Source organism: Euphorbia lathyris, chromosome 1 (genome assembly GCF_963576675.1).
Source record: "Euphorbia lathyris chromosome 1, ddEupLath1.1, whole genome shotgun sequence".
In the NCBI taxonomy this organism is placed as follows: domain Eukaryota; kingdom Viridiplantae; phylum Streptophyta; class Magnoliopsida; order Malpighiales; family Euphorbiaceae; genus Euphorbia; species Euphorbia lathyris.
This window is the reverse complement of record NC_088910.1, coordinates 67,950,748-68,022,836: the sequence shown is the minus strand read 5'-3', so window position 1 is coordinate 68,022,836 and position 72,089 is coordinate 67,950,748. Positions and strand designations below refer to the sequence as shown.

General features: G+C 37.1%; 2 protein-coding genes and 1 long non-coding RNA gene across 8 annotated transcripts; 2 read left to right on the top strand and 1 right to left on the bottom strand.

Annotated features, from left to right (window-relative positions):
• Window positions 1-18,174: 18,174 nt before the first annotated feature.
• LOC136200847 (protein CHUP1, chloroplastic-like) lies at window positions 18,175-21,033 on the bottom strand. The gene is made up of 6 exons (XM_065991328.1): window positions 20,156-21,033; window positions 19,179-20,060; window positions 18,962-19,093; window positions 18,703-18,884; window positions 18,517-18,628; window positions 18,175-18,449 (listed from the first exon to the last, which is right to left on the bottom strand). The coding sequence occupies exons 1-6, from the start codon at window positions 20,915-20,917 to the stop codon at window positions 18,237-18,239; spliced, it is 2,283 nt and encodes a 760-aa protein (XP_065847400.1). The 5' UTR covers window positions 20,918-21,033; the 3' UTR covers window positions 18,175-18,236.
• Window positions 21,034-32,484: 11,451 nt separating this feature from the next.
• LOC136200838 (uncharacterized) lies at window positions 32,485-36,754 on the top strand. 4 transcript variants are annotated; one of them, XR_010673569.1, is made up of 5 exons: window positions 32,485-32,695; window positions 33,630-34,142; window positions 35,211-35,553; window positions 35,649-35,804; window positions 35,890-36,754. It is a non-coding gene; the product is annotated as an uncharacterized lncRNA (long non-coding RNA). The 4 variants fall into 4 exon arrangements; XR_010673570.1 differs by having other exon boundaries at window positions 35,264-35,553; window positions 35,890-36,753; XR_010673567.1 differs by having other exon boundaries at window positions 35,221-35,553; window positions 35,890-36,753.
• A 15,561-nt stretch (window positions 36,755-52,315) lies between these two features.
• Window positions 52,316-71,881, top strand: LOC136200819 (replication factor C subunit 1). 3 transcript variants are annotated; one of them, XM_065991304.1, is made up of 23 exons: window positions 52,316-52,470; window positions 52,684-52,753; window positions 53,030-53,161; window positions 53,252-53,716; window positions 53,827-53,894; window positions 54,172-54,247; window positions 54,322-54,383; window positions 54,477-54,625; window positions 57,003-57,157; window positions 57,273-57,461; window positions 57,589-57,710; window positions 57,800-58,007; window positions 65,281-65,334; window positions 66,699-66,868; window positions 67,511-67,601; window positions 67,785-67,966; window positions 68,070-68,109; window positions 69,413-69,537; window positions 69,896-69,968; window positions 70,107-70,199; window positions 70,275-70,512; window positions 71,351-71,404; window positions 71,492-71,881. In XM_065991304.1, the coding sequence occupies exons 2-23, from the start codon at window positions 52,751-52,753 to the stop codon at window positions 71,599-71,601; spliced, it is 2,859 nt and encodes a 952-aa protein (XP_065847376.1). In that variant the 5' UTR covers window positions 52,316-52,470; window positions 52,684-52,750; the 3' UTR covers window positions 71,602-71,881. The 3 variants fall into 3 exon arrangements, with proteins under 3 accessions (XP_065847376.1, XP_065847381.1, XP_065847370.1); XM_065991309.1 differs by having other exon boundaries at window positions 52,334-52,560; XM_065991298.1 differs by having other exon boundaries at window positions 52,334-52,591.
• Window positions 71,882-72,089: the final 208 nt, after the last annotated feature.

Below are 72,089 nucleotides of genomic sequence, written 5' to 3'. Positions count from 1 at the left end.
TAATAATAGGAGTAATATAATCTAATTAAAACTCCTAAATTATTTATCCTTTAATTAATTTAATTCATAATCCTAATCAAATTAGGATTGATAAAATCAAACTAATTATTTATGTATTAATATAAATAAATCGCCCCCCCCCCCCCCTTAGTAATTGGGCCTTATTGGCCCCAATTGGGCTTCCGTTAATTAATTAACATCTGTCTCTCTTTTGGGTTCCAAGTCTTATTTGTGACCCATTAGGTTCTTATTGCTTCTAGCCATATGCAACTATTAAATTAATTTTTCAAAGAATTTTATTTAATCTTTTGCATAACGGAATGATGTACAAAGTATGTGATTAGCAAGTCTGTAATCATTCCCCCAGAGCTATAAGAAGACAGGTTGATTCTGTCGTTGACCTTTCCGTATTAGTTATGGTATAATTCGATCCTTTATCAACTACGTCCTTGAACTGAATCTTATGACTATGGATAATGTCAAGTCACATATAGCGAGACGTTCGTTTTACTTGTTCTGACCGAGTCAACTCCAATTAGATAGGTTAAGAGAAATCCGCATTTCAATCATAAGCTATCACCTTGCAAGGATTTAGAGTCAAGTCTTCCACAAGCGATCCATGGACATATCTCCTATTTATCGGGAGTGATAAATGCTCAATCCAATGTATAACGATCCCGCAATTACTTCATGTGATACCCAACGTCTGCTGTTCACACCACAGAGTCATCTCCGTTAAGGATCGTGTTACAACAGGATTAAAGCGTCACATTCCGTAATCCAGAATTACCAATTAACATTCCTTTGAGTCTGAGGATTATTTATACCTATTAATACCAATGAGATGAACAGGTGACAAGGATGAATCTACCCATCCTGTTATCTCAAGTCGGGTCCCCAATCCTAATGAACTTCTTTTCATCGGATCCATGTAACTGTCCAGATATCTGTATATATGAAGCTTGTGAGATCAGCTTTCTGTCGGGATAGAAGACATTGTTACATGCAAGTCTCAACAGTGATATGTCAATCCTGAACATATTACTTGACTTGGGGTGGTTTTAAGTTTATTAGTTTATTATAAAGTTTCGTCTCACTTCATGCTTGTATGAACATTTTATAATCACTTTAAACAAACTTACGGATTTCCTTTTATTAGACTTTATTTAGTTCTTAAAAGGGATTGCCTTTATATAGTTATAAAACATATATCTCATTAAAATAAATGATATAAAGAACACTTCATTTACATTAAGTTTGTATCCTAGAACAATTGTCTTATAGGACACTAAACCCCAACACCAATACCACACCGTCTCCTCTTCCACCGTCATGGCCCTCCCATATATCAACCTCAGTGCTCTCGACCACTACGATGTTGGTCGTGCTTTCGAAGATCGTCTTCGCGCCCTTGGTTGGCACGACCATTTTAGTGCGCGCCATCACGTGTACCCGTCATTGGTTCAGGAATTCTACACTACCATTGTTTCTAATGGTGTCCCCGGTGCCGCCCTCTTCACCTTCCGCCTTCACAACCATCCCTACTCCATTGACACGGCCTGGATCCGCACACATTTCACCAAGCAAACGGATCCCGGCACCACCCATTAGCCCTCCGATGACGCTGCCCGCGAATTCTGGGCCACCATCACCGGCTTGGATACCTATGATGTCTCCAACCTCCACCCGGGTAGCATCCGCGACCCCATCCTTTACCTCCTCCACCGCTTCATCAGCTATTATTTTACGGGGAAGTCCGAGTCCAACAAGGTCAACAAGCTTGAGCTTCTGGCTCTGTATTGTTCCGTGAACAGCCTCACATTCGACCTCTCCTTCCTTGTTGCCACTATGCTCCACCAAATGCCAACACAGAGGCGTGCCAAACTTGGGCTCAGGCACCTAGTCATTGTTTTTGCCACCTCAACCCTTGGCTCCACCACCCTTGACCACCTTCACCATTTAGAAGCCCGCCCCTTGGACAAAAATGCCTTCAAAACCCTCAAACACCGTGCCTCCGGCCCGGGTGAGAGTTCGGGGGCGGGCAAGCAACAAGCGGAGGACGGGTGGGACTCCGACCTCGGACTCAACTATAGCCCACCCCACAACCACGACTTCAACTCCATCTATGCCCGGTTGGATATTTTGGAGGGGAACCAACAACGCGATCGGGCCCACTTCGACTCATGATTCGACGCCCTCGACGCTCGCTTCGATGCCTCCGAGGCTCAAAGGCAAGTGGATAGGGCCAACTTTGATGACTTTACCCACTCCTTCTTCACCCATTTCAACATCCACGGGCATCCTCCTCCGCCTCCACCCTAATTTTTCTTTATTTTTCGTTTTTTCCATGTTTTTTCCTTTCCATTTTTATGTTGTCATTTCATGTTTTTATCTTTTGTGTTTTTTACTTTCTTTTATTTTAATATATATATTTATTTCCCCTTCTTATGATTTCTCTTTGTGTTTGGTTTCGTTTATTTCCCCTTTCCGTGTTCGTTATTTCTGTTTTTGTGTGCGTTAATAATGTTCACGCGGAGCGCCCCCTATGTACGCCCCGCGTGCCCCGAATACCCATTGAATTACGGTTTGCTTTTCGGTCCACGCAGAGAGTCTTTTTGAGTACGCCCCGCGTATCCGCATCTCTGGCCCCAAATAACCTAAAATGCATCTCTTACGTGGGGCGCCCCTAGGTACGCCGCGCGTAAGACCTGACCTCTATGGTCCTTTTTCTCTTTAAATTCTATTGTTCTTTTTGTTTTTGTTTTCCTTTCTTTTGAGACGTCCTTGGAATAGACGTCATTTTAATAACGCGGAGTGTCGTGCAACCCCGCACTTACAGTTTGTTTTGCACTAACAAAAACAAAAATAAAAATAAAATAAACAAAAATAATTGAACTCATTTATTGACTCATAAATCACCCAAACACACTGCCTTCTACGGACAATAATTAAAAGTTCTGTTATTTGTCGTTAAAGATAAAAACGTCGGAACATAAAGGATCGGTTTAATTAAGAAATTTTAGTCTTGATTCTGAAGTTATAGAATTTATGCAAAGCCTAGGTTCGTACTAAACAAAAGCATTGAGTCCTAACCCACGGGTTATCTCTATAATGAAATTTAAAAAGGCAATAAAAACGGGATGGTTGAAAATTTGACGAGAACTTGAAAGTACACAATTTAACCCGAAATTCTTGTGAGATATTTTTGAGCCTAAAAGAGTTCGTACGAGAACTCTATTTCTTTCACAATTTTTCGAGAACTTTGACTTCACTCGACTCATAGAGTTTGCATCTAATACCGGGTTAAGTACACTTATTTTGGTAAAAATGGCAATAGATGATAAAACGAACCCACTTAGGCTAATTCTTTTCTTAAATTATTTTTCTCGTTTTCATTAACCTTTAGGAAACCCCCTCGAGCCTATTAACCGACTTCTTTGCTAATACCTTTTTAACATTTAACCCTTTTTCCTCTTGTAATTCCAACAAAATTAAATCGCAACAGAATTACCCGAAACAAGCCAAGGCCTTGAAAAGTAAGCACCATAAGCTTTCGAAATCATTTTTGTGTCGCTCTCAAAACAAAAAGAAAAAGAAAAACACAATAGAGAGCAAAAAGGCATTCTCAAGCTCCACCCGAGCAATTTCGAGTTATATTTTACGAACTCGCTAAGGCCAAAATGAAAATACGGTGCAATCATCAAAATGGTGTTTGAACTCGAGTTTCTATAAAAAAAAATTAACCACTAAAAAGCCACCCACATTACAACCCCCCCTCCGGGTTCATTTTTAATATTGCCTAAACCATAACATAGGAGAAAAAACCCGGATGAAAATGCAAACTCAAGGTGACTTCGAGTAAGTACAAAGGAGAGTGCAAAAACACCGACCCACCAAAATTTGAGCGTAAGAGTGAAATCCCTTGGTGAGGTACAATCGGGTTCTCAAAAGATAATCGACCCCCGTTGATATTGCCTATTAAGTTTGATCATGGAGGTTTCAAATAAGTTTCGGTTTTGCGTAGGTACTTACCGAAACCTTTGCGTAAAACTTTAGCTTCGGAATCACGCACTTGGTAAAACCAACCGAAGGTTTGTTTCTTAATCATCTCAATCCCTTGTCTTTCGATTTCTTTTACTTAAGGACAAGTAAAACTTTGAAGTCCGAGGAGGTTGATAGGGGCATTTTGTCCCTATCTTTTAGCATGAATTACGGTCTAATTATGGGCTAAATAAGTGAGTTTAGTTACAAAAATAATGTGTTTTGATAAAATAACAAAATAAAAATAAATTGTATGCTTTTGATTTGTTTTCTTTGTTTTCAGCTAAATTCAGAGAAATAAACGTCAAACTAACTCGGTCGTCGAGAATTGTATTTCGCAGGTGCAAGTAAAGGAGTAAAATCCACCACCCATGCGGGGCGTCCCTATCAGTACACGTGGCGTACAGGAGATAATTCTTCAAATAAAGTTTCAAGAGCTTATTTGCGCGGGGCGTGCCCCTTGCCACGCGGAGCGTATCCCAAACCACGCGAGGCGCCAAAGGCATAAATCAAGCAATTAAATTCAGAAGCTCAATCACGCGGGGCGCACTCCAACATACGCGGGGCGTGGTTAGGACAAAACAGTCTGAATCTGAACCATGCGCAGTCAATTATCACGAAGTGGGCACCTATGCGGGGCGCCTGCCGGTCCACGCGGGGCGTGTTCATAACATCAGGCCTGAATCTGAACCACACACAGTCAATTATCAACGGAATAGGTCATCTACGCGGGGCGTGTGCCTGGCTACGCGGGGCATGGTCCGAATTACAAGACTGAACCTGATCCTTTTGCAGAAATTGTCAACGGAATGGGCACCCACGCGGGGCGCCTGCCTGGCCACGCGGGGCGTGCTCTAGGAAAATTCAGAAATCATGTAACTTGTGTTTTTACAATTCTACCCCCGAGTTTGTGTATAAGTAGGAGTGATTAGCACTCATTTTATTCATTCAAATTTTACATAGCAGAACTCTATCACCTTGAGAGCTTGTTCGTGTATTCCGTTACTCCGTAAAAGTTCCGTTCCATCCTCGTTCACCAAGCTCGAGAGTTCCACCTCCAAGACCTAAGAGATGGCCTTGAGTCCAGTTAGCTAGTTCCGAGGGCTGATTCTTCCCTTTCCACTTGCTAATTAGCTTGTACTCTTCCTATGTACTAGGCTTGGTTGTATTCCGTATTTACGCTTTCCATATTTATAATATATGATTCACAATTTCTGTTTCTCTATACGTGTTGATGTTTGCTACTTGTTTTGATATTTGTATTCTGGATTATTACTTGATACGACGGGGTACACTTGTCCCTACGTTGTAGCATCTAGTAGAGTCAAAGCATTTAGAAGGAGCACATCCTTAGCCCTAGCACACACTTATCATTGCACTTATCATTCTACCCCCGAGTTTGTGGGAATCTCGGTCGTGACACGGGCTTTGATTCCCGGTCTTCGACGCTTCCCGTCTGCTCGTATCGGTCTTCTGAATTACTCGTACTTTTAGCTCGTAACACTGATTTTTCTCTCGTTTTTGCTCCATTTGGATTTAACCAAATAATTAAATAGCTTGCATCAAAGAAACATATATAGACGTAAAAGTACTCTAATTGAATATAATTAGCACGATTTCACGACAAAACTGACGTAATTATTTTTTTTTTTTTGGTAGGAAAAGGAAAATAAAAACAAACACAACCAAAAAACTTAACCCGGGATTAGCCTCGGGAAGCTAACCCCCACTACATCCTCTAAAAAGAGCGAAGAAAGAAACGCAGGAGGAGAAGAAAATGTTGTGACTCCCCACATCTCTTCATGGCCAGTAGCCGCCAGACGATCCGCCACCCGGTTCTGCTCTCTAAAGACATGGCAGAAACTAATGGAAACAAAGGAAGGGCTGAGCCTCTTGATACCTTTAATTAAATTTTGGCTATTTAAGCAAATAGCTTTATTATTGGAGATCATATTGATAGCCTCCTGATTGTCAGATTCAACAATCAGCTTTTCCACACCCAGACTTTTAGCAAGATTAAGGCCAGAATAAATGCCCCACAGCTCAGCCGAAAAGGATGAACCTATCCTAAGATTTTGAGTGAACCCCGACAGCCAAGCACCCCCATCATCTCTCAAGACTCCTCCTGCAGCAATTCTACCATTAGTAAGGCAAGAGCCATCAGTATTAAGTTTCACCACACCTTCCCTAGGTCTTTTCCAGCAAAGATATTTTAGTTATTAATGATATTTTAGGTATATTTTGGGCTTATCAGTTGACAAAAAGGGGGAGAAAACCTTTGAGGTCGAACAAAAAGAAGAACATGATAAGGTCGCTGCCTTAGGATTAGTCTCAGTACCAACATCTCAGCAGTAACAACAAACTATAACCAAAAGAAATTCTAACATTGTCTCCGTGAACATTAGGCCTAAATAGGAACCTTGTTTAGTCTTTCTTCTGTGATTATAGATTGTTAAGTCTTATATGTTGTATATTTGCTGAGTTTTTATAAAATGACTTATCTTTTCCACATACTGCTTCTGAATGATTAATTGCTTGTGTTACATGGCTTTCGCATTTATAATCAAACGACTCTGCTCAATAAACACTTAAACAAAATAATATCAATGGATAAACTGGCTCTTATACATCAATGATAATAAGGACATTGCAAATTAACTTTGATACCTCAACGATGTAACTCTGATACCTCAACAATGACATTATCTTAGTATCATTATCCATTTTTATTCCCTTGATATATCTTACTCTGAAATACTATGCTTCTGACTTTGAACTTAATTTTACTCTGAACTTTTCAACGTCTAACTTTTTTCAATCTTAAGTAAAATTCTTTTCAGTAGCTCAACCCTTATGGGGGAGAATCCAGAAGCAATGTAAGTCCAACTATTATGGGGGGGAGATTATTTTTAATTGTTCTTAACCTCTGAATTTTTTCCAGCATCAAAATGGAGGAGTTTGTTGAAACACAATTTCCACACTAATTTTGATTATGACAAAAAATATTAGAAGATAATTTATATTCCATAATAAGTTAAACATTAAAATTCAATGTTGATTTTAATTGGACTAATTGTTTGTTAAGTGTATGTTTGATCAAAATAAAAGAAAGGAAGGTAAAAAGATAAAGACCTTAAAACTGGATCAAAAAGCCCAAAGGCACATTTCAGCCCAAGTGTTGGAAGGATCCAGAAGCAAAGCCCAAAGCAATTACGATTACTTATTCCAGAAGGTGAAGATCAAAGCTATAGCTGGAAAGATCAACGTTGACTCTAAACCACTGACATTGCACCTCTATATAAGGAAAGAAGTACCAGGAGCAAACGGCTTGTCCCCTGGTCAACTTGGAACCTTTACCTCATTTTTTTAGACAGTCAGATTGCCTCTATCAAGACTCAAAAGCGTGTTGTCTCCTAGACACAATGGAAAAGATAAGCTCAATGATTGGCTGAGTGTACTAAATACTGAAGGTGAAAGGGACAGGATGAGCCTTTCCCTCCAACAGTTATTTCGAAATTCGAAATGACCCAGCTTCAAGCGTCACTATAAAAGCCCCATCATTTGCTCATTTTGGACGTGATCATCAATGCTGAAATTTAGAGAGAATCATCCTTGAAGTTCCAAAAGTAAAAGCAAAAAGCTTATACACATTTATTGTTTTCATTCATATAATAGATTATAATTTTTCATTGTGTTCTGAGTAAGAACAAACTTAAATAGTTTAACCAGAAGCTCTTCTGTTCACTTCGGTTGTAAGTGAATAGCATAAGAGGTAGATATATAGCTGAGTGTTGGGTGTAAAGGACGGTACTTTACAGAGCCTCTGTATCTATTATAAGGGTTTGTGCTCTACCTGTTGGAAAGAGTTCACTAGTAGATTAAAACCCAGAAGAAGGTATTCTAGGGACTGGATGTAGCCAGGAGGCCGAACCAATATAAATCGTTGTGTAACGATTTCTCTAACCCTTTCCTTTTGATATATTATACTGCTTGCTTTTGTGTTTAAATCTATAACTTGTGCTTCTAACTATTGTGCTCAATAGGATGTTTAACTAAGTCACATAGAGGCTCTTCTAGTTAAGTGACCTAGTGTATAAAACATTCAGAAACAGAATCAAGCTTTGTTCCTGCCTAATGTATCAAATAAAGTTTGCCTCTGATTTCGAGATTGTCTTACCTTGTGCTATTGAACGAAATTTTGTGAGAAATTTATTAAAGGCTTAAATTTACCCAATAGTTCCATTCACCCACATCTTTGGAACTAGATTCTATCTCACAAGGGACCAATAAGGCCCTCTTAGCTTTATGGGGAAGAGAGATTGTCATTTTTTAAAGCCAAGCATATTGTTCTTCAATCAGCTAAAGACGCTCAGTAGTCAAAATGGAAGGATGGGAAGGAATTTTAGGATTCACATTTCGAGGCTTGGTTTCTTTCTCAGGTTTTCATTCATTACAAAATCCATCATTCTTTTTAGTGTGATGGATGATACGGCCTCATCTTTTACCCACTTTAAAAAGTGATCCACCCCCATAATGAGATACTTCCGATGGCGGGTAGTCTCAGGTTAATCCCCCACATGGAGAAAGGCCACCTAGTAAGCATTGGTCTTTATCTTGTTGGGGTGCATGTGTTAGGTTTGCATACATTTGGCAACTATGTAAGACTTAGGTAGTTCCTTTGCATCTTGCTTAACATTCGACTAATGGTACCCGTCTAGTGAGAATTTTCTCACCATTATCGTGGCTCCTTCATGTGCCCCACAAGCTCTTTTGTGCAACTCTGCCGTTATATGCTTGCCTTCAGACATGCATTTTAGACATGCATAGCTAAAAGAACTTCCATAAAATTGTCCCTTTATGATGGAGTACCTTGGTGCATTGTTTGGAATTCTCTTAGCCTCCCACGGAACTTTCAGGAGTGTTCCATCTGTTAAGTATATGTGGATATATGTTCTCTAGTTCCTTCATCAATATTCTGCTATTATAACTTCCTTTCCATAATAGTTTGGAATTTCTTGTATCTTAAAGGGGCATGTTAGGAATTTCCATTGATAGGTGATGGCAGCAGCTTTGGCCAACTTGTCTTCTTCTAAATTCTCTTTCGTGGTAATATGTGATATTTGCCATAAAGTCCCTCTTAGCTCCATATTTGACAGCCTTCTTTTTACCTTACCCATATATTACATCATGGTTGACTCTTTGGTTGCATATCTTATTTAATTTTCTCATGTCCTTTCTTTTACTCTTTCAAAGATCCAACACCATTAGCAGTTTGTTTCTCTTCCCTAAACTTGTAAGAGCTCTAACACTATTATAAGTTGGTGTATCATCTCTAGAAGCGAAAATAATTTAGAGCCCTCCAAACCAAAAGATGGCAACGCTTCTTTCGTATTGACAAGAAGATTGCAATTAACACTATGCCATTTTCCCTTTCACATGACACAAGATACATGACAGACATTTGTTTTCATGTCGTCTGAATATTTTTTGTGACAGTATTTTAACTGTATGTCATCTTAAGGCGAAATAAAAAATGCGCTCGATTCTCAGATGACATTACGATTACAGAATCCTGTCATCCAAAGAAAACGCATGTTTTCGTTAAATTTGATGCGCTCAATATATGACACTTCTAATAAATGAATGTCATTGTATGCCGAAAACAAAAAAGCCGCAAATGAAATTTCACTTACGCGGCCATACCAAATTTTAGGCGCTCTATATCATTTGACTGCAATTTCAGCTGATATATAAACCCTCTCTCAATCCCAAACCCCAGTTAGGTTATGCAAGCTTCATCCCTCTCATCCCTCTCTATCTCCATGGTTGATTTTGTCACACCCGACCCTAGACGACCTCAATCGGCATCGGGCGTGAAATAGAAAGATTATAATCAACACTTAAGAGTCTCTAATTTATCCCAATATCATAATATCATATTATATTACAATTTAAATACCAAAGTTTCTAACCATAATTCTAACAATAAGCAACAACTTCCGATCCTTGCCTAATCGGTCGGTAACCTTCTCACCTAAAAACATTAAAACATTTAAAAACGTGAGACAAAAATCTCAGTAAGAAACTATCAGCTATAAAAACTAACTTTACTTAACATAGCTCCATATATACATTTATAAAGGGATTTAATCAAAACCTTATAAAATATACTCAAAACTTAAGTTGATAATATAATCATCAAACCTTATAAAATATATTCAAAACTTAAGTTCATAATATAGTCAAAGTAGTAAACCAAAAACATATAAAATATAATATAATATTGTATCCATCCTCGAATTCCACCAGTGTAGATCATAATATCAATCATAACAATATCGAGATATCTCATTTATATCTCGTTCCTTGCCTAACAGTTAGGACTACCAGCCGTGCACTCTGGCCATACCGCCATTAGGTATGGTCTTACAACTTACAACTCATACCCCGGGCAATCCTAGATGGACAAAACCATTTAATCTTTCGAAATATCACAACTCATAAAAAATCATATTTGGACTTTAAGCCAAACACAGACGTGACAGATTTGAACATGCAATCACTGGGTGAGCTCGAAACACGGTACTGGTAAGCCATATTTTCTTCGTTCCTAGATGTATCATTGTTCTTTACTCTATCTTTTCCTCATCCGATTTACTTTTTTGTATGTCGATTTCAGCAGCTGGTATAAGGATCTTGTGATTTTTAGACCTATCATTGAAAGGTTTAGATCTCTCGCTTAGCTACACTGATTTTATTGTATTTAGATTCACTGTTGTAAAGCTTGGGTCTTTATCTTTTTTAATCTAGGGCAAGACAGTGCCTGATACAGTAGATAGTATGAACTCATCTGATTCCTTTTTATTTGAACACTATTTGCAGGGATAGTAAGAATGCTTCAGTACATGGGAAGGCTGACTGAAGAGATTGTCAATCGGTTCATGCCTTTAGCATATGGGAAGATTTCTTTAACTTACTGAATATATATTAATGTTATGAAACTTTGAACTGATTGGTCATGCCTTTAGAAGTGATTGTGTATGTTTGATGTACTGTTTTGGAACCTAGAACTCATTGATTTAGGAAACTAGCCTGCTAGAAGTGATTGAGTATGTGTATGTGTATGAAACATGCTTATGTATGATGTTCTGTTGATGCTTATGTTTGAGGTTCTGTATGAGTATGTGTACGATTGTTCATTTGGGCATGTAGCTTATTAATCATGCATCAAGTATTAAAGGAACATTGTAAAAGGGTCATTAAGCATGTGGCTGATTAGGCATACTCTAAAGCTTTGAATGTTCATTGAGATTGGCACTACTCTTACACCTATGAGTTATACTGCTAGAAGTGATTGAGTATGTGTATGTGTATGAAACATGCTTATGTATGATGTTCTGTTGATGCTTATGTTTGAGGTTCTGTATGAGTATGTGTACGATTGTTCATTTGGGCATGTAGCTTATTAATCATGCATCAAGTATTAGAGGAACATTGTAAAAGGGTCATTAAGCATGTGGCTGATTAGGCGTACTCTAAAGCTTTGAATGTTCATTGAGATTGGCACTACTCTTACACCTATGAGTTATACTGCTAGAAGTGATTGAGTATGTGTATGTGTATGAAACATGCTTATGTATGATGTTCTGTTGATGCTTATGTTTGAGGTTCTGTATGAGTATGTGTACGATTGTTCATTTGGGCATGTAGCTTATTAATCATGCATCAAGTATTAGAGGAACATTGTAAAAGGGTCATTAAGCATGTGGCTGATTAGGCATACTCTAAAGCTTTGAATGTTCATTGAGATTGGCACTACTCTTACACCTATGAGTTATACTGCTAAAAGTGATTGAGTATGTGTATGTGTATGAAACATGCTTATGTATAATGTTCTGTTGATGCTTATGTTTGAGGTTTTGTATGAGTATGTGTATGAGGAACATTGTAAAATGGTCATTGAGCATGTATTAAAAGGTAAATTTAGGCAAATTGCATGTAATAATATGGCTTGCAAATGATAAGATATCACCATACTCTTTTTGAAATTGAACATGACCTATGATGATAAGTAAGGAATAAGTTGTCTTGAATAAGTAAGGAATAGACATGCACGAATAAGTTGTCTACTTGTTATAGCATGTTCACTTGAATATACATGTCTACTTGAATAAGTTGTCTACTTGTTATAGCATGTTCACTTGAATATACATGTCTACTTGAATAAGTTGTCTACTTGTTATAGCATGTTAGGCATACTCTTAAAGCTGAAAATGTTATGAACTCAACTGACTCATTTTATTTGAAATGATAAGTAAGGATTCTGAATGCAATTCGTTTATGAAGCATGTATGAAGCATGTATTAAAGGGTAAATTTAGGCTAATTGCATGTACTGATATGGCTTGCAAATGATAATATATATTTTGATTAGATAGAATATACATATACATATGAACTGAATAACAAGCTCTACATAAAGGGTTATGTATGTGCATTGGCCATACTCTTACTATGTTCCTTTCCACTCAGTTTGATATCGTAACAACAACATTAAACATGGTGATAGGTTTATGATGCATTCAGCACAAACAGAGTCCTTTGTTTTGACAGCATCATAAACCTCATTACCAAGTTTAGAGTACCACGAGTACAACCCAAGTGGAAGGAGCATTGTAAAAGGGTCAATTTAGTCTACTTGCACATATATACAAACTGAATAGCAAAGCTCTACGTTATATTACAAAAAGGGGGATGAGTGTTGCCTTTCGGTTGTAATTGACAGTCCAAAGTTCCTTAGCTGTTTTGACTAGTGAAAGGAAATTTGGAATTGGAATGAGAACCACATTTGGATATCACATTGCCTTTCAATTCTCCTTTCACTTAGTCAAGACAGCTTAGGAGATTTGAACACCCTTCATATTCAGCACAAACAGGGTCCCTTGTGGTGACAGCATCATAACCCTCATTACCAAGTGGAAGAAGCATTATAAAAGGGTCAGGTTAGGAGCACAAAGCTCTACGTTATATATTACAAAAGGGGGGGAATTAAAGGTCCAAAGCTCCTTAACTATTTTGACTACAGAAAGGAAATTTGGAATTGGAATGAGAACCACATTTGGAGCTCACATTACCTTCCGATTCTCCTTTCTCTTAGCCAAGATAGTTTAGGAGATTTGGACACCCTCATATACACTTTTCATACTCCTCAGTCCATATCCGGGCGATCCCCTCATACTCTTCCCTGTTGCTGCGGTATTGCTCAGCAACTGCTTCTTGCCCAGGAAATGGCTCCTCACCGTGGGGCTGTAGAAGTAGATCATATATGTGCCACAGACACTATAAAATGCATAGAATAATTAGAACAAAAATATGATGTTGTATGTTTATCAAATGAAATAGATAAATGGTTGTATTATACCGTGGCAGTGGAAAAGCGATGGTTATTAAGGATACGGGGAAGATGAATCGACCCCTGAGGAGCCACGTTAGGATGATATATCCTATTCCGGAACCAAAACTGAGAATAAGAGGAGAGATGTATTAGTGTATGTTTCATATAGGTGATTATATCTTACTGATCTGAGTTAATATTACTCTTGCAGGTCTGTTTGGGAAATCCGGATGGTAGCTGATTCTGATTTCAAATACACCCCTTTCATATGGAGTGTATTGCGGGCCTTTCATTCTGATCGACCATTTGAAGAAGTTACCATCGAGAGGACCTGTACGTTATCATCCAAGAAGAATCATTAAAAATACATAGAAGAAACCAGGAAGGGTTACAGAACAACTATGGATTGACATACGTACCATTGATGGCCAGAAGCCACTCTGGGTTCTCCATGTACAACTTATTCAAGTCAGCAATTATTTCTCCTGGAGTTTCAATAAGGGGATCCATTGTTGGTAAGTTTTATGGCTGTTGAAGGTATGATTCTGAATTATGATGCATATATTTATAGTGATATGATTGTGGTAAGTGAAAGGTCGTGTTAGGGGAAGGGTCACATAACTACTACTGAGTTTAGGGTTGTGTGTAATATTAATGACCTGCTTGGCTTTTGCAGATAGCAAGACCTTTAGGATTATAAGCCTAATTATTACTCCAAGATATGGATTGACTTATGGAAGATATTGGTTATAATTTTTGTGTTTTAATTCAGAAATGTATTGGTTATTCAAGATATGGATTGACGCTAGGCACAAATGTAAACATATTATGAGTATTGGTCTCCAATAAAATTGAAATCATTGATATACAGAATTTAATCTTCATATTTTAGAATGATTCTGTATTCATGTATATAAAAACCAGAAATTCAAACGAAGAAGAAGGCGTAAAGTGACATTTTAATTTTTAAAAATGTTATCTAAACATTAATAAAAAAGACATTAAAATTAATATTTCTATCACATGAAAAAAATCCTTTGACATGATTGATTAAGACGTGTGCCATCTAAACAGGCTATAATGGCAGAAATTATTATACGAACTGTCATCTCAAATTAAATATGCCAATTTCCCATACGTTAACCTGACGGTTTTAATTGTAAAAATGTCATTTGATGACATTAAAGGAGACATCAGTAATAAATAAGCTACATCGTAACAAGGGTAAAATGACAGTAAGAAAATAGGCTAATGTCATGTGTGATGACGAAACATGACAGAACCTGACCATTGTCTGAAGGTGCAATAGACGGCAGCGAGTCTCGTGACAGATTTATATCTCGCGGGACGACGGTTTTTAACCGTCGTCTGAAGAGGGTTTTGGCGTAGTGTAATATTTTCACTTCGATCAACCATACAAGGAAAAATGCAAAAAAAAAATGAACGAAAAAATTGAAAAATTCGAAGACAATACTAGAGAAATCTGGAAAAAAACATGAGAAAATGAAGAATAAAAATGTCAAATACTACCACTCAAAAAGGTAAAAGGAAATAAAACACGAGTGGAAATATGATAAGATATAGGCTGGAATCCAATCACAAAAATGGAATTTCACATAAATTCCCCTTAAATAAGTTCATTCAAATTTTCGTTACATAAACCTAAAATCATTCTTGTTTGGATATTATAAGGTAAATTTATACTATTTCGTACATTAAGAGATAAATATGTACTTCCCTTAAGACGACAGAGGCAAATTTGGACATATCCCTTTAATAATCATGGTTGGTCTTATGGAGTATTATTTGTTGGAGTTACTATTGACTTAGTCTGCAACCTTTAAGATTGAAGTTGAAGAATATGTCGAACCAATTCCTCTAACTACCAGAATAAGCTATCTTGTAGGAGTTGAATTATTCAAGTTTCTTAGGATTTTCTTTCCTACATCTATGTTTTTGTTTGTAAGGCTTTATAAAAGACAGTAAAGTCTTTGAGTTTAATAACCAGTATTTCAACTTCCTGTATTTGGTATCAGAGCATGAAAGGACCCGATAAGAGTGACATAAAAATTGAGTGTTTAAAAGGAAAAACACTCAAAGGAAGTAAGAAAAGGTTGCAATAATGTTTTAGAGGAAAACACAAAAGTTAGGAAAATGCAAGCAGACTCAAGAAGCTTCACAACACCATGAGTTTCGAAATTCGATGGAGACTACGATCATAGGAGCTTGGTTATGGAAAAGCTCTTATGTTCCAAGGCATATTAGAGTCCAATCTAGTTTCGAACAACTGAAGGAGAATGAAGTCATAACCACCACACGATAGAAGGCACTCGATGATGTAAGACTCAAGGATCTCAAAGAAAAGAACTATCTTTTTCATTCCATAGACAAGTATTGGTTTTGTGTCCTGTAGACATTTGTTTTGGGACATAATGTATTAATAAATGAATTGTTCATTATTAAGTCATTTGATTTATATGATATAATAAGTTTAACTAGATAAAGGCATTTATCTTTTATTCATAACTGAACAGGTTAAATAAAATAAATCCCAAGTTTATAAAAGTAATTACAAGTGTTCATACAAGCATGAAGTCGGACTATATTTTATGATTCTAATTAATTAATTAATTAACTTAAATTAACACAAGTCAAGTATTATGTTTAAGGGATTAACATAATACCTTAGAGACTTGCATGTAACAATGTCTTATGATCATGAACAGAAAGCTGATCTCATAAGCTTTAGGTATTCATATATCTAGACAGTTACATGGATCTGATGAAAGAGTTTATTAGGATTGAGATCCGACTTGGGATAACATGATGGATGGATTGATTATCTAGTGTCACATGTTTTATCTCAAATGTATTAGTAGGTATACGTAATCATCAGACTCAAACAATCATTAATTAGTGATTATGGATTATGGAGTGTGATACTTTGACTCTGTCCTAGCATGATCCATACAAGACTGATACCTGGGGTGTGCCTCCGGCTGAGATTGGATATCACATAAAGTAATTATGAGATAGTTAATGATAGATTGGGTATTCAGCACTCCTGATAAATAGGAGATATATACATGACCTCTTGTGGATAATTAACTTGAAATCCTTGCAAGGTGATAGGGTTAAGAGTTGAAATGAAGATTTTACTTAACCTATCTATTCAGAGTTAATTCTACCTGGACAAGTAAAACAAATGTCTCATTATATGTAACTTGACAGTTTCCATAATTATGTATTTGTTTAAGGATATAGCTGACGAAGAATCAAAATGTATTGCATCTAGTACGAAAAGGTAAATGTCAAAGTCAACATGACTTCTTATGGCTCTAGGAGAATGTGACGGTTCTTATAAAGTAGTCTGCGCACTCATTCTGTTATACGTTTGATTTAATTGATTTGTTTAAGTTATTTGCAATAAATGTATATGACTAATAGTGGTAAGAACCTAATGGATCACACACTGAATTAAGACCGAATGACGGAATGATAATTTGAGAGTGAAGAGAGAGAGGTGGCCGAAATATATATGTAGGTAGGACAAATTGGTTTTATTGATTTATGAATAGTTGTAATTAGCTTTTGTTTTTGCAAACACAACCATGTGGTTGCAAAATTTTGCATGTTTTTTTACTTTGTCAAATTTAGCCGATAACGACATCAAAATGAAAATTTTCAAGAATTAAAGTTGTTTAGTATCATATTTTACTATGGAACCATATTTTTTATTTTTCAAAATCATCATTTTTGGAGTTTTCTCTCTCTAAACATTATCTTTCTCTCTCATAGAAAACAACACCTAAATGACCTCAAACCTAAAAAGTTGAAGAATTAAAGTTATTTAAAATATCATTTAACGTCCATGTCTACCACGACGATCCAGTAAGCTTTGATTAAGATATGAAGGAGTAGAAGTGGGAGGAGGCAAATCGGACTTAGGAGCATTTGTCACTGCAATATCAAGCGAAGAATTAATGTTAAATGGGTCTATAAAACCAAATTAAATGAAGAAGGCAAAGTGGACAAATGTAAAGCTAGACTCGTCACTAAAGGGTATTCACAAACAATATGAGTATACTATAATGAAGCATATTTGCTAGTGGCGTGTTCGGATTCCATTAGGATTCTTTTAGCAGTAGCATCTGAGTGTAAGTTCTTTTTTTTTTTTTTTGTTACAGGAAATTGAAAGAGGGAGTATACATTGATCAGCCATAAGGGTTTGTCAAAAAAAGGGAGAGGAAAACAAGGTGTATCGACTGAGGAAGGAAGCGTTTCAAAAAAGCGACTATGATCACATTTTGTTCTTAAACAAAAATGGAGAGAAACTATTGCTTAAGTTTTTATGTTGACGATTTGATATACACATGGAATGGAATGATGGGCATATGTGCACAGAATTTAAGTTGTCACGGCAAAAGGAGTTTGAGATGATAGACTTGGGGAAAATGAAGTTTTTTCTTGGAGTTGAAGTCTATTAGAGCAAAGATGAAATTAATTTGTGGCAAAAGAAGTATGCTAAGGAAGTGTTGGAAAGAATCAATATGTGAAATTGTAATGTCCATGGTACTGTTTTGCCAAAGGAAGGTGACTGAATGGTTGTGGTATGTTTAATCTCATGGTCCTAAAGGAGAAAACATGATGATTGCTAAGAGGTACTATTTGAAAGGAATTGTCTCTTTTTTTGTTTGTAAAAGTTTTGGTTATTAAATAGTTATATTGTAGAAAGAAAGAAATAGCAAAATTGGTTTGTATTTGGAAATGGGAAAGCAAATGAATATACAGTATGGATTAATTTAATGTTGTTTGTTGAGGTTTCTGAGTTGCTCAAAAGCATGCATTGTTTCAGCATCAAATCCTCCAGCAAACTGATGAATTCTGAAAGCAAACCTAACCCCTTGAAGTAGCATATAGTCCAGCCCTGGATCTTTCTCCATTGCTTTTGACTCTATTTCTGTTGCTACCCTCTTCATGTACTGCTTTCCCAGTTTTACAGAACCAAATTTTATCTGCAATTTCATCCAAAATTAATCAAACATTCAATTATTTCCATAACTTGTTAATTGGATTCATTACCTTGCTTATAATGCCATTGTCAAGTATCCAATCTGTTGGAATTTGAAATTCACTGCAATTACGCATCAACAAATCTCTTGTCCTTAGAAGGTTATAAACTGTACGTTCCATCCTGGAACAAGAATATATGATTAGCCTAGACTAGAATCAAATAAACAATTAAAAAAGATAAGATAAGATACTTACTTCTCAGATAATGCCACCATTTTCTTGAGTGCAATATCGCAAGGCAACCGAGGATCATCCTTGTAATAAGACACTTCTAACTCCAACTTGTTCAAATCTCTGTACCCAAATGCTGCTTCTCTCAATGTATCTGCTTTCTTTTCTGGCCATTCAAAGTGCTTCAGGACTGCCCTTTCATCCACCTTTCATCATTTTCAACAACATTATTAACTTAATAATATCACTTTTCTCTATGTAATTACAAATTATTAAATATTACCAGAAAACCAAGTTCATCATCAAGCCACTTCACAAATGCCACAACATCTTCAATGTTCTTGTACACAGCATTATTCACTTCTCTGATCAGTGAATTTACAAATTCTCCTTGAGTTTCAACATCTGCCTTGATCTGAAATTATTAGACATGTAAAACCTTAATGAAATTGACTAGAACCGGGAAAGAAACAAAAAAAAGAAACAGAAAAGCAACCTACCGCAAGCAAATGTGATGATCTATTTTCAATTTCACCAATCATGCTACTCCTAACATTTGCAACCTCTGAGGCATCACAGACTCCTCCATTTGCAGGTTCCTTTCTGGAGTCTCTCTTCATTAGTGAATGGTAAAACTCAACTACTTGTGGAGCTCTCTGCACCACTCCTGCTGCATTGGTCCTCACTGAGAACTTGGGCGGTGGAGGTGGAGGTGGAGGTGGAGGTGGAGGCGGTGGTGGAGGTGGAGGTGCAACTTGAGCTGAACTTTCTTCTTTAGGTCCAGTAGGAATTGAACATGAGGGTCTTGGAGGTGGATTTGGAACCCTCAAAGCCCTTTTCTCAACGTCAAAGCATGACACTAACTTAGTATGCTCTATGCAATTTCTTTGATCCATACTAGTTTCTTTCTCCAATTCTTTTGTGCACGTAAAACCATCAGATTGCCTTCTTTTATTTGATAACATTTCTTCAATTCCCAACTTTGATCCACTGATAGAGTGTCTTCTTCTTGGACTTCTTCCTTCCTCTAAATGTAGCCAGCTCTTATCAGTGCATTCTAAGCTTGGCAAATCCTCATCAGTAAGAGGCCATTTCTTCAACTTCTTAATCAAATTTAATCTCTTTGCACTACTGTAATCTAAGTGTTCTGTGTTCCCGCTAGTGAATGATTCGGCTGAGTCAAGGACTGAAGCCTTATCCGAATTTGTTGAGATAGAATTGCGCAATTCATCTCTCAAACATGAATTCACCCACCTCAGATAGGCAAGTTCTTCAACCTCATTTAACCTGCTCATTTGCAGACCTTCAACTTGTTTACTCAAATCTTCATTTGTTAGTCTCAGCAAAGATGCTTCAGCTTTAACTTTGGCTACAATATCACTCTGCAATAATTAATTTATTAGACCATACATTGTAAAATCATCAATCTCAATCTCAAGTTCAAGCTAGTATATACATTGTAAAAGCTAGAGAATACCTCGGAAGCTTTGGAAACAGAAGCCAATTGGGTCTCCGTAGATGATAATCTGCAAGAAAGATTCCTCTTCTCCATTTGCAGCTCTTTGTTCAACCTCCTTAACTCTACCATTTCCATTGAATTCTCATTGTCATCCCTCTTCAATACCTCCTTGTTCTTCTTCTCCGACATGAAACACATTTCAGCAACTTGCTCGCAAAGTACATTTTTCTCGGACTCCAACACCCCAATTCTGTTTGAAAGCTCATTGACCTCATTCTTCTTGGATTCAATCTCCCTTTGGAGATCAAGTAACCTTTCGTTTCTTTTAAGCTCTGATACCTCTGCTTGCAACTTGAACTCCCTTTCTTTGGATTCTTGTAGCAAGCTTCTCAGATGGTCTAATTCGAGAAACAAATCACGCGAGCCTGAAGATTGTCTCCGGTGGTTAGTCTGATAGGAATGTGGGTGAACTTGAGTTGTTGTAACAGAGCAAGATAGATCGGTAATGAGAGATCTTTTAACTCTTGATTGAGATGGAAATAAAGGATTGTTCTTTTGATTAGTGGTTTCTGAGTTTGATAGGGGAATTTTCTTGGTTGTGAGAGCTGCATTTTGGGGCTTGGTCTTCTTCTCCGCTGTGAAGCCTTTAACGATGTGTGAACCCCAAGAAGAACGGAGCTTTGAAGCATTATTCGGATTGGGTTTTGGCTTTGGTGCTTGATTTTGATCAGCAAATCTGGAGGTTCTTGATTTTGTTTCAAAAGGGTTATCTTCTCTCATTGTGCAACAACTGTGTTCAGAGAACAGAGGGAGCCATTTCAAGCAATTTCGTGTTTTATCATATAGAGACAAGAAGAGAGTCAAGTGTCGTGGGATTTCAAATTTGAAGTGTTCTCTCTCTCTCTTCCCCAAATAGAATGCGCAAAGTGGCAGCTTTACTTTATTGCCAACAATTTGAATTTTTGAATTTTGAATTGTTTGTTTTTCTCGCTTTCTCTTACCAACGGTCGTATTGTCACAGAGGCCCCACTGGAACTGGCTCCCATTTACAAATAGGTTTAAGGTTCTTTTTGTTACGTACTTACACGTGCTTCAATCTTCGTCTTTTTCTTATTTATAGTTAAATTTAACCTTCTTAAATCTAAATCTTGCAATATTTTGAATTTCCATCTTTAATTACGTCTAGAACGTATTGTAAAATCGTTAATGGAATCTCTGTAATTAAAATAAAATTTAATTTCAATCAATATTTCCTTATATTTTAAATTTTGGTTACAAGGTTGAAAATTTAATTGATAACTTTAAGCAATTAAAAATACTAATTGATTTTTTTTTTTTTTTTGAACCTGAAAGCGAAACTTAGATAGATGTTGGATTTGCATCCATATAAATAGTGTTCACAAGCCAGTCTGGCACAGTAATTGAAACAAAATCGCTAGCATTGGAACAGGCAAGCCTAGCTACCAAATGAGCCGCACTGTTCGCTAAGCGAGAAATAAAAGCTAATTTAAAGGATGGGGTGGATCGTAACAAAATACGACAGTCCTCCACAATCATACCAAATTCCGAAATGTCCTGCTTTTCGGAGAGAATAGCATCTACCACTACCTTGGCATCAGATTCAAAAATAACAGCAGAATAGCCCAAATTAGCAATCCACAACAGACTTGTGTGAATTGCAAGGGCTTCAATAACGCGTGGCTCCTTGACACTTGGGATAAGACTGCTACTACAAAAGAGAAATACTCCCCTTTCATCCCTAACAACTTCTCCCATACCACTGCTGTTTAAATCATTGAAAATGGCACCGTCGATGTTGCATTTGATAAAGCCTAGACTAGGCATGGTCCATCTATGCTGAGGGTTTGGCGAAAGTTGATTACCTCTCGGCTGTAATTGCGTTACTTGCATCTGTCGATTGCTTGGGGTCTTCTGTTGATAAGCTTTCCAATCCTGAACATCCTCCAGGCTGATGCGCCATGCCGTGTCTGCCGGCCACCATCTCATATGCCACAAGACTCTGTTTCTGTGGTCCCAGATTGCTTTAAGTGCACAACAGATTCTAGCAATTTCTTCCGTCTCTGAGTTGCTCAAGGCTTGGAGAAGCCACTCGCCAAGGTATCTGTTATCCACTCTAGGCACAGACATACCTGCTACACGCCAAATGTCACCTGCGAAACAACAATCAATAAATAAATGGTTATCTGTCTCTTCTTGTTCCACACATACTGGGCATTCAGTTGAAATAGGGACCCTTCTCTGGGCCAACCGGGCTCTAGTGGGTAAGCACTTTGAACATAAGCGCCAAATAAACTGCTTCAGTTTTGTGGGAATCCTCAGCTTCCATAATCTCTTCCACCCCTCTTGGGTACTGCTGGCTTCAACAAGCCCCATACCTGACAAATAGCCAGAGTGAACATTGTAGTGTCCATCTCTTGACCAATGCCAGATCCTCATATCTTCCCCTACATTGTATGGAAGGATAATATCACTGATAGCCTGCACTTCCATTTCGCTAAAGCAGCTGTTTAATCTCTGTATATCCCATCCTCTCCCATTTTCAAGAAACAGGTCCGCTACCCTCAAGTTTTCCATTCCAGGAACCAAAAAGGAATTTATACAAAAACCCTCAAGATTAGGAACCCACTCATCCTCCCAAACTCTGATTGATCTGCCATTTTCCACTCTCCATCTAACCCCTGTTTTCAATATACTAATACCTTCCCATATACTTCTCCAAACCATACTAGGATTATTGCCTAATTTGGAGAGTAGCAAGTCCTCCCTAGGGTAATATTTAGCTTTGAACATTTGACTCACTAAAGTATTAGGGAATTTTAGTAATTTCCATCCCTGTTTGCCTAACATTGCTAGGTTAAACACATGTAGATTCTTAAAACCCATCCCACCTGACTCTTTAGGTCTACACAATTTTCCCCAATCAAACCAATGAATGTTTCTACTACCCTGAGGTTTCATACCCCACCAAAAAGAATTCATTAATTTTTGCAGCTCATCACAGATAGATAGAGGTAATAGGAACGTACTCAAACAAAATGTTGGAAGGGCTTGAGCCACAGACTTTAGCAGCACCTCTTTCCCAGCCTGGGACAAGAATTTGAGACCCCATGCACCAAACCTCTTGCGCAGCCTATCAATCAGGAACGTAAAAATCCTGCGTTTTGAACGCCCAATAAGTGACGGCAGACCCATATATCTGCCAGTGTCGAGAGGAGTGCTTACTCCCAGTAGTGCTTTAATCTGTAATTGCAGAGGCGCCGGCACATTAAGGCTAAAAAAGATTCCTGACTTGCTTAAGTTTACTGCCTGGCCCGAAGCCACTTCATATTCAGACAGGATGCTCATGACCTTTCTGGTCTCCTCAATAGTTGCCCCAAAGAACAAAAAGCTGTCATCCGCAAAGAAAAGATGTGTTATTGTCGGTGCCCTTCTGCATATCTTACACCCTGAAATAAGCCCTTCTTCTTCGACCTTGCGGATCAGTTTAGATAAGACTTCGGCACACAGGATAAAAAGGTAGGGAGAAAGAGGGTCCCCTTGCCTTAATCCCCTGCCAGGGACAACTTGGTCCGAGCACTCCCCATTTATAGCCACCTTATATTTCACAGTTGTTATGCATAGCATCATCCAACCAATCCAGGTTTCATGAAATCCCATTCTGCCCATAACTGCTTTAAGGAAGTCCCAATCAACTCTGTCATAGGCCTTGCTGATATCAATTTTTAGGGCCACATGACCCCTCTTCCCTCTATTCAATCTCTTCATATAGTGAATGCTTTCAAAAGCCACCTGTACATTGTCAATTATAGACCTTCCAGGAACAAAAGCAGATTGAGTTTCCCCAATAATCTTAGGGAGCACCCTTTTCAGTCGATTAGCTAAGGCCTTGGCAATTATCTTGTAAATAACATTGCATAGGGCGATAGGGCGAAAATCCTTCAGCATTCTAGGGTTGTCAATCTTTGGAATCAGAACAATTGTGGTGTCATTTATTCCGCTTGGAAATTCCCCCTCACTGAGCCACTTCGCGCAGGCTGCTCCCACATCTGCTCCCCAATGTATCCCAAAAGGCTTGATAAAATCCCGGATTTAAACCATCAGGTCCAGGAGATTTATTAGGACTCATGGAAAATAAGGCTTGTTTAAACTCTTCCTGGTTAAAAGGGGCCACAAGTGACTCATTCATATCAGGGCTGATACACGTATTAATTACATGCACAGTATCACTCCTATTCAAAATCGAGGCCGAGAAAACATCTTGAAAGTAAATCTGTGCAAGGTCTAGTAGATCGGCTTGGTTATCAATCACAGTCCCATTTTCATCTGTCAGCGAGGAAATAGAATTCTGTTGACGTCTGGTTTTGACACTGGCATGGAAAAATTGTGTGTTTCTGTCCCTTTCTGTCAGCCAGAAAATCTTAGCCCTCTGTCTCCAATAACTTTCCTCAGCTTCCAGGGTCTCATTAAGTTTACGTTTGGCTAGAAAGTAAGCGGCTATAGAGTCCATGCTTCTGCTACCATGCAATCTTTCCATTTGAGTCCTCCATTTCCTAATCTGGCTTTTGAAGCGCATATTGAAATTCTTACCCCAAATCGCCATTTTCTGCACACAATTCTCCAAATTTTCCTGAACTGGTTTGCTCCTCTGGCTTCTCCAATGACCTTTAACCAGATTACTAAACTCATGCTCTTTAAGCCAAGCCTCCTCAAAAAAGAATCTCCTTTCTCTACTTCTGCTTCTCTCCCTTACCAGATGAAGGAGAAGCGGAAGATGGTCAGAATAACCAGTCATACAAGTTTTGAGGTGGTGATTATCAAAACGATTCAGCCATCCAGCCGACGCGAAGCCCCTGTCCAGTTTTTCTCTAACCCAGAGATCGGACCCTCTACCTCTTTCCCAAGTAAAGCGGTTACCGTTCAGAATCAATTCACTCAACCCACACTCCTCGATTGTCTTAGCAAAATCCTGCATTAAGGGGGTAGGATATACTGCTCCACCCACCTTTTCATCAGGGTTCAGAATACAATTAAAATCCTCAATCACTAGCCATGGGAGTGAATCATCCCTAGCTAACCTTCTCAGTAATTCCCAAGACTCTCCATGCCTACTGCGGTCAGCAAAACCATAGAAACCCACTAATCTCCACTCCCCTTCAGAGGGCTCAGTGATAATTGCCTCGATATGATGCTCAGAGAAACTCTTGATCACCACCTGAATCCCTGCTTTCCATAACAAAGCTAATCCTCCACTACGGCCTCTTCTACTCACTGGGAATGCTCCCTCAAACTTTAACTGTTGTTTTAGCAAGCTTACTCTCTGATCATCTACTAATGTTTCCATCAAGAATATAATGTTAGGGCTTTGGGACGAAACAAGCTCCTTTAAGGAGCGAACTGCCCGGTGGTTGCCCAGACCACGACAGTTCCAGCTTAGGCAACTCATTCTCCCCGGCGGCCCTGTTCTTTAGGGCTCGCCGAACCAATATCTATAGAAATCCCCTTATCCTTTCCAAGAACAGAGACTTCCCCATCCTGCCTAATCTCTTCCTCCCCCTCCCTTCCCTTTCCTTTTTCCTCCCTTCTTCTTTTCCTGACATCATTCAATTCCATCTCAGTATCTTCCCCCTTTTCTTCCTCAACCTCACCCCCATCCCTTCACCTTCGTCGTTCTCTAAAGGCTTAAAGAAAGGCCCTGAAAATGGACAAATCAACACTTCTCTCTCCCCCTCCCTCGCTTGTTTATTCACCCCCCTCACTTCCTTCTCTCTCCCTGTATTTGTTATATTCCTCAAAGCGTACAGTCCCCCTCCCCTACCACCTCCAAACCCCCTCATCCCCCCACCTCCCTTGTTATCAACCATCCATTTTGCTCCACTATTATCCCCACCCCTTCTGACTGGGGCTTTAAGCCATTCCCCCCACTCTCTCTGAATCTCGCCCCCCTGCATATTGAAAACTCTCTCGCAGAAGCGTTCTGTATGCCCCAGACAACCACACACATAGCAGAAAATACCCAATCGTTCATATTTGAAAGTAGCTAAAGACCACACATTCCCAATGCTTCTCAGTTTTTTAAATCTTTTGAGAGGGCGTTCACTGTCCAAACTGACTCTGATACGCATAAACTGTCTATGAATTCCAGAATTATTGTTTAAATCATACTCCTCATAAGTCCCTAGGAAGTTTCCTAGTTGTTTGCCAACCAGTTCAGACATAGTCCCCACAGGAAGACCATAAATTTGCACCCAAATAGAGTAATTCAATAAATTCACATCATCTATGTGCACACCCCAATTCCAGACATTCATAATCAGTATATAGTTATCAAACGACCAAGGACCTCCAGCAATAACCCTATCTCTATCCATCGGATGAAAGAATTCAAAAGAATATAGGTTAGAGCTTACCTCCTGAATATCGACCCCTCGCATTGGCCTCCATAGAGCCGCCATTCTGTTTCTCATGCTCAAGAAATTGAGAGGCCTGTCAGCCACAAATCTTCCTAAGAACCGAAGACCCGTACCAATCTCCACTTCTGGCCCAGCCGGTGGAAGCAAATCAAGCAACCCACCTTCATCTCCTTCAATTCTAAGCCTTTCTAGATCCCTCTCCATTTGATGTAATGTTTGCAAGGAGAATTCCTGTCAAAATAAATTAACCAGCAGCCAAAAGCCCTTCAAAATTGTACAGCACTAGAAATCCCCAATTCTGACTAACGCAAATCGCAACCGAGAGAGCCCGAGCCGGTTCGCCGGCGATGCAGCAGCGCCGTTTACCAGAAATCCGCCTCCCACCCTCCCGCGCCTCCCTCGCACCTATCCACGGCCACCGCGGAACCCGCCTCCTGAACTAGGTTAGCGTTCAGAGACCTAAGTCTTCAAGAAACCAAGACCAAAATTACTGAATACCACCACTGATCGGAAAACAGAGACACCTTCACCGGACGTCGGAAAGGACACTCTCACCGGCCCAGCACACGGCGACGACCCTTCACCGAGGTAGCGTGGCGTCGAGCAGTTCGTGCTTTTTCGAGAGAGACAAAATGTTTTTTCCCTAATATACTGTTCAAATTGATTTTTAAGATATCAATTAGAAATATAATTAAAATTTTAAATAAAAATTAACAGTACAAAATTTATTTATTTTCTTAATTTTTCCAAGCAAAGGGGAACAGTTGCCCCTTCCACCCTATTGTCTCCGTCATTAGCTATATTGTTTAAAATATCTCATATTTTTAAATTTTAGAAACGTTTAGTTCATGCAAGGATAACATAATAGAATCCAGCAAGAGAAACAAGGAGAAATGAATAAAATGACTATGAATTATTTTTTAGGGTAAAAGGATAAAAATAAATAAATAAAATGATTAGAAGTGAAATTAGTTTAGGGATAAAAAAATATAAATAATTAAGTATAAGGACTAAAATGAAAATTAAAAAGTAAAATTTTGTCAAATATATTTTTGGGTTAATACACATATTTGCCCATGTGTTTTCGCGGAAAAACAGATTTACCCTTAAATCAAATAAACCCACAAAACTATCCCTGAATTTTCCATAAACCTGCAATTATACCCTAATCTGACGGAGCTGCTAAACGGCGATGACATCAAACCTTCTTGTCTCCAAAAAAATTGGATGACGACAACCAAAATTCATTTGGTTTTTATTGTTTTCTATTGCTATTGCTTTTGGATTAATTGGGAGGTTTAGACGCCATTTTATTAGGTTGATTGAGCTTTTATGAAAATGAATTTTGACAAATCTGTTCTTCTAACTTGCTTTTAATCGAAATTGAATGTGCATTTTTTTTCTGTCAGTGATTGGTTGTTCTTTTCTGAAGTTTTTCTGGAGATAGGAAGGTTTGATGTCATCCCCATTTAGCAGCTCCGTCAGATTAGGGTATAATTGCAGGTTTATGGAAAATTCAGGGATAGTTTTATGGGTTTATTTGATTTAAGGGCAAATCTGTTTTTCCGAGAAAACACAAGGGCAAATATATGTATTAACCCTATATTTTTCGAGGAACCACTACAACAAATCTTCACTTGCGCCACAGTTAGAATCGTGGCACAAGTATGATTTTTCCGTGGCTATAACAATTTGCCACGAAAATTCAAAGTAGAACTTTCGTCGCGCAAGTGAGCGCGGCTAGGTAGTTGCCACGGAAAAACAATGGGTGCGACGTAAATTGGTTTTTATGCCACGGTAAAATCTGTGGCTAATCATACCCCTGTGCCACGGGTAAAATTGTGGCAAAAGTAAAATACATATGGCAAGACATAACAACTCGTGGCAACCAACCCTACTTAGCCACAAATATAACCGTGGCAAAATAGAAGACTTGTGGCTAAAAATCTTGCTTTGCCACGAGCATAATCATGGCAAATTCAATCAAATTTCTTCACATATAATAAAATATTTAAATATTATTATTTCTTTTACATTAGTTTAATTAAAATTAAAAAAATTAAAAAGAATATATATATATAAAATAAGAAGTATTTCATTAATTAATTTTTAATAAGTACAACAATTTAACTTAAAGTATTAAAGTATTAATTTACAGAACCATTAACATAACTCACAATCCTCTTCTATAGAAATATTTTAGGGCTCAATTTTATTCTTAACAATCAGAGTGATGAGACCTTAAAATTGTATCTCTCCACGTCTTTGATCCTAAACTTTTGGACTTGACATGCACTTTCTCAAACATGGAGATAGTTTCTTGTAAGATATTCGAACTCTTCAAGGTACTCAAGTTGATATTATCCAGGAGTATACAAAAAAAAAAGTTTAGAAAGTAATTAGCAAATAATAACACCAAAATTTTGCACAGATACAACAGAAAAAATAGTTCAGATTATTGCTGTAATATAGAGCAGAAAAATAGTTGACACAACATGTGCTAGCAAATGTGACATAGATAATTAGTAAACATGAATATGAACTTGTGCTTTCTAATTAAGTATCTAATCAATCTTAAAATGGTATAGAAGCAAGTTCCAAAAGTAGGAAAAACTAATGATCATGTTTGATTGACAACATATAACACATAAGCATAACATTGTGACCAAATAACTTATAGTGGGATCTTTGGATAAGGGTATATCATTTGCAACAGGAACCTGTTGTTTTGACAAATTCAATGAACTAGTAATTTGACCAGAGTTTCTCCTTCTTGAAGGATCAATTGAAGATCAACCCAGTCTACCCTTTTCCCTACTTATGATTAAGTACATAATCACACATTAACTATATCTTTTACATGTGCATACAAGAATAAAAAAATTGAGCTTAAAAAGCAGAATTACCTGACTACCTACCAACATTAGCATCAGAAGGCATACCAGAACTTGGTCTGATGCTAGGGCCCTTTGGAAATAATAGAACATCAAGGTATAAACACTAGAAGTCATAAAAGATAAATCTTTGAAAATAACAAGGTGAGTGTTCATGCTACCACGTCTAGCTTTTCCAATCAAAGTGTTATTTTCTCTGCAATATAAATGTGAAAATGAGGTTGAAAGTGATCATTTACATAAATAAATTTGAGCCAAGGAACATGTTAATTGGAAATCGAATAAAATAAGTCAGAAAAAGAAACCATTAGAAATAAAAGCTAATGACCTAATGGATCAGGAGGATATTTTAAGCTTTTTCTCTTAATAGGAGCTGTGGAAGTTTAATGGCCTTACTTGGAAAGTTTTATAAAGTGGGTGGAAGAGATTTTGTGGGTTGGTGGCTGATGGTTTTTGATTGAATGGATTAGGAGGAACTTAAGCCTTTTTGTGTTATTATTTGGCTTTTTTGGTATAAAAGAAATCATGAGAAAATCCACCATTAGGCCATGTCACTTGATTGGATCCTGTGCATAGAAAAATCAATTTTGGCAGCTTTCAATTCCGATAAAATGGAACAAAAAATAGTTTTCGCAGCTCCAATTTCGTCTATCATGCTTTCCGCATTTGGAAAGCTTCCTTCTCCACTTGTAAAGTTTAATTGTGATGCCACTTTCCTACCAAATGGCCTCAAATGCACAACTGCGGTGGTAGCTTGGTACTATTTAGGCCGTGTTATGATTAGCGCTGCTATCCCGATGGTTAATTGTGTTAATCCGGAATATTGAGAGTTGTTAGCAGTTTATAATGGATTGAGGCTTACTATAAATTGTTTCTTGAAAGGTCTAGTAATCGCCTCCAATTCACTCTTAGTCATTCTATGGCTAATTTGGGATTTGCATGCTTGCTTCCTCAATTTTTCATTAAAGATATTCCTTCTTCGACTTTGCCTTGTATTGGTTTGATCTTTTAATTCAAGGCTATTTTCTCTAAAAAAAAAGAAATAAAAGCTAATGACACATAATAGAAATTCCAAAACATCATGCCCACACACAAGTATTATGCGCATAAGAAATTCCCTGAACCTATAAGGAAGTTATCCAGCTTGATATCTAGATACAATTGAGGATAAAAATGCATCATCAGATCTGTTCTCTTCCGATTTCGTTCTCATACTATCAAAACTCTGGCTCTAAGAGAAAGCTACGAAATGTCTCAAAAATCTGATGCAGTCTGATGTCCAGAAAGACTAATAAATTAACTAGTTGTATGTAAACAAGTCAACATTCATTCAATCATGTAGATTTATAGGAAATATATCAAGAATAGTTACACATACATTGCAAACTCTCTCCAATTGAACACATCAAGATCCAATAGTCTCAATAATCTCTTATAGTTTGCAGTAAATATATCAAGAATAAACAGTTAAAGCAACATTCCCCTAATATCACAGTCGCTCAAGCATCATAGAAGGGACTTTCTAATTCAAGATACTTCTATTCATAATATTTAACAAAATTACACATTTAATTATGATATTAAATAAACATATAACAGAGCAACAATTCATAAAGGCTTGGAAGACAAAACTAATAATGAATTGAGTAGGGATCTCAGTTATATATAATGCACCTGAATTGAGCCCTAAGAGAAGCCAATGTCGCAAAAGATAGTCTCCATACACAGACATACTGCAATATCTATTGCAAGATGAAGCCTACAATACTAGATGACGATTCGCTCTCCATTTCAGATCAACCCACATACTGACCTAACCCGCTTTCAATTTTAGCACGTCTCGCAGTCGATGCACTAGCACTTGCATCCCTTGTATCAATTGCTGAAGTCGATTTAGGTATCGGGTACGACAAATAGGTAACCTAGAAGTTAAGAGGTTTTCTTTTACATCGTGTTTTCCTATCACCATCACATAGAGAAGAAGAAAAATTTTAGGGTGGGAAGAAGAGATTTTTAGTATTTTTTATTTTGGAGGGAATATGCCGCGTTAAAAATAATTGTAGAATCTATACATTTTGAGGGTAACTTTATAAAATTGACAGATACTGAAATTTATTATCATGAGTATTTTAATAATAATCATTATATAGTTAATGATGATTTTATTTTATTTTATATACTAATTTTATGCTACGAGTATTTCTGTGGCATAAGTAGATTTAGCCACATATAAAATTCATGGCATAAGTATATGTTTGCCATGAAAAACTTTACCCGTAGCATAAATAAACCATGTGATCCTAAGTTGGTAGTGGAATCCATTTGTCCCGTGGCTAAATGGAAATATGCCACGAATTTTGAATTTCCGTGGCATGATTCGTGGCGCAAGTGATGATTTGTTGTAGTGAACAAAAGTAAAAATATATAATGGTGATGTCTTCACCACTGAATACAATCCTCAAACTGTAATATGATGACCTAAATCCACAACAAACAGTCAGGGAGGGGCCGAAATCTGGCGTCCCCTCTTCGATACTTAAGTCAGTGGTATTCTTAGGAGTAAGAAATAACTTGAAAGCAATTAGTAAGTAGTTGTGAATAGTGAATGTACATGGAGCACGATTTCCAATGCTATTTATAGATAATTATATACCTAAAGTGTAATGCACTTTATATGTGTCAGGTCCTGATTGGGTTCCGCCAAACACCTCTCCACGTGTATAATGTTGATTGGGTTCAGACTCTAATCCTTTTATGTCACTCCGTAATTTCTGACGTGGTCTAAGGATTAGACGTGTTGCCTTGAAGTCTGAAGCTCTCATTGGTCCATGTGTGAAATTAGGTACCTTCTCCTTGAAGTTTTCTATTTAACCGCTCCAATCCTCCTTATCGGGTCATTTTAATATGGGCCTTTGGCTCAGGCCTACTAAACTGGTTGGGTCTTTATTCTGGCCTTATTTCATTATCCTATATCAGATGCCCCCTTTAAGCTTCTGAAAAATCTCTTTAGGGCTTAAGCATCTGACATGATGATGCCAATTTAAAAACGTCTCCCAATGATGACAAATTACTGAATAAACTCTCATCATTATTTTCTTAGGCTTTGGGACAAACGAAAATCCTAAGACAATAATGATGAAAAACCTTTCGTTACTCCCTCTCCATTCTAGATAGAGAAGATGCCTTCGGAGAATTCATTATGCCTCTTTGCTCTTGCCTCTGCAATCTGAATAGTAAGTTTTTTATCCTTCTTTTATGCAATTTTATCTTTTATTCCTTTTTCCATGACTCCCAAAAAAAACTAGCTCAAAAAAGGTTTGCCTTTTTAAGGGTTCCAACCCTCCTCTTCTCGAAACCCAACAGAAGTAGCTCCTACTAAAGTTTGTAAAGTAAACCAAAGGTTCCTATCCAGCCTTCGATAATGACACCAAAGCTTGTGAACATAGCTGAGGAACAATATTCCTGATTAAAATAAATGATAATCACCATCCCTAAGGAGGACGAAATAGCCTACCATCCACTTTTTAGGGAATTGGCATTTTCCTTCAATACTTATAGTGGGGTATGACATTTCCACTGCCTAGAGGCATCGTAGCCATGTTGAACGAATTCAATCTCAGCCCCTGCCAAATTACACTGAATTCATGGCTGGAACTTCTTATGTTTGATAAGGTTTGTACTGATTTGAATGTGTATCTGACTGAGCCTCTGTTTCGGCATTTCTGTCAGCCTAAAAAAACTAACAAAGACATGGTATATTGGACTTTGTATGCTTTCTGATGGCCCTTTCTGAAGAAGAAAATGCAAAGTTTAAAAAACTTTAAGCCGAAAGTGGTTTTGGGTGGCAACGAATGGCATAGATCCTAATAATCCCTATGTTCGTGGATTTCCCTTTGCAACCGAATGGAATGAAACAACCACGAGTTCGTCCTCATGGAAACCTCCTAGCACTTTATGCTCCAAAGAAAAGGAAGACGTTGAATGGATCGAAGCTTATAGCTTCAAATGGAGATATCATTATATGCTAAAGTTGATCCAAACTAATGACTATACTTGCTTCTTGAGCAAGAAGGGGAAGATTGCATATCCAGACTCTAAAAGGTCCAAAAAAAGTTGGAAGGTTAATTTCTTTCTTAATTTTTTATTTGTGATTTTTGCTTGATGTAGGTATTATGGCACAATGTCTCTTCGTGCATAAATCGCAGAATGAATCAAGAAGTTAAGTGATGACCAACAACCACCTGCTTCCATTACGGAATGGGCAAATATCAATGCTGAAGTTGATTTCACTATCAAGAATGTTGCTTAACTCAATGCTTCAGCTGGTGAAACTATTATTGCTGAAGAACAATATGAAGCTAAAAACAAAGGATACACGTTCGGCCAATGCCGAAGTAACGGAAGATGGAACCGAGGCTGATGCCTCACCTCCTCTTGTGATCACTGCTCATCTTCAGGACCTTTACCGCAAAGTGAAACTGCTAGAGAGAACGAAGAAAGGCTTTCATCCATGGATGAGTTTGAAGAAACTCTCTCTTTGTGAAGAGGAATGACAGCAACAACAAGTCCTCCTATTATATATGTGCCTTAATCTTCTAGGACTGGAAATAACACTCAAGCTTTTGCTATTGAAAATCAAGCCACCAGCTCCCAATAGTTGCCTAAATCCAGTAGGTCAAGGTGAATGACTTTATCCCATTTTCGCCCGTTAGCGAGGAATTAAGTTAGGCCCTGTTCTTTATTACTTAATTTCAGTAACAATCAGTTCAGTTCAGTAGTAATCAGTTCAGTATTCAGTTTCAGTATTCAGTTTGAGTATTCAATAATTTATCATAATTTATTATAATTATTATATAATATTATTATTTATATATAATTTATTATTATTATTATCATTATTTATTTATAATTTCAGCAATTTATTATAATTATTATAATTTATTATATATTAATTTATCTATTTTCATTATAATTATATTTATATATAATTTATGCTTTGTCATTATATATATTATCATTATTTATTATAATTATAATTATTTGGTGCAACTTATTTGCAAATTTTGCGAAAAGTAAATAAATATTATATTAATACGTTTACATTACAATGCTCTAAAAAATTAACTGGCTCAACTACCTTAATATCTCAAATAGTGCAATTTTATCCCTAATATTAGAAGCCAATAGCAATTTTACCCTTAACATTGATAAATTGAGTCAAGATTTTGTATTCATATGAAAATTCATATTTAGACGTTAGGAGTAAAATAACCCCGGACCCAAAACGTTAAAGGTATTTTTGTACCTTAATACTTAATTGTAATAAAAAGTTAAGAGTGTGTATTCATATAAAAATTTGTATTTAATTTCATAGGCTTTAAATTATATATAAATTTGTGTTTGTATGTAATTTATATTTTTAATTTAAATTAGACTCATTTTTATTTAATGTCATAGGATTTTATCGAGCCTAGATTTTATTTGATATTTAATTTAGTTTAATCTTTAATAATATGTTTATTTATTATTGATATTATTTTTTTTGGTAGAAATATTATTATTATTATTATTATTATTATTATTATAAGCTTATTAATGTCCAATATTATCATTAAATTATTTTAAAGTCTAATATCATCATTATTGTTACGTTCGATTAAATTCGGTTAAGTTCGGTATCATTCAGTTAAGTTCAGTAGCATTCAGTTAAATTCAGTTCAGTATTCAGTATCATTCAGTTCAGTTCAGTTTTTTTCAGTAATAAAGAACAGAGCCTTATTCAGATTCAAATGTTTCTGAAGTAGTTGCATTGGTGCAATTGGAGGATTTAAGCAGATATGGTCGTATAGCACACATTCGGCGTCTCCAACGAACCAAGGTGCCTATGGGCTATAATGTCGAGATCATTGGAAAAGCGTCGAAGAGTGCCTGACATAGATTATACACTCATATCTGAACCTACTCCCAAATGGCTCAAACTATATAAGCAAGAGCTGGAACAAAAAGGCAAAAATAAGAAAGTTACTACCAAATGTCGTCCAACGTCAACCAAGAGATGCTTGATATGTTTGAGAAATATGACCGGTCCAAGGTAACTTAGCTTTTCCATACTTAATTTCTTATCCTCTTTCTCCTTTATCACTTTTACCCTGCGGTAATACGAAGGAACTTATATTGATTATACAGTTGTGGCGCAAACATTATAGAGATAATGTGAGCCTTCAAATTCTCACAGTTGCCGAAGATAAAACACGGTTGGCTATTCTTCCTAACGATGTTGAATTATTTCAGCATGTCTCTGCACATTCGGCAATGAGAATTGCCATTAAGCACAAAGTTGCTGTAAGTTTCCCTACCTTAGCATTTTTCATATATATTTTATGCTTTGCTGGTATTTACTATTTTGATAGGATCTTTCTTTTTCTAGTATACTATTTCATCAATACTCCAATTTGATTAAAGGCTATCACTATCAACGTGAGAAGTTGAATGCTCAGGATGGCCTTACTGATGAGGCCCTTATCCAAGTAGACCAGTTGCAACAACAATTAACTGATGCAAAGAAAGAAGTTGAAAATGCTAAGGCAGCCGAAGCTGAAGCCCTCCAAAGAGAAAAACTTGCTTTGATGAAGCTCGTGTGAAGAAGGTGAACCCAGAAGCTTGTGGAATAGGCTCCATGAATTCATTTTGAACAACACTTTTGTTTGATTTGAAAGCTTTGAGTGCCTTCAAGATCACGAGTTTCTTCCATATTCAATAAGTAACTTGAGGTCAAGTTCTTTTTCAAGAGGGAGTATGATGAGGGCATCAAGTCGAATGAATGTGTGGAAATGAGTGGTGGGAGAAGTCGAGCCAAATAGGTGACACACCAAAGGGAAGAGAAGACAATTCATGAGAAAAACAGACATACCGTGTGGACTTTAAAAGCCATCAACTTTATTTTAGAATAAAGCTCGCACGTTGTGTGGACTTTAAAAAGGTCACAATTTAGTTTCAGAATAAACCCCACATGTCATGTGGACTTTTTAAAAAAGGCCATACAAATCAACCCTTCTCCTTTTTCCAGATTTCTCCTAATTACAAGTTTGCCGCCATTTATTTACAACTTTTATCCTCAGCTTATTTACAAGCTTGCCACCCCCATACTTAATCCATTTTACCCTTTAACCCTAACTCTTTAATTATTCATGCATTAGACTTTTATGTAATTTTGTCTTTACGTTAGAAGGTGATATAAATTCATATGTTTCTTGTAATGAGATAATTTTTTATCAATCAATCAAATTTATCTTTTTTAGAGTTGTTTTAGGGTTCATCCCTCTTAATAATGGAGATTTCAATTCCTACAAGTTTTAACTTGTAAATTTGGGGGTTTTATGGCTTTTTTAAGTTTAGCTGGAGAATATCTTTGATAATTTACGATTGAAAATTATCACCCCGAATCCGATCGTATCAAGAAGTCTCTCTCCTCTCACTATTAGTAAATATAACAATAGTTAATAATTTTAATGATAAAATAATAAATAAGAGTAAATATAATAAATATTAGGGAAAATTACAAAAGTGGATCAAAATGGGAGGCCCATTTACATATTTAGACAAATTACCCAAGCCGTTACATATCTAGACTATTTATTATTTTTATTTTTTTTGACAACCAATGAAGCATATATTAAGAATCAAGAAGAAGCATATTACAAATAAAATCAGGGGGTACAGAAAACCACTCACCCCGATGTAAAGGTAAAATACTACTTCTAGCTAACAAATGAGCAACAGAGTTTGAAGAACGACAGACAAAATGAATAGAGCAATTAAAAAGCTCGTTCAATGAAAAATGACAATCATTGGCTAAGACGTTAAAAGGAGATGAAACCTCTAACGGGCGGGCCATAGACTGTACCACGATCAAAGAATCTGATTCAATGATTACATCCTTCCATCTGCGGTCTTTGATCCAACTGAGAGCTTCACAGATCGATAGCGCTTCAATGAACGATGCGTCTTGATAATTCTGCAAGATACCATTTTTAGCCGCAACAAACCGGCCCAACTCATCCCGAACGATACATCCAAACCCAGCCACATTCTCGTTCGCAAATGACGCACCATCCACATTTAGTTTTAGAAAGCCTATTGGAGGACGTTGCCACACCGTCGGGCTTGGCACAGCCGAACAGCCTGAAGGAGAAACCGATGCCTGCGCTTTCCTCCATGCCTGTAGAAAGGAACTGGCCGAATGGTACAAGATCGAGGCGTGTGAATCCTTTCGTTTCCACACAATGTCGTTTCTATAACACCAAATAATCCACCATAAAACCGCTACAAGCTCAACAAGCTCCACCGGTTTAGAAAAGATCCAGCCCCAATAATAAAAAATGTTATGAAATTGGGTTCCCACATCCCTAATAGGCGAGAGAGTCCAAATAGCTCGAGCCATAGAACATTTGAGAAAAATATGATAAGAATCTTCCACCGCCCCATGACAGAGCTCACATAAATTTGAGATAGGAACCCTCCGGGCTTTCAGCGCGACTTTAGAAGGGAAACAACTAGCAAGAACCCACCAAAGAAGGTTCTTAACTTTAGGGGGCACTTTAAGATTCCAAACTTTATTCCAAACTGGAGAATCAACGAACCAATTTGTTCCAAATCCAGCCATAAGCTTTCGGTACCCACTTTTAACAGTATAGTTGCCCCGTCGGTCATCCTTCCAGTACCACCCATCATGATCAATCCGATTAGATAAGGGGATACGGAGAATAAGTTCTACATCTCGAGGGACAAAAATGCCCGAAACTAACCCAACATCCCATGCCCGCCGACCCTCCTCCATAAGATCAGCCGCCACTTCCACCCCTAAACCATCCAATTTTTCACTTACAATATATGGAAAATGATCGTCAGGGAGCCACGGGTCATCCCAAATCTGAACCTCGCCACCCGCCCCTACAAACCTGCGAATACCAGACTTTAACAACTCTTGAGCACCTATAATACTACGCCAGATAAAGCTAGGCCCAACAGATAACGATGCATCAAGAAAAGAGCTATTCGGATAATACAGAGCTTTAAAAACTCGTGCCACAAGAGACTCAGGATTTGAGCTAAGTCTCCAACCTTGTTTAGCCAGTAAAGCTAAGTTGAAATTATGCAACTTTCTGAACCCCATTCCACCAAATTTTTTAGGACAGCACAACTTATCCCACGATTTCCAGTGTAAACTACCTTTACCTGAATTATCCGATCCCCACCAAAAAGAATTCATCAACTTCTCTAGATCATCACACATATTCATCGGAAATAGGAATAGACTCATAGCATAAGTAGGAAGCACCTCCACAACAGATTTGATCATAATCTCCTTTGCTGCTCTTGATAGAAACCTGGCTTTCCAACTCTTTAATCTAGACCGCACCATATCCTCGGCAAAGCCAAAAACCTGTGACCTATTCCTTCCTACCACCGAAGGAAGACCCAGATACTTATTTGGGAGGGCTACAATGGAAACGCCCAAGATATTACTAGTTTCTACACACCCAGTTTCGACTAAAAGATATAGAGGATTTTGATAAATTTATTTTCTGTCCAGAAGCACACTCATAGTCATTTAGGGCTTGTTTAATTGCTGAAGCTTCTGATCGATTGGCTCCAAAGAAGAAGTAACTATCATCAGCGAAGAACAGATGAGAGATTACTGGCGCTTGGTCCGCAACAACACAACCTTGGATCCGACCCTCTGACTCCAGCCGAGATAAGTAAAGAGAGAGACCCTCCGCACAGATAATAAAAAGATATGGTGACAGTGGATCCCCTTGACGGAGTCCCCTCTGTGGAACAATAGGGCCCACTACATGCTTCCCATGGACAACCCTATATTTAACCTTTGTAACGCACTGCATTAATAGGTTAACAAAGCTTGATGGGAAACCAAGTTTCAATAGCATCTCCTGAAGAAATTTTCATTCCACCCTGTCATATGCTTTAGACATATCAAGCTTAAGAGCAGCCATACCACTTGAAACCCTTCCAGTCCTCTGATGGAGATAATGATTCACCTCAAATGCCATCATAACATTATCAGTGATAAGTCTGCCAGGGATAAAGGCACTCTGGGATGGAGATATAAGAACATGAAGGACTTTCTTTAACCGATTAGCTAAGACTTTAGAAACAATTTTGTAGATCACATTACAAAGAGCTATCGGTCTCAAGTCAGAAACCATCTCATGTTTTGATTTCTTAGGGATTAATACAATATTAGTTTCATGAATCTCATCAGGCAACACTCCAGAATTTAACCATAACAAACAAGCTTCAGTAACATGACCTCCTACTACATCCCAAAATTTCTGATAAAATCCAAGGTTAAAACCATCAGGACCAGGGCTTTTGTCAGGGTGCATTGAAAACAAGGCTTCTTTAATTTCCACAGTATTAAAATCACCACAGAGCATATCACAATTTTCCACAGACACCTTCGGCTCCACATTTTCAATAATAGGACCCAAAACACAACCATTCGAGGTAAAAAGCTGGGAAAAGTAAGAGAGAATAACAGAATCCAAACCTGCACCCCAGCTGCGCCATTCTCCATCTGCATCACGAAGCCTCTCAAAGTTATTCTTTTTCCTCCTATTATTAGCAGCTGCATGAAAAAATTTTGAATTCATATCACCCCCAGCCAACCACAATTTTTTTGCTCTTTGCTTCCAATACAATTCTTGTTGGTACAAGATATTTTCTAGCCTTTCCCGAGCTTCAATGAGTAACGCCTGATCTGCCTCGTCGACGCGATTCTGCAGCCTTTTAATCTCAGCTCGACAGTCTATAAGTTTGGAAGAAAACCGACTGCGCAGCTCGGTTCCCCACTGATACAGCGCCTGCCCGCACTGCTCCAGCCGAACCAAAATGTCAGCCGAGCCATTCACATTCTAGGAGCTTACAATCCGATCACAGTAATCAGGTTCTTGAGTCCAGGCAGCTTCGAATCAGAACCGGCGAACAAACACCCCTTCACTAGAGGTCGGACACAGCACAAGAGCTGAATGGTCAGAGGCCGAAGCTTCCTCATTAATAACTTTGGCCGAAGGAAACAATTGAAACCAACTGGACGACGCTAATCCCCGATCTAACTTCTCTTCAACAAAATTATGAAAGCCTCTGCTCTTTTCCCAAGTAAACGCATGCCCAACCATAGGGATCTCGAACAGATTACATTGCTCAATCACATCAGAAAAACCATTAATTAAACTAGGTGGATGTTTGCGACCCCCACTCTTCTCACTCTGTAAAGCCATGTCATTAAAGTCTCCAATAATTACCCAAGGCAAAGAGTGATTACTACACAGATCCCTGATCATCTCCCAAGAAGCTGACCTTCTAGAGCGCTCAGGAAAACCATAAAAACCGGTTAATTGATACTCCGGCAAACCCAGTAAAGAGACTTTGACATCAATAAAATTTCTAGAAGCACGTAACAAACTGACTGAACCATTAATTTTCCAAAGTAAAGCCAACCCCCACCTTGGTTAATAGGATCAATGAAAAAGAGACCAGAATAAGAAAGACTACGCTTTATTACCTCAACTTTCTCACGGTTTCATTTCACCTCCATCAGAAAAATAAAGTCGGGCTTGAACCTAGCAACTAAGTTCTTTAACATACGAACTGTTCGAGGGTTGCCCATACCTCGACAGTTCCAGCTTAACGTACTCATTCTCCTTGGCGGGTCTGGTCTCCAAAGCCCGCCTGCTGTAAGTTTTTTGAACAAGTCACCATTGGTGTTGTATCCACCACCATATCCGAGGTTTTATTCTCAAGAACCTCCTCTTTTCTTCTCCTCTTTGTCTCCATTACAACAAGGCTATCATTCTTGTCTCCTTGCTTTGAGACAGTCCCTTTATTATTTTCAAACAAGGAAACAGTATTCATCACTGTCTTTGTTCCAACTCCTTGTTTCATAATCCCTCCAATAGGACTTTCCGGGGCCGCAATAATCTCCATCGGACGAGCAGTTTCAGGCGGCTTTGTCAAAAGCCACTTCGACTGTGGTAGGGGCTGCAGTCTGCGGGGCAGAGCACGTAATTCGACCGAGAATGGCCGTATGACAGTAGCCGGATCAGGCACATTAAGCAATTTCAGACAAAATCTCTCAGCATGCCCTAAACAACCACAGAAGAAACAGAATATAGGCAGGCGTTCATATTTGAACGTAATGGTTTGCGGAGTCTCACTCGCTCTGCCGATAGGCATGGAAGCACATAAGCTCTTCCGAACATCAAGAGACACCCTAACCCTCATATATGATCTGCCGACGCCATTGAAGTTGTTCGGATCCGATTCAATGAAACTCCCTAAAGTATTGCCAATCAATACAGCCACTCTCTCTAGACTATTTATTTATGACTTTTCCAAAATTCCCTTCATATATATACACTACGCCAAATAGCCTCTCAGATGACGATTAAAAACCATTGTCCCGCGAGATATAATACTGTCACGGGGCTCGCTGCCGTCTGTTGCACCTTCAGACGATGGTTATATTCTGTCATGTGAAGGTACGACACATGACATTAGCCTATTTGCGTATTGTCGTCTTACTCTTGTTACGATGCAGCTTATTTATTACTACCGTCACCTTTAATGTCATCACATGACATACTAATAATTAAAACCGTCAAGTTGACGTATGGGAAATTGGCATATTGAATTTCCTATGTCAGTTCGTATAATAATTTCTGCCATTATAGCTTGTTTTAGATGACATATGTCTTAATCAATCATGTCAAAGGATTTATTTTCAGATGACATATTCGTTTATTTTAATGTCTTTTTATTGTTGTTTAGATGATATTTTTTAAAAATAAAATGTCACTTTTTGCCTTCTTCTTCGTATGAATTTCTGGTTTTTACCTGAATAATGAAACATACTCAAATGAACATGAAATTCTGTATATCAATGGTTTTAATTTTATTGGAGACTAATGCTCATAATCTGTTTACATTTGTACACATAAATTTCTGAATTAAAACTAAAAAAATAACCAATACATATCTAAATTCTGAAACAAATCGATCTTGATGTATCTCCATATCTTGGAATCATTATTAGGCCTATAATCCCCAAGTCTTGATATCTGCAAAACCCAAAGCAGGTCATTAATACACTAGCATCATTACACAAAACCTTAAACGCACTAAGGACCTTTCCCCTTTCACGGTCTTTCACTTAGCCACTGTCATATCAGTATAAATAATAAGCATCACAATCGTTCAATGTCCATACATTCAACCTAGAAAACTTATATTGTATAATGGATCCCCTTGCAATTGTTCAGGAACAGGTAATTTCTGACATGGAGAAATTGTACATGGACAACCCAGGGTGGCTTCTGGCCATCAATGGTATGTCAATCCATATTTTCTTCTTTAACTCTTCCTGATTTCTTCTTTCTACTTGTACTGATTCTTCTTATCTTGGATGATAACAGGTCCTCTGGATGATAACTTCTTAAAATGAGCGGTCAGAATAAAAGGCCCCCAATACACCCCATATGAAATGGGTGTATTTGAAATCACAATCAGCAACCCTTTGGACTTCCCAAACAGACCTCCAACAGTAATATTAACTTATCTCATTAAGATATATGAACCTACATGACATTGTATACACATATATTAATCAACGTCTCCTCTTATTCGCAGTTTCGCTTCTGGAATAAGATCTATCATCTTAACGTGGCTCCTGAGGGGATGATTTATCTTCCTCGTCTCCTTACTCACCCTCCCTATCCCACTGCCACGGTATAGATATGCCACCATTTATCTAGTTCATTTGATAAACACTTAATCATATTTGTGATCTAATTATTCTATGCATTTTGTAGATGTTGTGGCACACATATGATCTACTACTACATCCTCACATTGAGGCGCCATTTCCTGGGCAAGAAGAAGTTGCTGAGCAATACCTCAACAACAGGGAAGATTATGAGGGGCTTGCCTAGAGATGGACTGAGAAGTATGCAATGTGGATATGAGCTCCAAATGTGGTTCTCCTTCAAATTCCAAATTTCCTTTACTATATTTACTATGAGATAGTAAAGGAGATTTGGAATTTGAAGGAGAACTGAAAGGCAACACTCAACCTCCCCCCCTTGTAATATAATATAGAGCTTGCTATTCCGTTCATATGTATATATGTATATTCAAGTCATATCAAGAGACATCTTATCATTTGCAAGCCATATCAGAATATGCAAATAGCCTAAATTGACCCGTTACTACATGCTTCATACATGCTCAATGACCCTTTTTACAATGTTCGTGCCACTTGGATTGTACTCGTTGAACAATGAACGTAGTAATGAGGTTTATGATGCTGTCACCACAAGGCACTCTCTTTGTGCTGAATGCATCATAAACATATCACCATGTTGAATGCTTTTTTTTACGTTAACAAGCCAAGTGAAAAGGAACATCGTAAGAGTATGGCCAATATCAATAAACATTTTCATGCATGCACATAATCAGTTCTAGCTTTCTAAACAGAACATTAAACATAATTAATGGCCTTCGGGAGGAAGTTCAGAAGCAAAAGGAACTAGAACATCCCAATCACCCCTCGCTATGATTGATGCGTTTGTATTCAAGCTAAACAGATACTTGAATTTGATGCCTTAATCTTCACCGTGTTCATCACATCCCAATCACGCCTCGCTATGATTGATCCTTTTGTATGCAAGATAAATGGATCACTATGATTGATGCCTTTGTATTCAACCTTCATAAAACTAAGTCATTTTAGGGAAATAATAAAAGAAACGCTTCACAGAGAGCGAATCTGCGAAGACTCTGAAGAGAAATACACCTGAAAAAGGATGATTTGTGCTTCGCAAAAAGTGAATCTGCAAAGAGAAAACAAGCTAAAAAAAGGATGATTTTGCTTCGCAGACTTCATAAAATGTGAAACAAAATCTTTTTGTGAAGCCATTTTCTGGAGAAAATACTACTTCAGAGGATGATTTTGCACTATGTTATTTTCCCTTTCACACGATACAAGATACATGATAGACATTTGTTTTTGTGTCGTCTGATTGTTTTTCACGACAATATATTAAAAGTATGTCATCTGAAAGCGTAAATGTAAACCAATTCAATTCACATGTGGCCTTCTGATGACACAATTCTGTCATCCAAAGAAAACGCGCGTTTTAGTTAAAATTTACTTACTCATGAGATGACACTTGTGATAAACGACTGTCATTGTATGCGGAAAACAAAAAAAGCGGCAAATGAAATTTCACTTACGCGGCCAGCAAAAACAGATACCAAATTTAGGCACTCAATATGTTTGACTGAAATGTCACAGCTCATTTATAAACCCCTCTCTCATCCCAAATCCCATTTTAGGTTTCTCCCTCTTTGGCTAAGGCTTCATCTCTCTCATCCCTCTCTATCTCCAGTTTCTTTTTACATGCAAATCACTAGGACTGAGATCGAAACACGGTAATGGTAAGCCATATTTTCTTCGTTCCTGGATGTATTAGAGTTTCATTATTCCTTACTCTATCTTTTCCTCATCTAATTTACTCTTGTGTATGCGGATTTCAACAGCTGGAATAAGGATCTATTAATTTTCAGACATATCGTTGAAAAGATTAGATTTCTCACTTAGATACACTGATTTTATTGTATTCATTGTTAGATTCACTAATGAAAAGCTTGGGTCTTTATCCTTTTTAACCTAGGGCAATATACTGCATGATGCTGAAAATTTTATGAACTCGTCTAATTCCTTTTTATTTGAACATAATATTTGCATGGATTGTAAGAATGCTTAAGTACATCGGAAGGCTAACTGAAGAGATTATCAATCAGTTCATATCTTTAACATTTGGGAAGATTTCTTTAACTTATTGAGTATATATATTATTGTGTTGGTTTGAACTGATTGGTTGCATGTATGATGTTGTTGTGGGTGATGCTGAGATAGGTTTATGATATACCTTCTACTTGGCTTGTTATCATATTGAAAGCATTCAGAATGGTGATATGTTTTTTATGCTATCAGCACAAGTTTTGAACTTGTGGTGACAGCATCACAAACTTCATCACCGTGTTCACTTTTCAACGAGTACAATCCAAGTGGCAAGTACATCGTAAAGGGTTGTGTATGTGTATTGCTATTAACTGATTTCATATTTATGATTGATTTTCTGTTCATGAAGGGTTGTATATGAAGCATATTCATATAGTGAAGGGTTGGTATGAATTGATTGGTTGAATACATTAACCATACATGAATGTGAATTATATTGCTATGAAATGATTGGTATGAACTGATTGGTTGGATATATCTATTTCATTGACATCTATATGAGTTATATTGCTATGAACTTATCTTGTTTATAGTTGATGTTCTATTTAGGAAGCTAGAACTGACTATGAGTATGTGCATGAATCATGATCATGTTTATGTTTGATGTTTTGTTTAGGAAGCTAGAACTGACTATGAGTATGAGTATGAAACATGATCTTGTTTATGGTTGATGTTCTGTTTAGGAAGCTAGAACTGACTATGAGTATGTGTATAAAGCATGATCCTATTTATGTTTGATGTTTTGTTTAGGAAGCTAGAACTGACTATGAGTATGTGTATAAAGCATGGTCCTGTTTATGTTTGATGTTCTATTTAGGAAGCTAGAACTGACTATGAGTATGTATATGAAGCATGATCCTGTTTATGGTTGAATATGTATGAGCTGATTATGCATGCTCTTATATTATATATGTTCATTGAGTATGTGTATGAATGTTCGTTGAGCATGTTTGAAGCATGTAGCTATTATGCATGCTCTTATGCTTTGAATGTTCATTGTGATTGACCATACTCGTATTGAAGGATAATAGGCAAAACACAGGGCATCAGAATTATATTTTTTTTTACCTATTTCCTTAAACCAAGATCCATTAATCGCTATTTCATACAAAGAAGGATAGAATGAAATACCTTATGTGATGTACTATCTACTGATGCTAACATAGTGCCCACTGTTGAAACACATTTCCACAATGATTTTGATTTGACAAAATTATTTAAGTTAAATTTAAAATCCCATGATAAATTATTCTAACACATTAAATTTAAATGCTTTGATTTATTTCATACTAATGTGTTTGTTCAATGTTGAGTAATTTAATTTATAAGAACTAAAGACATTAAAAGATCAAGGCCCAAAAGCCCACAAAAGAAGGTCAAAGCCCAAGTCAACAGATTAAAACCATGTGGCCCAGCAGGAAGAAACCAAGCCCAACAGCGAGAAGGATTGAGAAGCCCTTCTCAATTGCTTCATGCCGAAGCTGATGAGTTGAACGGATAGAAGACAGGTCAGCAGTTGACCTGAGTAACTTCGAGACAAAGTCGTTCCACTTCGGGAAAGTTTCAGAAGATGTAGTAAGCTGTCGGGGAGACTTTACCAAAAGAAGAGGGACAATCTGACACCTACCGACCATAAGTACCTGGCAACTGAAGAAGGCAGAAGATGCAACACTCTCATTGGCCGAAGACACTAAGCACTGACCGAGTGAAAGTGACTGTGCGCTGTTTCCCTCCAACGGTTATTTCAAAATTTGAAATAATCGGTGCCTCATATGTCACTATAAATAGGCCTCTCAAATGCTTCATTCGATGCAGATCTTCACCAAGTCGAAACGCTGACCAAATAGCAACTTGAAGTTTCTATCTTGAAAAGCAAATCAAATCTTACACTCATTCATGTTCTTTGTGTAAAAGCCTAGATTGTTAAATCATCTAAAGTGTTCTTCAATTTGTTAGAACAAACACTTTATCAATTCTAGAGTTTAGAAGGAGACACTGAGTTGCTCGGTTATAACACTCAGTGGTAGAGATAGTGTTGAGTAGAAGAATAGAGGAAGGTACTCTTGTATACTCAGTAACTATTGTAAGAGGTTTGTGCTCTACCTGAAAGAGCTCAGTAGTGGATTCAAAAAGCTCGGAAGGACTCCGGGGACTAGACGTAGGCAAGGAGGCCGAACCAGGATAAGACTGCTGAGTATTATTTTCCTAACTCTTACTCCTTATTTAATTGATTTGTGTTATGCCTAGTAAACTGTAAAACACATCTACTGAGTTGCATGATCTGAGCACTGAGCTCATGAATAGACTTAACTGATATTTCCTGACTCACGACATAAACATATTTAGTTACTAGTTAACTAAACTTGTCTCTGATCTTACTCAGCATCACTGTGCTAAAAGACTTAGCAAAAGTCTTAAACGAAAAGAAGTCAGCCTTAACGTGAAAATTTTAAAATAGTTCCTAACCCCCCCTTGGAACTAACTTTGTCATGTTACACGGGATCAACAAGTGGTATAAAAGCCCAGTAGCTCAATGCATAAGATAAAACTATCTTGAGCTGATCCCCACTATGGCTGTTAGCAGCACTCGTTTCCTACTTGGAAATGAAACAACTCAAATACTCCCTGAGGGATTATCTATCACTAGGCCTCCACTGTTCTTCGGGTCTAACTATACCTTCTGGAAGAACATGATGAAAATTTTCATTTAGGCAACAAATATGAGTGCATGGCTATCAATAGTCCAAGGCCCATTTGTTCCCTATGAAACTATTGATGACGTAAAAGTTGTCAAGGAAGAGGCTAAGTGGTTAGAGGATGACCTCAAGAAACTACAAAATTATGCCTCGGCTATAAACATGCTTCACTATGCTTTAGATGCTGCAGAATACAATAAGATTTTAGGTTATGAGTCAACACAAGAAATTTGGAAGAAGCTAGAGGTCACATACGAAGGAACCAACAAGGTCAAGAAATCCAAGGTGAACCAACACATGAGGTTATACGAGCTATTCGAAATGAACGATGGTGAAGGCATCTCTGAGATGAACTCAAGATTCGCCAACATAATCAACGAGCTCAAGAGACTTGGCAATAACTTCACTGAGGAAGAGCAAGTTAAGAAAATTCTAAGGAGTCTTCCCAAAAGCTGTCATGCAAAGAAAACTGCCATTAAGGAAGCTCATGATCTGACCACCTACAAGTATGATGAGCTCATTGGATCTCTACTGACCCATGAGATCTCAATGAAGAACTTTGAGGTGAAAGAAAAGTCTGAAGACAAGAAGCAGAAGTCTCTTGTCATGAAAGCTGACTCTACCGATGGAAGCTCATCAGATGATGAAGAAATGGCCATGTTCACTAGAAAGATGAAAAGGCTATTCCGCAAAAATGACAAATACAACAAGAAGCCATTCAGAAAGAATGACAAATATAAAGCTGAGTCCAGCGATAATAGATTCAAGAAAGAAAGCTCAAAGCCCATTACCTGCTTTGAATATCATCAAACTGGCCATATCAAATCAAGCTGTCATACCTTGAAGAAGAACAAGAAGAACAACAGAAAGGCAATGGTGGCTGGAGTGATAGTGATGAATCATCATCATCAAAAGCTGGTGCCACTGAGTCAACAAACATCTGTTTCATGGCTGATGAGTTTGCTGAGCCTTGTGCTTTTAAGCAAACTGAACCCTCATGTGCATCAGACAATAAGGAACATTCTACTGAGGTAATGTCTCTTCCCTTGCTCATAAATGAAATGATAAATTCCCTGAGTGATCTCTACACACTCGTTAAAAAAATGTAACATGAAAGTACGAGCACTCAGCAGGCGATGTGATGAGATAGAGGAGGTCAAGCTCAGTAACATTCGACATCTTCTCCAGGACAATACCAGACAAGATGAGAATCTAAAGATCATGCATAGGTTTGTCACTAAGGTCCAATCAGATTCCAAGAAACTGAAAAAGGACATCACATCTATTCAGAACCAACTCGGGGTTCCGAATAAAAGAAATTTCCATCAGCACGCTCAGTACCTAGGTACTAGTCAGCGGAGATGGAATCCCCAGCAAAACGTCCAATGTGACTTTTGTCGGAAGAAAGGACACACAACAAAAGTATGTCACCACGCTCAGCACCCAGGTGCTGGTCAGCGGAAATGGATTCGCCAGCAAAAGGCCAACTGCGACTTTTGTGGAAAGAATGGCCACACTATAAAAGTGTGTCGCCACCGAGTAAAATATAATGTATCACCTGCTGAGCCTAACAAACGAAGACCCAAAAAGCTTTGGGTACCTAAAAGTAACTAGTGTATTGCAGGTGGGCCTGAGGTGTGTTGAGAAGTCAAAGTTGTGGTACATTGACAGCGCATGCTCGAGGCATATGACTGGTGATGAAACTCAATTCATCACACTTGTGGATAAACGTGGAGGAAGCGTAAGTTTTGGAGACAACAAAAAGGGTAAGATAGTTGGGTCAGGAACCGTTGGTGGTAACCCTACTATTGAGTCAGTCTCCCTAGTCAGAGGACTTGAATATAACCTAATGAGCATAGCTCAACTGTGTGACAGCGGTAGGAAAGTTATATTTGATGCCTCTGGATGTCAAATACTCGAGGGCAAGACTAATGAGTTAATTTTAACTGCCCCCTCGTGTCGATAATGTCTTTATGCTAAATTTGGAAAAGAAGTTTTCAAAAAATATATTCTTAGTGTCAAAGGAAGAAAATTCCTGGCTATGGCACAGAAGACTTGGTCATGTAAGCATGGACCTCCTGGCCAAGTTAGCAATAAAGCAATTAGTTGAGGGACTGCCAAAACTGAAGTTTGAAAAAAAAAAATCAATTATGCAATGCTTGTCAGTATGGAAAACAGACTAGAAAATCTTTCATATGGGGTGTATTTGGGGCCTCTTATTCTGACTGCCCATTGTAAAAAGTTTTCATCCAGAGGACCTGTTAGCATCAAAGATCAGAAGAATCATGATATGTAGAAAAATGAAATTAGGAAGAGTTAAAGAAGAAAATATGGATTGACAGTGTAATACCTTTGATGGCTAGAAGCCACCCTGGGTTCTCCATGTACAATCTCCATAGGTCCAACAAGACCGTTTCCTGAATACTTGCAAGGGTAGCCATTATACAGTGTAAGTTTTCTGGGTCTGAATGTATAGAATGTGTGGAACTGAATGATTAAAAAGCTTATTATTTATACTGGTATGAGAGTGGCTAAGTGAGAGGTCGTGAAAAGGGGAAAAAGTAGTGTATTTAGGCTTTTGTGTCATGATGTTAGTGTATTAATGACCTGTTTTTGGTTTTGCAGATATCAAGACTTGGGGATTATAAGCCTAATAACGACTTCAAGATATGAAGTGATACATCAAGATTCGATATTGTTCATTGGATATGTATTTCCTTATTTTTTTGATCTTACATTCAGAAAAGTATATGTACAAATGTAAACAGATTATAAGTATTGGTCTCCAATAAATTTAAAACTATTGATATATAAAAGTTCATGTTCATTTGAGTATGTTTCATTATTCATGTAAAAACCAGAAATTCATTCGAAAAAGAAGGTAAAGAATGACATTTTATTTAAAAAAAATGTCATCTAAACAACAATATGAAGACATTAAAATAAACGAATATGACATCTGAAAATAAATCCATTGACATGATTGATTAAGATCTATGCCATCTGAAACAAGCTAGAACAATATAAATTATTATACAAACTGTCATCGTAAATACCAATATGCCAATTTTCCGTATATCTACTTGACATTTTTAATTATTAGGATGTCACACGATGACATTAAAGGTGATAGTAATAATAAATAAGCTGTCATCGTAACACAAATAATATGACAGCCTGCAAATAGGCTCATGTCATGTGACGTGCCTTCACATGACAAAACCCAACCGTCGTCTAAAGGTCCATCAGATGACAGCGAGTCCTTTGACAATTTTTTCTCTTGCGCGATGACGATTTTTAACAGTCATTTGAGAGGCTAATTGACGTAGTATTGCTTCGCAGACTTCACAAAATGTGATGCAAACTCATTTTGTGAAGCCATTTTATTTCGCATTTTGCCATTGAAATTGACAATAAACATATGATAAACGCATAAGAACGTTGAATAACGATGCATTCGATTCGCATAAGAAGAAAGAAACCAAGAGACGAAGAAGAAACAGGAAGATGAAGAACCATGCCTTCACAAAAAACAGAGAGACAAAGAGAGGAAGAAGGGACAGGATGATGAAAAAATTCTTGACGATTCGCACAATATAAAGGAAGGGGAAGATGAAATAGACAGGAATGTGGAGATGAAATGATGAAACCGATAGACGGGAAGGGGGAAGATGAAAGGTTTGGAGTATTTTGAGAAAGTCACAAATATACGGTCTAGATTTGTAATGACTTAAGTAATTGGTCTAAATATATAAATGAGCCTCCTATTTAATCCAATTTTATAATTTTCTTAAATATTATCGGAGATGATATGTATTAATCACTCTTCAAATCATTCAGTCAAATATTTATATTATTTTTAAAGGATGGACTAAAAGTCTTTTGGAGATGCTCTAACAACTAAGTTTGCCACATATAAGCTAACATATATATATATATTTTTTTATCAATGTGTGTAAAATATTTATTGTATTATGAATATAGTTTTAAGGGTGCCTTCTATGGTTACTTTGTTTTTTACAAAGTAACCCTTACTTTGTGTTTTTCACTATTGGATGATGGATTGTAAAATTCATTTAATGGTGAAAACACACAAAGTAAGACTTACTTTGTTAAAAATAAAATAAACATATATAAAACTGTTTCAATTTATTTAAAAGGTTTGATATAAAAGTCAAATAAATCAGTTCAAAATGTCCATAATATACAGAGTAAATTTTTATACATTAAATTTATACAATTTTTATACTTTCTTCACTTCCCCGAAAAAGTCATCCTTCCTTACCATTTCTTTTACAAAGTTTTCGCATACCAAAAACGACACAGTTTTCGTCTAAAATCACTTCGGTAGGGGTTTCTGAATTGCATCGGGCTCCAGTATCACAGACTTGCCTCGCAAAGCTGAGGCTTCTTTCTTTTCCACCGTCCGGTTCGGTTCTCATGCTTTGTTTTCCCTTTACAACTCTTCTCCATTCCTTAAATGGGTTCACTGTCAAAGCTTAAAACCCCGTCAATGGTGGTATAATTGTCACTGAGATACTAGTGATCAAGTGATACAAATCGACACTCTTTTACTTTAATTTGTTTTCTTTATTATTAATATTGTAATCTTTTATCACATTTTTTTGTTCTTGTTTTTCAGATTGAATATCTCTGAGGGCGAAATCTATCGCATTGGAAACCTGCACAAAGCTTAGTCCGAATTGGAAATGGTGAGTTAGGTTTCTTTTGATAGTTTCTGTTTGGTTATGCGGTGAAAGTATGAGAACGAACATCATAAAAGAGGTAGTTTAGGCGACGAGGCTTATAATTTCTTGCTTTTATAGCATTCCTTTATTTGGGCTAATTGTTTCTGGAATAACCATTTATAATGATTTCTTCTTGCTGTATCATAGGCAAATTTTATGTGAATAGTATATAAAATAAGAGGTTTGTTTTTATTTATTTAAAATGATTATTGAAGCCTTTCATTTTCGTTTGGATTATAGCAACGAGATATTAGGAAATGGTTAATGAAGGCTCATGACAAAGGCAGTGACGATGCCACAAAGCCTGTACAGCCTGCTTCAAAGAATACGGAGAAGAAACCTCCAGCTGCTGAGTCAAAGCCTGAAACACCCGTCAGTGTATTTTCATAAAGCTGGAGTTGCATATTGTAGTTTTAGCATTTTTTCTTAAAATTTTATTTTATCCTTTTGCAACAATTTTAGGTGCAAGGAGGCCAAGAAACTTCAAGAAGGAAAACTAGCAAGTATTTTGATAAAGACAAACAAAAGCAGAAAGATGTGAAGGAAATAGAGGAACTTCCAGCAAAGAGAAAAGCAGAAAATTATGGTGATCAATCGGTGAAATTCCCTCCTTCCAAGAAAGCTCACAAAGATGATGATACTGATGATGATTTTGTTTTGCTGGATAAGAAGAAAAGTTCTGTTGTGCTCGCTCCCAATAAGAGATTGAAGAGTGGTTCAGGTAGAGGAGTTGCTCAGAAACCTATAGATAATGATGCAAGTGATGAAGATGATAAGGACACTGAATCTCCCCTTAAGTCCAGTGGAAGAGGTCGCGGTGGTAGGGGCGGATCATCAGTATCAACTAGTGGAAGAGGCAGAGGGGGTGGGAGGGGTGGATTTATGAATTTTGTCGAGAGAAAAGATCCTCCACACAAAGGAGAAAAGGTAAAAAGCAAATCATAGACGCATGTTGCATTTAGATAAGCTTAAATTCATCATACTCTTTGTCTTTTTACTTATATCTTTTTTATTTTATTTTTCTTTTACAATCGCAGGAAGTCCCAGAGGGTTCTCCCGATTGTTTAGCTGGGTTGACTTTTGTAATCAGTGGAACACTTGACAGGTACTCTGTTTCTTCCTTTTTCTGTTCTCCAATTTCAATTCCTTGGAGTTACATTTGAGATTAGGCTATATATACATATATTCTTTGTGGTGCAATTTTTTTTCCTATTGAATATCCTAATGCAGTTTCTGCATATGTGTGGTATGATGGTATCATAATTCTGAAATTGTATTACATGCTGGGATAGCTTAACTCCTTTGATTATGTTCGTTTATGTGCCTTGAGCTTTGAAATGGGATCATACCAGCTATATTTTGAACTTTGATCATCTTTCCAGTTTGGAAAGAGAGGAAGCAGAAGATTTGATTAAACGACATGGAGGTCGTGTTACTGGATCTATCAGCAAGAAAACGGTCATCTCATGCTTCTATTTGTATTTTGCTTTATTTGCAATTCATGTCTAGTTATTAACATCATCTATATGCAGAATTATCTTTTATGCGATGAAGATATTGGGGGACGAAAATCTAGCAAAGCCAAAGAGCTTGGGTAGGTTATCTCAGATAAAACATAACTCAGAAGTTCTTATTTTTATTTTTTCATATTTCATTCTGAATTCCTAATTTTAATTCAATTATGTAGTACTAAATTCCTTACTGAGGATGGACTCTTTGATATGATACAATCATCAAATGGAAAAGCTCAAGTTCAAAAAGAGGAAAAGGAAGCTGTGCAGAAAGTTGCATCTCAGCTGAAGAAAACTCCTCAGAGGGCTGAAGTGAAGAGTACGAGTATGCTCCAAAATGACCATCTTTTTTTCTTTTCCAAATTATTTTAGTCATTTGTTAGTTACTGATAGGTTGATTGTGCTCCTGGCTTGGTTTATCTCTTCTGCAGTTTACTATTGAAATATTCCCTTGTCTTATTCTTGCCAATGTACTAGTTCAAACATAAAGAAGTTCCATACAGGTCCACGTTTTTGATGAAAATATCTGTACATATGCTATCTGTAATTTGGATCTGTTACGTAGAAAAGAAAGACTATTATTAATTGATTGCTATGCTTTCATTGCATGAGTTAAAGAATGATGTCGTGATAAGCTAGTTTGATATTCTGTTGTCACTCTGGGAGAAGTATATCAGTTGGTGTTACATTCTTTAGAGTTAGTCTGATTTCTAATTCTCTCTACCTATATAATGCCCCTCCACATTTTTTAATACTTAATCCTCTGTATTAAACTTGTGATGATAATTTTTTAGCACATATGTTTCTATTATTAAGTTGAAGCTGTAATCTGATACTTAGGAATCCTCATCTCTTGCCATGGAAGCTTCTGCGTGGGTATGGTGGGTGTTGGAAGACGGTTTTCAATCACCAAAACCACTGTGCTTTATTTGGATGGAGATAATAGGTAGATACGAAAACAAAAGAGAAATTATTAGGAGTTATACCTTGTTTTTACCTTTAATGAGGAAAGAAAAGAAAAAGAGGACTAGTTATCTCTTTAAGATTTAAGATCCATACTTCTTTCCCATTTGTATTCAATGAATAAGCGTTATCCTTTCTTATCCAATAAAACTTTGCATATGACTGTTTTATCCTTTCTTGTCACTTGATACTCTTACTGTCTTTATGTCGTTATCATGTTAAAAAGGTGAATTTTTGGAGTTGCAGTTTTGTTGATATGATGCATTAGAGTTTAGCTGTTATTTTCTTATTGGGTAAAAAGAAGTCTTTTAACTGAATGGTGGTCAGAAATTTTTACAAAAGGCATTGTGTAAAGACCAAATGAAGCCTACTCTGCAGTGTTTTTACTTCAGCATTTATATCACATTTCTACTTTGACTGCCCACTCTGCAGCCTCTAGATATTTTTTTTTGGCTTAATACCTTCGCAGCCCCTTTACCCCCCCAGCTTGTCCTTTTCTTTTTTCACTTTGCCCCCTCAGCTTAGGGGACAACCTATTAGCCCCCTTAACTCAACAACTGTAACACTTCGTGCCCCTTTATGTGCCTACATGGCATTGATTAGCCCCCTTGACTCACCTTGTGCATCCTATTAGCCCCCTCAATTCACCAAATGCAACACTGTGTGCCCCTTAGGTTTATATGTCTGTTTCAAAGCAATGAAGGAAGGGTTCAAATCAGGATGCGGAAGGTGTCTTGGAAGGTGTACTCAATGCCATGTAGGCACATAAGGGGCACGAAGTGTTACATTTGTTGAGTGAAGGGTGCTAATAGGTTGTCCCCTAAGTTGAGGGGGCAAAGTGAAAAAAGAGGACAAGTTGAGGGGGCTGCCAAGCTATTAAGCCTTTTGAGGAACTCTAGATATTCTTCTTGGTTTTTCCTTTCTAGTTATATTATTAGAGGGTGATGCAGTGACCTTGAATTGTGGAAGGGGGAATTCTATAGTTGTGTTTTAGCTTCTGCTAATGTGCTGGTCCTGCTGGACTTTAGTTGATCTGATGATATGTACTTTAGCATTTGATTTTTGAGCAAGCTGATGAAGATGTTGGGGAATATAATTTATATACTCCGTGTAAGTTTTGACCTGAATTTATACTTGCTGTGAAAACGTGGCAAAGTTTGAATTGTTTGATCTGCTTGCGTACTACATAATTACATTCCTTTGCTTTGTATGTAGAACTTCCAAACAACACAACTCACAATAGGATCAATGGTTTATAGATCAATTCTTCAACTTAACAGTATAGTTTAACAATAGGACTACACAGAGCTAAGCAAATAACAAGAGAATAAAAAAGAAATCATAATAGAACTCCTTCTCTCACACAGCAGAGGCTCCCCAAGCCATAGGCTGAGATCCCAAATTCAGAATTTCACAAAAGCTGCTCTCCACTACCTGTTCTCTCTCTATAACTATCTTCTTGCCCTCGCTTCTCTCTTCGCAAGTATTCTGTTCCATGCACCCCTACTCCCCTTCTCGAATAGACCTTAGACTCATAGACGAGTTGGTCCAGCAAATATCCTTTCTTCTCTCTATTTCTATCAATGTGTTTGAAAGTGATCCTATCTTTCTTTTTTGGAGTAGTGGTGTTTTACTTCTCGTGCCTACCTAGTTAGCATGGCCTTGCTGAATTACTTGGTTAAGTAAGTTTTTTGTTTGGTATCTTCTCACAAATGTCATAAAGTTGTTTTCATATCTAGGCAATTCTTTGACAACAAATATGAGCCGGGAAAATTCAACTACTGGTGCCTCTCCTGCAAAGAAGAATGAACAAGCTATCAAACATTCTACCCTTCCATGGACAGAAAAATATAGGCCAAAGGCTCCAAATGATATTGTTGGGAATCAATCACTGGTATGTGTAGTGGCCACACCTGTCCTTGATTTATTCTAACTAATCAAAATTTATTGTTATTTCGTTTAATTCCTTAGAACTGTTTTAATAAGCTTATTTTACGCATCTGATGTAGGTTAACCAGCTTCATAGCTGGTTGAAAAATTGGAATCAGCAGTTCCTTAACAGTGGAAACAAGGGAAAGAGCAAGAAACAAACTGAATCTAGTGCCAAAAAAGCTGTACTTCTGAGTGGGACGCCTGGTATAGGGAAAACATCCGCAGCAAAGGTGGTCAGTCAGATGCTTGGTTTCCAGGCAATTGAGGTTGGCGATGAAATTGTTGACATCCATTTTTTTGAGCGATTATTTCAGCATAAAATTACTCTGCTCTGCCGAAGTCTTGTATGTTTGATCTTGATGCTTCATATTCTATAATAAATGTGTCCTTCAGGTAAATGCCAGTGACAGTCGGGGAAAGGCTGGTGCCAAGATTAATAAGGGAATTGGTGGGAGCAATGCAAATTGCATAAAGGAATCAGTTAGTAATGAAACTCTGGGTGTTGGCATGAATAGGTTGATTTGCATTTTCAGCTTATTTTCATGTTGTGTAATGTTGATGTAGATCTTTCCTGATATGTGAGTTGATTGTTATGAAAATTTAGGTTAAAGCATCCAAAAACCGTGCTAATCATGGATGAAGTTGATGGAATGTCTGCAGGAGATAGAGGAGGAATTGCTGATCTTATTGACAGCATAAAGAAATCCAAAATCCCTATTATCTGCATTTGTAATGATCGTTATAGTCAGAAACTAAAGAGTCTAGTGAACTACTGCTTGCTTCTCAGCTTCCGGAAACCCACAAAACAGCAGGTTTATATTCCCACCTTGTTCATATATTTATATGAAATTAAATTCTTTGTTACAGTGGCTATTTTTTTCGATAATGGTTTGAATTTGTGATATTTACACTCTTTGTGGCTTTAGTGAAACTCCTGTGTGTTATTCAGGCTTTTTACCCGTTCAAATTAGAGATTTGCTTTGTTAGATTTTTTCCATAGATAGAGAAGGATATATAGAGGCCTTATTTTGCGCCGGTTGTTCTATTCATAGCCATAAAGGCTTGTATTCTAATTAGACCTGGCAATTATCGTGTTTCGTGTCAAAATCGTGTCATCTCATATTTATGTTCCATATGGTTTTATATGTTATAAATGCTAGAAAAATGATTTTTGTGTCAATCGTGTCGTGTCATTCGGGTTGGCTCTGTAATCGTGTTTTCGTGTCAGAAATTGCCACCTCTAATTCTAATTATCATTAGCAAGAATTTATAGTTTTATAGTAGTGATGCTAAGGAGATATGCTGTTTGACTTATTAGTATGAAGTGGCACTTCCATAACATGAGTCCGCACATTTTTGTGCTTAATCATTCCAATTGAAAAACCTGCATTGTTTAAATGCGCTGTTAGGCATTCTTTGTCACGAATGCCTGCAAATCGAGTCAGGTACTAGGCATACGAGAGGAATGTGTTATTATTATAATTTTTTGATTTGATCCATTAAGCAATCTCTATCTCTGATTCCACCAAGAAAAAGTGTTATATCAAAACAAATGAGCAGATAGAGAGAAAGTGGTTAAATTAGTGAGATTATTATTTGACATAAAATAGCATCCTAGAGCTAGTAGAACTAAAGGGGATATCTACCATGTTAGGTCAAATGAAAGGAACCCACCCCCCCCCCCCCCCCCCCCCCACTTTTAGTATTTTGAATAATGCTATAGTACTTGCGGATGAGGAAGATATTGATTTTTCAGAAGAATATCAAAGAGAAAAGAAATGGAAATGTGATGATAATGACAGTGAAGGATATATGAGTTTGATGGTTTTGAATAGACAAAAGCTTCTTCTTATTTGAGGGCCAATAATGCTATAGTACTTGCGGATGAGGAAGATATTGATTTTTGAGAAGAATATCAAAGAGAAAAGAAATGGAAATGTGATGATAATGACAGTGAAGGATATATGAGTTTGATGGTGAGTGTGCCTTATTGGTTGTTCTTTACAGTTAAGGTAAGGTTATTGCTTTAAGTCCCTTAAGCATCTTCATTTCACTCTTTTCTACATGTCCAGAACTCTGATTCGAAGTTTACACTCATTTTATGTTTTTAAGTAATATTTATATCATATAATAGTTCTTAAATTATGAATGCCTTTTCTTTTTGGCCCCTTACCTCTATTAGGCTCACCTATGCATTGTACTTAGGCTCTGGAACCCCTTAGTGCCATTATGTGCCTTTCTGTCTTTAATGACTATCACCATGGTGCTTTATCTTATGAGTTTTGTTAGGTGAAAATGAGGATTTGCAACTCATACTTAGGAGATATTTAACATTGAAATTGTGTCTGGTTCAGTTTTACATCTGATAAAAATATTGGTAATTTAATTCCAACAACATAAAGATCCATTCTTTTAGTAGTATTTATTCATCATCTGGGTATGGTCCTTTTGACTGCTGAATGGCATTTTTACTGAGATTCTAATTGTGTTTATTTAGCTATGACATTTTTGTCTTGTAATATATTAAAACATCAATTGGTTTTTTTTTTTTTTTTTTTTTTTTTTTTTTTTTGTGGAGGGAACAAAATCAAACAACAACAATAACAAAGCCTTAGTCCCGAAATGATTCGGGGTCGGCTAACATGAACCATCATATAAAACCGTGAAATCAAGTCGTGTTAGCAACACAAATTCGCTCCCTCCACTCCGTCCTATCCACTACCATATTTTCCTCAATTCCCAGTAAACTCATATCACTCTCGATCACCCTCCTCCAAGTTTGCTTAGGTCTTCCCCTACCCCTCACCACTACATCCCTTTGCCACTCTTCGATTCTCCTAACCGGCGCATCAAGCGCTCTACGTCTCACATGGCCAAACCACCTTAGTCGGTTTTCTCTCATTTTATTCTCAATAGATGTGACCCCTACTTTTGTCCTAATTATTTCATTACTCACCCGATCCTTTCTCGTATGACCACTGCCCAACACTCCGTACCATATAACAATGCTGGTCTAATTGCCGTCCGGTAGAATTTCCCCTTCAATCTATTAGGCATGCCAGGGTCACAAAGGAAACTCGTAGCACTCTTCCACTTCGACCAACCAGCTTTAATCCTATGAGCAACATCCTCATCTACTTCTCCATCCATTTGGATAATAGATCCTAAATACCGGAAGCACTCCGAGGCCTGAACAACTCTCCCATCTAGGGTGATTGTCCCTGCCTCCCTACTTCTATCGTTGTTAAAATTACACTCCAAATATTCTATCTTACTTCGGCTCAACTTAAAGCCTTTAGATTCTAGAGTTTGTCTCCATAGTTCCAACTTCCTCTCCACTCCTTCTTTCGTCTCATCAACCAACACAATATCATCTGCAAACAGCATGCACCATGGTATACCATCTTGAAGTGAACTTGTTAGTTCATCCATAACGATGGCAAAAAGAAATGGGCTTAGTGCGGAACCTTGATGCACTCCAATCGTAATAGGAAACTCTTCAGTCTTCCCAACACTAGTACGTGCACTCGTGCATGCTCGCTCATACATGTCCTTTATGATGTCAATATATTTCCGCGAAATGCCTTTCCTTATCAAGGCCCACCAAAGTACTTCCCTTGGTACCTTATCATATGTTTTCTCCAAGTCAATGAAAACCATATGCAAGTCTTTCTTCTTATTTCGATAGTGCTCCATTAATTGTCTCATTAGATGGATGGCTTCCATAATTGATCTTCCCGGCATAAAGCCAAATTGGTTTTCCGAGATCTTCACCGTCCTCCTTAGCCTTTGTTCGATCACTCGCTCCCAAAGTTTCATAGCGTGACTCATTAATTTGATTCCCCGATAGTTGGCACAATCTTGGACATCGCCTTTGTTCTTATACAAAGGGATTAAGATACTTTTCCTCCATTCTGATGGCATCTTATTGTTTCTCCAAATTTTGTTGAAGAACGTCGTCAACCATTCGATTCCTCTTTCTCCCAAACATCTCCAAATCTCAATAGGGATGCCATCAGGTCCTACTGCTTTCTTCAACTTCATCTTACTTAATGCCTTTTTGACTTCACCTTTTTGAATTCTCCGCAGGCATTCATGATTTATCATATCGTGATGGATACTTATATCTCCCACATCTTGTCTGCGATCTCCATTAAATAAGTCATCAAACTAGGACCTCCATCGTTCCTTGATATCCTTATCTCCAACTAGGACTTGCTAGTCCACATCCTTCACACATTTAACTTTTCCGAGATCTCGCGTCTTCCTATCTCTCATCTGAGCAATTCTATATATGTCTCTTTCCCCTTCTTTTGTATCCAATCTGGTATACAGATCCCGATTCACCTTTGCTCTAGCATCTCGTATGACCTTCTTTACTTTCCTTTTAGCCTCTTTGTATTTTTCGTAGTTCTCGTCACTCCTACATTTCCCCAATATTTTATAGGATTCTCGCTTACTCTTTACTGCTTGTCGTACTTCTTCTGTCCACCAAGATGTGTCCTTACCCGGTGGCATGCTACCTTTAGATTCCCCTAGAACTTCCTTCGCTACTTCCCTTATACTATGCTCCATCTTAGTCCATATCGAATCTATATCTAAATCCATATTACAAGTCCAAACATCTTTTTTGGTCATCTCATCCACAAATTTTTGTTGATTCTCTCCTTGCAATTTCCACCACTTAATCTTAGTCTCTACTTGTGGTGTTTGTTTTCTTATACATTTCCTACTTCGAAAATCAAGCACCACTACTCTATGTTGGGTTGTCGTACTCTCACCAGGGATCACCTTACAATCAATATAACTTTTTCTCCAAGCACTTCTTACTAAGAAGAAGTCAATTTGGCTCGCATTACCGCCACTCCGATAAGTCACTAAGTGGGATGTTCTCTTCATAAACCATGTGTTCATGATACTCAAGTCATAGGCTGATGCGAATTCCAAAATATCATTTCCTGCTTCATTCTTATCTCCAAAACCATACCCCCCATGAACACTCTCAAACCCATCTCGCCTAGAACCCACGTGTCCATTGAGATCACCCTAGTACCATTTTTTCATCCCTAGGAACCTGTTGCACCACTTCCTCTAAGTCCTCCCAAAAAGTTTGTCTTATAGAGACATCTAATCCTATTTGTGGCGCATATGCACTAATGACATTCACAACCTCATCCCCTATCACTAGCTTGACACTCATAATTCTATCGCTCTTCCTAGACACCGCTACTACATCATCAATATACTCCCTATCAATAAGAATACCTACTCCATTTCTACCCTTATCCTTTCCTGAGTACCAAAGCTTATAACCCCAAGGAGCTATCTCTCTAGCCTTGGCTCCAACCCACTTGGTTTCTTGTAGGCACATTATATTTATTCTCCTCCTTTTCATAACATCTACAATTTCAGCTAATCTTCCTGTCAAAGAACCTATGTTCCATGTCCCAAAGCGTAACCTACTACCCTTACCCCTACCCCTACCATTACCGTGGACTAGCTTATTTACCCGCAACCCTTGCATATTTGACACCACCCCTGGGTCCTGGGGTGGCGCGCCGCTTCGGGGCGACGACCTAGCAACCCTTGCACATTTATCACTACACCCGCGTCTAGGAAGTGCAACGCGTCGCTGAGTAGGGAACGCCTCAATGGTATTTATAGTATGGTTCATGTCATAAGATGTGGCTAAATTTTACGCTGGCCGCCACAAACATCCGAATCTATAACCAAATTAGTTCGGATTGATGTGAGATCATATCTCTTCCCTTCACGTAACCGGAAAAACGAACTTTGAATCTCTCCGAAGATCGTCCTTACCGAGACCAAACCACACAGAGTCAATCCAAACAGATAGGGCGACCAATCACGTCCGCACACACGTATTTCCAAGTGATGATTGGCGGCGACTCGAAACCTTAAACATAGACAAAATTTATTAGCCTAGCATTGTTAGCACTAAAAGCAACCGAGGGCTAAAATATTACTGAATTAGTAAGTGCTGCGGCTTAGAACTAGATATCAGGTATGTATTTTACAACCTTATTCATGGAATTAGGAAGGACGATATTCTTCTGTAGTTTTTGTGGCAGTGTTGATTTTTGTTGTATCAAAAGACTGGTGGTTGGAAGATGTAATTATGGTATTGGTTAAGCTTGTGATGAATGGTGTGCCAATGGTAGCATAGTATTCCTAGTTCACAGTAAGATAATAGCTGCTACATACAAGCTATGTAGAACTATTTTTAATACTTGACATAATTAAGTATTTTTGAAATGCTGAAAGTTAAAATATCTTGAACATTTTAAAATTAAGATCTCAAATAATGGTGTTATCAACCACAGCAAGGACTGAATTTTTTAACTTTAAGCTCTTAACCTTAAATTCCTTCTTTTTTTTTTTGGCTCTGCAATTTATAAGGCACAGGAAGCAGGGGGCTTGCCAGTCCATGAGTTGATATTGAGCAGTAGCATAGATGTTGATTCTATTGTTGAATAAGATGAATTATTGAGCAGTAGGATGGATGATTATTGTTCTCATGTTTCACTCTCTTGTAGTTTTGCCAAAAATCTTGGACTTGTGATTCATTCTATAAAAGGTTTGATCTATTGGTTTATCTGTGAATTTTTTTCCTATTTCTTTCACTTGGGGCATTCGACATTTGAATATCTGTTATGATGAATTGGTGAACTGTGGCACTTTACTTTACTCTTCTTTCTCTCTGTTTCCATGTTATGGGCCCACAAATAGGATCTTGTCACAGGTCTTTTCACAAGAAAATTCTTGATTTCCCTTGCTTTTCCTGTTCTTCGATTCGCCTATCCTTGACGCTCAATGGTGATTGTAAGAAAATCACTGAACTCCCTTAATTCTCTTTTCCACTGTAAAATTCTTAATTCCCTTTATTGAATATAATCCTCCCTTTTAAATAGAGAAGAAAACTCCAAAGTAATAAAACTTCTAAATAAGAAAACTTCCTAAATACTAAAACTCCCTAACAATGAGAATCCCTAGATAATAGCATATTAAATAATAAAGCTTTCTAAATAAATTAAAACATTAAATATAATAAAATCCTTAAATAATAGAGCTCCTAAATAACAGAATATTAAATAATAAAACTTTCTAAATAAGATCAATATCCTAGTATCCGTACCATACCCCCTTGTAGTGTGAGTTATAGAAGTTTACTCATTAGAGTTGTGCCATTGTTCTGGAAATATTAGGTAATCAGTTTGGATCTTGGATTAATTTTTTTTTTTTTGGCCGTAATTGGGGATTGAAGAGGCAGATTTTGAACTAGACCTCCCACCTCACTAGAGCTACATCCAATATTGTTGAACTTGTATTTAGCTGTTTGAAAATGTCAACTTTAGTTCTTTCTCAAAGAAGTTCAAGAGAATAATATACATGACCCATGTACTTGATTTTCTGCGTAATTAACGGTGATTGGTGAAGAAACCAGATTTGCATGTGGAAGTTCGGTATCGACACCTTTTATGAAGGGAGCTCCACATCTTCAACTTTTGCCACTTTCAAATACGGCTGCTAATTTAACTTATTTATTTACTATAAAGGCATGGTTTGTACATCGCCTTTTTTTGTTGTAACTATTTATGAATCAACCAGTTTGCCTTTTTAATCCATAAGTCACTCTTATTTGGTTCCTGGACACCTAGCCTTGCCATTTTCTTCCATGCACCACTTGTTTACTTTGTAAGACATCTTGTGCAGAATTTGAGGTGGGTTTCAAATTCAATGAACGTGATTTCAAGGCAGTGAGACAAAGAATTCAATATGTGTGGAAATCTAAGACATTATCTTAATGTTTCACTAGTGGTGCAAGTTGTGAATGGCGAAAGCCTCAAGTTAATACTTGTATTTGCACAAAGAAGGGCTTCAGATTGGAGCTTTTATAATATATACTACTTGTGCATCCTCTTTGTCAGTGGCATGATTTTTTTTTGTTAACTTGTTGCTTGCTGTATGCATATGACGTACATTTTCTTAGCTATGCATCTTCTATTGTAACATATTTTGAGGGGTACATGAGATTATATTGGAGTTGAATTTGATTTATGGCAGATGGCGAAAAGGTTAATGCAAATTGCAACTGCAGAAGGCCTTAAAGTTAATGAGGTATGCTACTTGAATATTAGTGATTTTTTTTTTTTAAAATTGGAGTTTGTATCATCTTGTGGATGCTCTCCACTATTTTATTTGTATTGCAGAATCGTTAATTGTGTGAGTATTATTTGAATCAAAAGCTTTGGTTGCATTTACCAACTTACATTATTTGATGCTATTCATTAATCAAGAAAGTTCACAAATTTGCGCTGATTTATCCAAATGGGAAGAGAACCAGGCAAGTAGAAGTGATTTGATTGATGCACTTCATTGTCGCATAGAAGTATTTTCAGATTGCCATTTTGTAAAGAAGGATTTTTGATAGAAAAAAACTAGAAACCCTCCTAAAAAAAGAATGAAAAAATAAATTTGCATGGCAATCATAGTTTAAGGAAAAGAGTGGCACAATTGATAGATTGAAAGATGATATGCTGCTGAATGGTGATCACTAGGCAAGTACTCATGTGATATTATACCAAAAAAAGTTGCTTATGTCAGTCACCCGACTCTTTTTCCTGTTTGTGGTGCCTATTTTTTTCTTTATATATATATATGTAGGTGACAACATCATTTTGGGCAAAAGTGTTTTTGCATTACACTTTGTAGGTCTCTTTTATACTCATTATATTACTATGCTTTTATTTTTAAGAACTTTTTTTTTTTTTACACTTCCTTGGAGTTCTTTATTAGTCTAGGCCTCCATCAAATGGCACATAATATATCTATAAATACTTTATTTAAAACTATAGAAGAAAAATTTGTATTGTATGATATTATATTTTGATTTCTTTTGTATGGGATATATATTATTTTTGTTAGTACTAGGAATTTATACTTGAATATTACTGTTCAATTCTTGAACAGAATATGAATATTACATTCTTAATGCAATATTGATTTTACGACTATCATACTATGTATTCATCTTGTGGCATACGAAACCTCCAAATAATTTTGCAGAATGTGGTCCTACTTCAGTCTGGTACTCAATAAAATGATTTATTTATTGATGCAATTCTATTGTATAAATGTCAACATAGTAGGAAATCATAGTTTGTAAATAGAATGAAGTGCTTAATAATCTCTGGGAGTCTTCTTGTACACGTATTTTTGATATTCTTTGGGTGCTGGAATTAAATGTATGGAAAATTCAGGGTTTTCCCCATGTTTCCTCCTGTCCATTAAGTTTACTTTTTTTATCATTAATTTATAGCTTTCGCAGCTTATTTAATTACTTGTACTGTTTGATGTTTCTTGCATTCAAGCTCTAGTGGTTTGTCAATCAGCATGTTTCTTATGATTCCACTTTTGTAATAAGTTGTCTTTTCATCCTTCTCTCTCTCTCTGTCTCTCTCTCCTTTCTTTCTGGTTTCTAGATTGCTCTTGAGGAACTTGCAGAAAGAGTGAATGGAGATATGCGCATGGCACTCAACCAGTTGGAATATATGAGCCTCTCCATGTCAGCTATTAACTATGATGATATCAGACAGCGCCTTTCTAGCAGTAGAAAGGATGAAGATATTTCTCCATTCACAGCTGTTGACAAGTACGTCTTGTCTTTGATGATCCAGTTTTTACTAATTCAACCACGTGCTTCAATTTCTATTCTATATAACGGTTTTTTATAGAATAATATATCAAATTGGCGCATCATTTTCTCTGTTGAAGGATCCATTATTAGATCTTCTTGCATTTTTTCATGCTTGGTGGCCTCGATAGTGCTGTGCTTCTCTCTGTTATAAGCCTGGGATTTAGTTATGGGACGAGAAAGATTATTTGATTTGTTTGCTGTTTTTCTTCCTTTAGAACCTACGATATCTAAAAGAAGGGGCTCCTTACGGAAACCTTTGATCTCTTGAAATAATTGTCTGAAAATACTTGTTTGTCTTCCATTTTATTTCTTTCAACCTAAATAGTACATAGGGGTCTGTAACTGTAAATGAAATTACTGCATAATGCAGTTACTAAGAGGAAAGCCAGTTTTATTACAAATAAAATACTTTGGGCTTGTAGGAAGAGAGCTAGGGCACATGGCATATATTAATAACATTATGGGTCGCTGCTGGCCCATAACGCTGCCATTTTTGCTTATTTAAGGTTTTGAGAAGCTGTTTTTCTTGCATTAATGTGAATTATTCAGAAGTTTTCTTACAAAACACTTGCTATCTATTAATCCCTTCGGTTGTAGGCTTTTCGGTTTCAATGGAGGAAGGCTGAGGATGGATGAGCGAATTGACCTTAGCATGAGTGATTCTGATTTGATCCCTCTTCTTATTCAGGTTCTTTTCTTTCCTGTATAACTAAGCGAAAACTTTATTGGCAATCAAAAAAATTCATGAAAAGTAGACCCTTGAAAATGGTAAATAGAACGTGATAGACACCCCAGCTTTGAAGTTGATTATGATACCACTGAGATGCCAAATTTGAAATTGGAGGATTTTAAGTTTTGGTTAATTTGGCAGGAAAACTATATTAACTATCGGCCAAGCTCAATTGCTAAGGATGACAGCGGGATGAAGCGAATGAGCATGCTTGCACGTGCTGCTGAGTCTATAGCTGATGGAGATATAATTAATGTGCAGATTCGAAGATATCAACAATGGCAACTTGCTCCATCAAGTTGTGTTGCTTCCTCTATTATTCCGTATGTATTTTCTTATGGGCCCTCAGATTTAAATGTTCAGAACTCTTCTTGTGGATTTCAATTTGAAACTTGGGCTGTTATCTCATTGTGTTGTTTGAATCAGTGCGGCATTGCTGCATGGATCAAGGGAGACACTGGAACAGGTAATAATCATGCGTCTCCCGTTTTCAATGTGCTGGTTGGTCCTGTCCTTTCTTGTTCTACCATATGGGTGGATCTGAGTTGGTAGTTGTTTGTGCTTATTTTGCTAAATTAGTAAAATCTCTCATGCAATACATAGCATAAAGAGGCTGCAAATGCACTTCAACTTTGCTCTTACTTCTTGTAATGATTATTTTTCAAAAGAAAGATTAGGTTAGGGAATATTTGAATAGCCGATTGATTGGCAGTATGATTACTTACTATTTTTGAAGGATGATTAGCTGTATGGTTAGGCATGTCATTCTAATTATCTGAAATACCTTGAAACAAGAATATTACTTTAAACAATGATTTCAACTTCTCTAGTTGATAACATGGCTTGATGATTTAGCCTAGTTTTGTTTGCTACAAATCCAGTAATTACTCTTATTTATCCGTTTGTGTCGTTTACAAAATTTACTAGTATCTCATATTGAATTCTCGCTCTATTTGCTTTTTAACCTATAGAAGAAGTCACATTCATTCCTGCTGGACTTTTAACTTGTAGGTTGAGGATATGTTAGGGTTCTCTCTCTGTCTCTCAAACCATTAAACCATTTCATCAGATTTTTCTGCAATGTAATTTAAATTGACGGACTCCTTAACTTAATTTGACGACTTTATGACGGTCTTGGTTAACTAAAACTTTAATAAAACTACAGCTTCTTTTGATGACTGGAAATTGATAGCAATATATGCCAACATTTTATGGTTATTGAGCTTTCTGTAAATAGATTCTATTGTTGTTTTATTTTTCCATGTGTAGTATAAATTTCTGGGATCATACGAGAAAGGACCGGGTGAGTAATGAAATAATTAGGACGAAAGTAGGGGTTACATTTATTGAAAATAAAATGAGGGAAAACCGACTAAGGTGGTTTGGCCAGATAAGACGAAGAGCGCTTGATGCGCCGGTTAGAAGGATTGAAGAGTGGCAAAGGGATGCAATGGAGAGGGGTAGGGGAAGGCCTAAGCAAACTTGGAAGGGGGTGATTGAGAGTGATATGCGTTTATTGGGGATTGAGGAAAATATGGTAGTGGATAGCGCGGATTGGAGGGAGAGAATTTATGTCGCTGAGATGACTTGATTTCACGGTTTCGTATGATGGTTCATGTTAGCCGACCCCAAATCATTTCGGGACTAAGGCTTTGTTGTTGTTGTTTTTGTTGTTATACAATTGCTTTGATGCTTGACCTGATAAATTTGCAGTATTTTGACATTATCTTAATGCTGTTTGATATTTTTATAGTGATTTGGCTTTTCAGGGAGAACGAAACTTTAACAGATTTGGTGGTTGGCTAGGAAAGAATTCAACTATGAGTAAAAATTTGAGGCTTTTGGAAGATTTACATCTTCATCTTCTTGCATCTCGTGGATCTAATTTGGGGAGGTAACTTTGTTACATCCAAATTATAATTTTTAGCATGAGGCACATGATGTGGAGTTTAATTCTTAAATATCTTTGGGAAATGCTAAATGTCTTACGCTTCTTGGCACATTGTTTAGGATTCTGGTCCTGTTTATTTATAAGGGTAGAAATGTGGTAGGATTAGATGCTTCTCTAAAGATAATACGTATATAAAAAAAAATATATGATTTTTCTAAATAAGTAAAAGGAAATGTTCTAATGTATGGTGTTTTGGCCTTTTTCTTTGCCAATTTATCTGCTGAAATGTCAATATGCAGCAGCAGTCCTATTCTTTCTCCTTTTATTCTACTTTGGCCTGATCCTGGTGAAAATCTTACAGGGAGACTCTTCGACTGGAATATCATACGATTCTTTTGAAACAATTGACTGATCCTCTTCGGGTGCTGCCTAAGGTTCGAAATATATTTTCTTTCTCCTTTTCCATAACAGAGTGTTGATGGCTTCAATATATCATTTATGTTCACGAGATACCAATATTCTGGAAGTAATTGGTTGGTCATTTGCATTATTATGTATTTGATGATGATTAGGATGAGGCCATTGAGAAGGTTGTGGAGTTCATGAATGTTTACTCGATAAGTCAGGAAGACACTGATACTATTCTGGAGTTGTCAAAATTTCAGGTGATCATATCTGCTTTTATGAAAACCATTATTATTGTATTTACAAATTGTGAACCTTTTATGTTTATTTATTAGGGGCATCCAAATCCCATGGATGGCATTCCATCTGCCGTCAAAGCAGCTCTGACCAGAGCATACAAAGGAAGCTCAAGGATGGTACGATCTGCTGATTTGGTCCCACTTCCTGGCATGAAAAAGGCTCCCAAGAAGCGTATTGCAGCGCTTTTAGAACCATCTGATGATGGTTTAGCAGCGGAAAATGGTGATGTGTTGGTAGACACAGAAGACGAAAATTCAGATGAAGAAGATTTGGGTAAATAATGTAGTTTAATTGTGGTTGATATCATATCACCATGTAATTTCTTCATCTCATGGTAGAATTATTTGTGATATTTGTGCTTTTATCGGTCATTAGTTCATATTTTGTCTCTCCTTTGCATGATCTCCAAGAATCACGTCGTTTGTGAATTAGGATGTGGAATTTATTTTTCTCCAACACCCACCAAAGAACCCAGCCTATCCTGGTACTATATTAGCTCTATTCCTACCTAGTTGTAGTTGGTGCTTAAGTACCTCTCTTTTTTTAAAAAAAATAATAATTTGCGCACAATGCGCTTACATTAAAGAAGAAAGAAAAATCCCCACCAGACCCGGATGTGATTCGAACCCATGACCTCCCTAGTCATAGGTAAGCTCTCAACCACTAGGCTAAGAGCTTCACCACTAGGCTTAAGTACCTCTCTTGATTCTTCTTTTTCATTTAATAATTATGTATCTTTTTGGGTAGAAATTCACCCCTATTTATTTGTTTATTTATTATAAGATCCTCTGAAATAACCTTTTCATCCAGTTAATCTCGATCTTATTGAATTTTTTTATCTTCACATTTACGAATGGAATAATCTGTAGGGCACTGTTGAACATGTCGAAACCACGGAAGATGTCTTTCCCTTGTTTTTATCTTGAATAGTTAACTTTTCTTTTATCTGGTCCATCAATAATGTGTTCCTCATCTCTGGTATGCTCATTTTTTCAATATATTGTCTCTTTACTCACTTGGATAACAATCTAAAGAATGCGTGGGATTCGAGTATGTGAGGCAGATGAAGAGCTGGTGTTCTCATTTGATTTGATTAAACTTGTGGTTTCAGGAGGTGGTGATGGTGAGAAGTTGCAGTCTGAACTTGATAGTTTGAATTCAAAAGGTAGGTCTGATCGATTTTCTGTTGCGGATCCTAGTAAAAAAGAAAAGTGTATGGGCTCAATATGTGGTGATGGTATTTTGGTTGCAGGAATCAAAGTAGAGATGGAACTGACAAAGTCAAATGGTAAGAAGGCTGCAGCAACAGGAAGAGGAAGAGGAAGAGGAAGAGGAAGAGGGGATTCAAAGAGAAAGAGATAGATAGATAACAGGTTTTTTTTTGTTTTGTTTTGAAGATATCTGTTGAAATCTCAATCCCTCCTTTTCTCTGTCATCAGTTTTCAGTTCAAATATTTAGTAGACGTGGTCTTATACTCCACTTTTTCACCTTTGTTCACTACCCAAATCTAAGTTTTTATTTCTATTTACACCTTTATTCACTGCCCAAATCTAAGTCTTTGTTTCTATTATATTTAGCCATTTTCACTTGTGTATAATTCCAGATAAATACTCTGTTTTATTATACTCCGTGTTTAAGGTTTCTCAGTAGTGTTTATTTGCATCCTAAATGACCAAATGAATTTCGTCATTTATTGTTAGCTATACGCTTATTAAATTTAAGCTTTAGGATCCTATGAATCTCAATCATAAGATCCAATAAGTCTAGATCTAACGGTTTTGGCCATTCAGAGTCTGTGAACATTACTACTGCAAGGTTTTTATATAAATATTAATGCTAAAAGTAGCTA

Bases quoted from the DNA above. Each gene is read 5' to 3' on its own strand.
- LOC136200847 (XM_065991328.1), bottom strand. From the start codon at position 20,917: ATGAGAGAAGATAACCCTTTTGAAACAAAATCAAGAACCTCCAGATTT. The intron at 19,094-19,178 runs GTAGGTTGCTTT...TAATAATTTCAG, and splicing joins GATCATCACATTTGCTTGCG to ATCAAGGCAGATGTTGAAAC. The intron at 18,885-18,961 runs GTAATATTTAAT...AAATGATGAAAG, and splicing joins ATGATGAACTTGGTTTTCTG to GTGGATGAAAGGGCAGTCCT.
- LOC136200819 (XM_065991304.1), top strand. The intron at 57,711-57,799 runs GTTGATTTGCAT...ATGAAAATTTAG, and splicing joins CTGGGTGTTGGCATGAATAG to GTTAAAGCATCCAAAAACCG. The intron at 71,405-71,491 runs GTAGGTCTGATC...TTTTGGTTGCAG, and splicing joins TGATAGTTTGAATTCAAAAG to GAATCAAAGTAGAGATGGAA.